This window comes from Onychostruthus taczanowskii, unplaced genomic scaffold (genome assembly GCF_017590055.1).
Source record: "Onychostruthus taczanowskii isolate IOZ18803 unplaced genomic scaffold, ASM1759005v1 scaffold19, whole genome shotgun sequence".
Classification (NCBI taxonomy): Eukaryota; Metazoa; Chordata; class Aves; order Passeriformes; family Passeridae; genus Onychostruthus; species Onychostruthus taczanowskii.
The window spans coordinates 4323776-4395864 of record NW_024499128.1 but is presented as its reverse complement, the minus strand read 5'-3'; positions in this window follow the sequence as shown (position 1 = coordinate 4395864).

The following is a 72089-nucleotide window of genomic DNA, read 5'->3' as shown; positions in this document are numbered from 1 at the left end:
CAGCAATGCAGACTCTCTAAAGTGCTGAGCCTCATGGGAAAGTGACCTGAGCAAACTTCTGTCCTCCCATGTCACCAAGGTCACCTGGTAACCCCCTCAGGAACTTCAGGGCATGAATTCCCACTAGGCTGTGGCTGAATGACACAAATATCCTTGGGCCTTCCATGAGTGAAGTGAGATGAAGCCCACCTTTAGCAAGCCCTTGCTGTTAGCAGAAGTGGATCTGCCTGAGTCCCCGTGCTGTACCTGGGCTGAGGTAAACACTTCTGAACTCAGAATGTTCCTCAGGATCCTTCCTGCAAGTCTTGTGGAATCACCATGGTAATATTCTCTACTTACAGTAATTATGCTTACACATCCTCTCTGAATACCTAAGGTAGCTATATCTGCAGAAATAAAAGTAATTATATAGCTGTCAGTGTAATACAGCTGTGGACAGCTGTAAATAAACTGTTTACGTGGGGATGGAGACTTTGTGGAGCTTTAGAAAAGTGTGCTATGAAAGAAAAAAAACCAATCCTGTTCCAGTTTGAGAAAATATGCAATTTAGTCCATGTAGAAATCTTGTTCATCAGTAATTACAGAAGGAGATAAGAGTCTCCTCAATTAAGATCAGGCAGAAAATGGTTTTATTTTATGTGTCCTGAGAATTAGCACATCAAAAATAATTAGAGAGAGAGACATAAAAACTTTCAGATGTTTTAAATGTATTACCTCCTTTGAAATTTAGAAAAGCTTCAAAGAAATGTCAGGTTCTGGCATGCTCTGGAAAGAGCACTTGTATGTAAAAAACAACAAGGCCTTTTCCCCTAGTTTTATATATATTTGATGGAGCCACTCAAAAAAGAATAACTGAAAAACTAATTTAAATTCAGACAGGATTCTTAGGATAACAGTTATAGCTCAATGGTTGGAATTATTAGGAATGAGCCTGTGGCAAACCCAAGATTGGGACCATGACACAAAGGAGCTTCTGTTAAGCTTTTCCAATTATTAGTCTTCTCTTCCTAGTTATTTATATTTCCTTTCAACTCACATGTCTAAGTCCCAGAGCAGTAAAACAGAAGCTCCATCTCTGAGGAGCAGGAGCAACCTATGCTAGAAAGCCTGTTTGCTTTTGCATGGCTTTAAGATTTTCTATGGGAGACAAGAATGCACCACCAAACTTTTTCTTTATTGTCACATTTTTAGTCTGTAATCATTCTTCATGTCTTTGGTAACCAGTCTTCAGGGCCCACTCTTACTAATTAACTAATCAATTACACACTTGTTAATCTGTTTTATCCAAAGATAACAAAGCAGAAGGCAGACATAGATTTCTTTTTTCTGCTTAAAGACACATTTCCTTGAAACCCTGGTTACACAAAACCATTCTGATCTGTCAGTCCACAGCCTTCCGTATAGATTTGCCAAGAATCAGTGTGAATTAATTTTGATTTGAATCACTTACTATCCTCACTCAGTGGGCTGTTATGTATGATATGGATTGGCTAAGCACTGTCATCAACTCATTTGAAATCAATTCATTCATTGTTCACACCCAGTACACCATTTTGGTCTGAGATAAAGTACAATGAAACAAGAAGAAAGACTCACTGAAAGGCAAATAATAGCACAGAAAAAAAAAAAAAAGAGGAAGATTATAATACTCATAGATTGGAAACAAAAGAATAGAATAGATAGAAACATGGAGATCAAAGACAAACATTGATCAAAGATAGAAAAGGAACTGCAGACAAACCAGAACCTGTGATCAAAACCTGATGGAAAAGAGCATGGTGTGATGTGAAAAAAGGAGAGAGGAGTAAAAAACCCAAGGCTCACTGCTTCAGGATATCCTGCTTGCTTTTGATTCTTTCCTAGTCTCTAATCCAGCCACATTAAAGAAAGAAGTATATGAATTTCTCTACAACCCCTGGAGATAAAAGATTGTTGCCTGGATGTCTTGTCATTAACTCTCCCTTGTCCACTTTGCTGTCATGTTCATCTTCCTAACACTGTTTTCAACCTGCTTTTCTGGTTGCAAGAAAGGATTTTCTCATATTTCTGTCATACATTTCTCAACAAAGAATATGTGTTAACTCTTACCAGCTAAACTCTGTCACCAGTCTACTTTCTGCAGAGTTCCTGCTGCAGATAACTCAATCTCTTGTTGTGGGCCTCCCTCCCAATGACCGCTGCTCACACCCTTCCTGCCTGAGGTGTCAGTACCTGCTCCCCAGGAAGAGAGAGAGGCCTTGGAGTTGCTGGGACGCCTGGAGAGATAGATCTCCTGGGAGATCACGTTCTATCAGATCTAGCCATGATTTGTGGTCCCTTTTTTCCACTGCAGGTTTTGGCCCAAAACAGGGTCATATCCCAGGTTCCTGTCCCTGGGGTGATGGACAGTCTCAGAATCCCTAGGCTATGATAAATAATTCCTTTTGGTTTTCACTGCGTTTCTGAGAGCTGAACCCTGTGCAGGTTACTGCTGACAGCTCCCAGGACAGCTCTTCAATGGTGAAATTCCCTATTAGTACTCACAAATTTGGGATTTGGTGTTGCTGTAGCAAATCCCTTCTGAGGCACCACAGGGATATCCAATCTTCTTACTCTGTCTTGATGTTGGGCAACAGGAAAGTTACAGCTGGAAGTGATTGGGTAAGTCCATTTTACTATATAATAGGAAATTTTCTGCTTTAAAAATAACTTTTTTTCAAAAAAATAAAAAATTGTTAATGTTTTCAGGTGACTTACCACATAACTTTTTGGTCAAACAATGCTACGACCAGAATATCTTCAGGATATTACTCAGCAAATGGGCAGTAAAAGCAGCCACATGGCTTTCCAAACACTTCAGGAAATCTGAAGCACTGACATAAGACGAATTTTCATTCTCAGAACCACAGACTGTTGACATTGGTAGGGACCTCCAGAGCTCCTCTGGTCCAACCTCCCCTCTGAAGTACAGCCAGCTAAAGCTCAGGACCATGTCCAGATGCATTTGGAATATCTCCAAGGAGAAAGACTTCCTTGGTAGACTGTGCCAGTGCTCAGTGACCCTCACAGTGGAAAAGTGTTTCCTGATGTTCCAAGGGAGTCTGCTGTGTTTGAGTCTGTGCCCACGGTCCTGGCAGGGGCACACTGAGAGGAGCGAGGCTCTGTCCCCTTGGCACCCTCCCTTCCAGTGCCTCTATATATTGAGAAGGTTCCCTTGAGCCTTCACTTCTCCAGGCTGAACAGTCCCAGCTCTTTCTGCCTTTCCTGAGAGGAGGGATGATCCAGTTCCCTCCTCACCTTCCTGCCTTTTGCTTGATGCTCTCCAGTATGTCCCTGTCTCTTGTGCTGGGGAGCCCAGAACTGGGCACAGAGCTCCAGCTGTGGCCTGAGCAGAGTGGGAGGATCAGCCCCCTCAGCCTCCTGGAAATGCTCCTCTCATGCAGCCCGGAGTGCATTCACTGCCTTTGCCCAAAGGGCACTTTGCTGGCTCATGTAGGTTTCCAGAACCACTGGATGCTTAAAAATGGGAAGCACTGGCCTGGTTTGCACAGGCTCAGACAGAAACAATTGCCTATTTTCAAAGAGCTGGCAACCAACATTTTTCTCATGAGGACATCTTGTGGCTAATATTTCACATTATTGGCAATAAACCATGCAGAGAAGAGACTGGAGCGTTTGAAGGAGTCTTAAATCACCTCTTATGCCAAATGTACCCCCTCATTTCCCTTTTAGTCCTAGTTCATAAAGATAGGATCAGAATCCAAAGTTATATTTGTAAATGCCACTATAAACTATATTTAAATAACCAGACGTGGCTTTGTGAGATCATTTCTCCTATCGTAGCATTCAAAATGTTCAGTTTTGCTGGAGATATTTTCAACCCTCATTATTGCAATTAATGGCTTGTTGAGAAATGACATTGGCATCTACTGGATAAAGGACTGTTAATACTGCACCACTTATGGGCTCTATAAATTGCTGTATGTTTGGGAGACGGTACTGTAACATCTGTTCTGGGACACGTGCCTCTAGCAGGAAGAGAGTGGATATCTTTCCAAGACTTTCCAAGAACTGCAGAGTGCCACTCTGTGAAGATGGCAGTAGTTTTTTAATGTTGCCAGAACACTGCTGCCTTAAGATACTGCTAAGAAAACAAAATTGTAAACTCAGCACTGCTTTGTACTGGCTTTACTACACTTCACAAGATTGCTTAGGTGCTTTTCGTTAGAATATTACAATGTAAAGGTGCTGAGACAATTATTGAAATAGATGGACCTAGAAGACAAAAAGTTTAAAAACTTTCAGCAGCTGGGATAGAAAAACAAGAAAAAAATATCTACAAAGTAATTTCCAGTGAGACTGACTTTAACACTGCCACCAACCTGACAGCAGCTGTATGAAGGCAAGGACACTTCCCATTTTATTTCAGTAAATCTCTAATCTCTACACTTGGCATCTCAAAGAAGTTTAGTTTAATATGCTTCAAAAGAATTAAAAATTCATCCCTCCCTTTATCCCAGATATCCTTATGATGAATTTTCTAGTGCTGTCAGACATGAGGAAGCAATTCTCTTAGATAAATTTGTTTGTATCATTTCTTGATCACAAATGATACCAGAACAGAAAATATTTGCCTCCATAAATCATAATTTTATAGCTATCCTAGCAATGGGTTACAGTACATTAGGATCTCAATCTACAAGCTGCTGATGAAAGATGAACTACACAGTTAATGATTTAATCAGTATACTGTGTTAATTACAAATGAAGCCAAACTCAAGATGAGAATGAAATGTAGAAAAAGTGCATGTAGGACCAATTCTGCCTGCTTTATTCACTGTGACATTCCTGTTTAAATGCAATGGGACTGGCTGCATGACTGAGGCAAGCAGGATTTGATCCTACTTATATTACCTCTCATATAAAATATTTACACACTCCTGGCAGTAGTGTATTTCACAATATTCTCATTATAGAGAAGATTAACTCTGTATCAAAGGAACAATATTAGAAGTTTCTGATGGAATCCAGAATAGTTGCAAAAATCGCTTTTTTGGAAATGTTCTCATTTGGGCTGCCTCATTAATCCCTTTAACCATGGAACTCACATTTTAATTGCAGATAAGACCCAGGCTCTCAAGTGTCCAGAAACACTCCTGTTCCTCCAGTGCACAGAGGCTGCAAATCTCCACATTTTGTGGCCCCAGCTGTGGAGACAAGGCCTGGGGCAGGCTGATGGAAAGGCAGCACAGTCCTGTGGCCAAGGTGCTGGCCAAGCTCCAGGCAAGATCAGTTCCCTGGGAATGGCACACGGGCTCTCCAAAGCTGCTGACAGCACTTCTTCCATGGGACTGCAGTAGCAGATAATCCAAAGCAAGAAAGGGAAGCTCACATTCATCCTAATAACTGATTAGTGGTGGCTTCATGCAACCTTTTCATCCTTACACTTCACTTCAAACCAGCTCCTTTTTCCTCCATACTTCACATTGCAGAGGAACAGCACCCAGAGGGAAGGCAACACTGGCTTTTTTCAGCGGATGCATTAGGGACTGCTTCAGGTAAAATAATCTAAATAAACCTTCTGATTTCTTCATGGTTTCAGAGTTTGTTTCATTTTCACATGCCTTCAGGACCAGAATTACTTCAGTTTAGTTTACTTTTTTTTCTCTTGCCTCAGTCCTGTACCTAGGGCTGTCTCAGTGTGTACGTTGCAGCTGGCTCCCAGCTTTAACACTAACTGTTATTGATACAGTTAGTGTTAAATACATCTGGCACTGTTTTGAAGTAGTAATATAATAATTGGCAAACTTCTGTAGATAAATCAGCAGTACTGCATTTAATTGTGCCCAGGGATCTTTTCCTGCCCATGTGTGCAGTGCACATGAGGAAGCACATCTTGATGGTGATCCCATCACAATCTTCTTAAATGCATGACACCAGCGCACTTGAAAATTGTAAAAAATAGAGGAGATTGAAGAAGAATCCCAAAATCTTCACATCAAACTCCAGCCAGATTCAAATAAATTAATAAAAGCCTACACATAACACACACACACACTTTTCTTCTGTCTTGTTTAATTCTTGTCTTCAGCTAGATGCAGAAATGGGTTCGCAGACTGCAAACCTGATTCAGGTATTTCTTAGATATTTTAAGTAATTTTCATTTTGCAAAATCTAATCTGAGCAGAGCATTTCCCATCCTTACCAAGTGGCCTGCATTTATCCATATGTATAAAGGAGGGTGTGTGTGTATCTTGCCACAAGGATGTAGTACAAGCAATTAAACCCTTGATAATGAACGGTTCATCAGTCCGCAGGTGATGTACGATAAGTGATTGCTCCTGCAGGTAGTAATCATCTGCTGCAATTGCTGAATTATAAATCCCCTATGGGCTGATTGCGTTTTATCAAGAATCCATGAAGTAAAAAAAAGGTTTAGGGTGAGGGTTTTTATAGTCTGAAACCTAATATTAGAAATTTGCCAATTGGAAATGAGGCCCTCTCCTTTGAAGACATGCTCACAGTGACTGAACAGCTGTCAGAAAAATGTAACCATTTTCAGAGCAGCCTCTGGGACCAGAGTACATTCTGAGGCAAAGATTAAATTAAAAGGGTTTTTCCCACCTCCATAAAAATACATGCAACTCTCATGCACACTGAAACTGTTTTCCCATTGGCAGAGAAACATTCCATAAATCTATATAGGGACAGAAATTAAATGATCACACCGAAATACAAACACAAGAGCTAGTTCCTATTATTATTTGGACATTCTGTCAGTGCAGTTTATGGATTATACTTGCAAATATTATTTGTGAGACCATCAGTTACCCTGATAGGAACCTGAAGGACTTCTATGCATATTAAATTTAGATCACTGTTGAAAATTGAACAGTAGTTTTACATTTTAATAAAAGCCTTATCTGTTAAATACATCATCCTTTTTTTCTGTTTTATTTAATTTTGTTACATTAGATTTCTTTCGTGAAATACCAAAGCAGTAAATACATCTGTGAAAAATAAATTTTAAAAAATACATTAAAAAGAAATCAAATCCACAAAATCAAAAATCTCTTCAAACCATCTAACATTTATTTCCATGTCACATAGTTTCTTTTCAAGCTTTTTGGGGGAAGAAAATACCTATTTTTTGCTAGTCTCTAAATCCTTGTTACTAATATTGTTACTTTTCAAAATATGCTTAATGGGAACCGAACACCCCAAAGAATACAAGTAATCAGAATTAATCTCAAATTGATATTTAATAGGACTATGATTCTTTTCTTATTTTTCCCATTAAATTCCCTGTGAACACAAGGTGCGTGTCAGCCAATTCAGCTTCACTTTGGCAAAAGAATAGAGCCCAGATTATAAAAGGAAGCAGAAGACTGTTCAGTGTTTTATGAGTGTGCATCAAAATCCTAACATGGAATGGAATGTCATTATTTTCTTAAGCTATGCCAAGCCCAATGCAGCCCAATTTCTCCCAGCAGCCATTCCAGCTGGGAAATCAGGGAGCCAGTATAGTATCCAGCCACACAGGTGGGAGTGTTTTGCCAGGGAAGAGAAAGCAATGGTTTCAGAGTGAAAACTGCTTTATGAGGAAATACAGCAGTGATATGGTGAAGCGCAGATGCAGGTAAATAACTTCCACGCTGTCCCACATTCCAGAGTTTTCAAAGTGGCTCTGCCACACCCGCTCAGTGACACAGGAATCACCAGGCTGTGTGTCCAGAATCAAGCAGGAAAAGCACAGGGAAGCACAGCACTGCTGCACCTCTCCTGTCCAACACACACTGATTTCTTCAAACTAAATGACATTTTTTAATTCTCCCACATGAGTCTCTCCTATATCTTCATCCCTGTTCACTGCTGCTGCTGGGAACCACCGTGACCCATCCCGTCAGCTCATAAACTGGGAATGATCTTGTCTCATTCTGAGGAGTCACACCAGCTAAGGCTGACACTGGGCTCCTGTTGTTGGCTGCTTAGGGCAGAGCAGGATGGGCTCATTTGGCAAGCAGATCCCTAAATCCTGCTGGAAACCTCTGCTGCATCTCCAAGCACAGGCATTTGCTTCCAGCTTGGACAACAAAGACTGCACTGGACATGCCTTGTTCCCCTGCTGGATTTCCTTCTATATGTTCTTTCTGCATGCAAAAATAATATCTAATTACACACCATAATGGAAATGAAATAATTATTTCTATAAATAAAAAATAATTCCCCTTAGTGTCAATGAGTCTTTACATAATACTTTGCACTCTTTTACTGCAGTGATTCTCTTTCCTTTTTTTCCTTTTCCTTATAGCCTAAATGAAACTTTGGGATGTGGGTTATTTTATAACACACTCAATACACATCTAGATGCTTTAGCATAATGAACAGCAATAAGAACTTGACGTATTTAAGACAAATTAAAAAATGAGACCTTTGAAAACACAGCAGAGGCATCAATGAATAGTTGAAGGGTCATCCCTGTTAATTTGATTATTCTGACACTGAAAATCTACTTGCAGTACAAAGTAGCAATTAGACTGTACTCAAATTGGACAAGAACCAATTTACAGCAATAACCCCATAATCCAAGAGCCAGCTTAACTGAAATTTCAAACCATTGACCTGCCTGCTTTGTGGAAACTTCAGGAAAGAAGGTGATGGCTGTTTTGACATAAGCAGAGAACTTATTGTAAATGACAACTACACAGCTGGCTTCAAATCCTTTCATTTGGAGGCATGATGTGATTCTGCTTCCAGTGGAGAGTTATGCAAGAAAAGATATGGACTGATGACAGTTATAAACAGAAACCCTGCTATTTTAGAAAGAACTTTTGCATTAATTCTCTTGAGGAAGGGCATTGATTATCTTTAGAGCTAGGTATAGAGAGCCAAACTAACCAAGTGAGGGACAAAAAAAACCCAAAGTCTTTGAAAAAGGATTTTCCAAAAGCCTTCATTGCTAAGTTTGCAGCCACGAGTGGTTCCTCTGGGCTTCTCTGGAAGTGGCAGACACTGCACATAGCATTTCCAACAACACATGGACACTACAGCTCTTTGGGAAAACAGTGTGTGGGCTCCACATCACTTGAGTGCCTTTGAAACATGAGAGGCAGAAGAATAAAGACAGAGAAGAAAATCAGAAAGCAGGTAGAGTCTGTCACTGTGTCCCTTCTTCAAGTACAAACTGAGGAAAAGTAACAGCCAGTTTTAATTAATCTTTAATAGATTTCTAATTTTCCCATCTAACATCAGTTACAATTTTAAGAATCCAGAAGTTAAATGAGATAGGAATATAAAAGGGGAAAAACTAGAAGGAGGAAATCACATTTCCATTGTCTCTCTGACTGAGGGTAAGGAGAAGGTACATGCAATTTACTTGTTTCAGCCTCTAGCAAAATCATTCTCCTGAAATAGGTTTTGTCTTTGGGCATCTTGATATTTACTCCATAATGTGAAGCATGGATCTAAGGAGATTTTTGCAAGTTTGATTTTATGAAGTTCTGCTGCAAATGCTCATCTGCCTGGAAGACACAGGGAGCTTTCAAGGCCATCGGGGTACCAGAGAGGCACAGGGCACCTACAGCCCAATGCAAGACTTGCTGAGTGCAGAAAGGCTGCAGCTGTTCCCCAGATGGCACCAGGTCCTGTTGGCTTAGTGATTTAGGCCTTTTTTCCACTAGGTACAATTACCCTACAGAGAATCAAAAACCCATTCATGCATTGGAAGGCTGTTCTGAGGTACCCTAAGCCGTTTCTTCACCAGGCTAAAGGAGCCCACTTCCCTCAGCAACACCTCACAGGAACTCCAGCTCCCTCACCCTCCACTGGGCTTGTTCAGCTTCACCCACATCTTCCTTGTGCTGGGAGCCCTGTACTTCCAACACTGAGCACCAGACTTCATTCCAGAAGTCTTCAAACTCCTTGGGCTTAGTTTTATGGAACAATCTAGCACAGAGACCAACACCCACGTGTCAGGTCACGGACATCGTGTTGTAAATGGAGAATTCTGTCAGTTTAGTTCATCATATGCAATCCTACTACCCAAAACCAGATTTTCCCAGAGCCACCTGCCCAGGAAGAGCATTGGTAGCAGTGGGCAAAGACAGGATCTAGAGGGGACAAAAAACAAACCAAAGGAAAAAATAAATAAAAGAAAAGGCAACAGAGCTTTCTTCCAGATTTGATATCCACTACTCATTTGAAGATGCCAGTGTACAAATGATTAATCCAATTAATTAGCATACATAAGTCTTCTTCACTGACAAGCTTCCTTGTGATCATTTTACAAGTGACATTCCTATACCATCAAGGAGATGAGCTGGAAGCTCTTTTATTCTTTTGTTTTAATGGAAACGAAGAGTTCAGCAATTATTTGATATCTTCCATCGATCTTGTCACACCACACTATTGAGGGCAGCATTTCTATCTGCAATATTAATGTACTTTTCTGGCTCTGATTGTTATCAGCTGTCTTAAGAGCATCCCCCCAGATTTCATTTTGAAGTGACAATACATGATATGCTGTTCCTATTCCTTTTTATTTTCTGTGTTTTTAACTGGCACAAATGATCACATTGTTGAGAGTGCTTTCAGGGCTCTGAAGGGCACCTGGATTTCTGGATCTGACATTTACCAATTTCTGCATAGTCAGTTCCAAATACAGCTGAAAAAATGCCATTTTGATCCCAAACCAATCTTTCCACTTGGAAATCACCTGTGGAAGAACCACCATCACTCAGTTACAGCAGTTTCTGTAAGAGTCTGCTGTGCTCCATGCCAGCGCCTCTTGACTCTGCTGACGTCCCGGATCGCCCAAGATCATCCTTCTCTCCCATAAGTACATGGTTAAGGGAATGTTCACTCCACTGCAGGATGCATGGCTATGGATTTAGTACTTCCAAAGCTTCGAGGCATTCAGATTATGCTAATTTAGGCCATCTGTATAAAAATATACCTTCTTCTGCAGAATTTCTCTTTGAACAAAATGCTTAGAGGTGTCCTGTAAGATGCTAATTAACATGGCAAGGTACCATGACAAGATACTCAGGTGCTAAACTATTTCTAAGGAGTTTGAAATCTGGATCTTTACTTTCTTCAGCAGTAAGCAGTACAAGCCATATCCAGCAAAACTGGGAAACTGTTGTTTGAAGTAATTTTTAAAACCACTTCAACAGCATAGCGGAATTAGGGCATTTTCAAGGGAGTAGGAGGAGAGACCCAATATGAAAGAGAAAATAATCTCACTCTCTCAACTTAAACATGAGTGAAATGAAAAAAAAACCCAACAAATATTTAAATTAACATTTTGAAATTTATTATGTATTTGGAAGAGCAGACTTAAAAGCTAGCACTTACTGATGAAGAGGATAAGATGACATTACCTTTTTAGATTTATAACAGCTTTTGAAAATTCAAACTCAGAGGGATCCAAATGGAAAAACAACAAAGTGCATCAAGAAGATGGGTCAATTAAAAAACCACAAGAGCTTTATGGAATTGGTGAAGAGAGCCACACACTGTTCCCTTTCAGGAAGCACTCCAATTTTGTAAATCAGATTAGGGTCAGTCCTAATTGTTTCAAGCACAAAGATGTGTGGTATTTATTTGCTTGGTGCCATTTTTTCCCTGACTGATTAGCATTATGAAGATTAGCTGCCAGTAATTTTTGAACTGGCTAACATAAGGTAATTAGCTCATGGTGTGCTGCAGTTTGCACTGCTCAGGAGAAGAGTTTGCTCATCTCAGCCAAGATGAGGATTGCAGGAGACATTACAGAGGAAGCATAGAAAGTTAGCAGAGTTCCTGCAAAATTTGATTCAGCTTTTTTCAAGATATACTATATAAATACAGGATGAAGAATACTGGTATGGCCTGAACTAGACTAAAAAGACTTTAAATAACCAGCACAAAATGCTTCCAGAATGTCTTCCTTGAAAATCATGTGGTGTCTCTCTCAACTTTCCTCTCTGTGGTGTTACATTTAACCTTTTTATGACGTTCATAGAGAAAGAGCAGTGATTCAATGAGAAAACTGCTCTTTTAAGGAGGTCTTAGTGTATGATTTATAAAACTTTCTTCTTAAAGCAGTTTCTAGAAAAACAGCCTGGAGTCAGAAATACACTAACTAGGGCATTGGAGAAGAGGGAGGAACTAGGATTTTCTACACAGCTACATGATACCTTGGCTCCCAGTTTCAGGAGGTAGTGGGAAAGTAAACAGGAACTAAGAGAAAAACAGGGCTCAGCATCTGAGGCTAGAGGAAGGGGCAGCTGCACACACCAGCTCCTCTCAATAGGTTCAACCACAGCTTATGGAAAAGGCAGCAATGAAAATCCTCTGTAAACTCTTCAAGGCAGGTGACTACAGGAACAGAAGAAGCTTAGAGGAAATTAGAAGGTATCACCAAAAACAGCTAAACACCCCAGTCTAATAATTATATTTTTATGTAAAATATGCTATTAATATATTTCTTTTTTTTTTTCTCTAGGTGTATTCTATTATTTAAACAAAAAAGTTTTTGATAAATCTCCCAAGTGAAGGAAAGCCTTTGGTTACTCTTAGCACTGAGATCCTCATGGTGTAGTGCATACCATGAAAACTCTAAGAGCTTTCAGCTAAGAAGTTTTGTATGCTGATGCCATGAGGAAGGTTATTTGCTCAAAGCAATGTTTTCCATTAACCGTGTCCAGCCTGTCATTCAGCACAGCATTGACTGACACCTGCTCTGAGCCAAGGGCACATGAGGCTCTGCCAAGCACTGTGAGCCTTCCACCCAGCCAGGAATCTGCAGCACAAAGTCAGGATCTCTGACTTTAAAGGATTTATGCATTATTGAATGACAATAGGCAAGTAACTAACATCTTCACTCAATTTGTATCCAATTTGCTTTTTCCCTAGAGCTACCTGTAGGCAGTGTTGAGGAAATATTTACAGGAATAGCTTACAAAAGTTGCTTATTTAAATACAGGAAATTAAATATATTCCCCACTGTTAGGAGCCATGAGCTATTGGCTATGGTTCTCTTGTTCCAGCATGTCCTGGTCACCTCATTAAACCAGAGTGGAACACTTGCAACATTTTAAGAGAAAATTTTTTACATAAATTTAATTTAAATGCTTATTCTACTATGCATAAAACTTTTGCTTCTTCTTACATAAACCCCATTGCACAATACTTGTCAACATCCAGTGACTCAGTTAATGGGTAGGTGGGAATATATGACAGATAAAATTTGTTAATGGAAAACTTAATGAGAGTATCAAACAAAATACCTATTAGCATTAGGAAGGACTGAAATATTTTTAAATTATTACAAAAATGAAAAAAAAAAAACAAGCAACATATTCAAATGCGAGGTGAGGAGTGAAAAAGAGAGTATTAAAAGTTACTTCACCATAGAAACATACGATGTCATTGGTACACAAGAATAGTGTGGCTGCCTTAAGCTATACCCAGATACAAGTCTTCAAGCTGCTATAAATAAGGTTGGGCAAAATTCTGGGGCTGAAAGATAAAATTAACAGAGTTTTTAATCTCAGGAGAAAACATGGTTAAACATTATAATTACCGAGACCAGGTATTTTAATACTGGGTTAATGTTAATGACCTTATTCATCAAAAGACTTATGAAAAGGATGACTAAACCCTAAGTGGGGAAAGTAAAATGTATTCTGCAAAAACAACAAAGAATTTCAGGGATTCATGGCTCATGTTTAAAACTCAACACACAAAGTGATCTGACTCATAACTCTCTTCTCTGTAATGTTAGAAATCTAGGAGATACTGAAAATCGTTAAGCAATGTTAGGGAGAGCAAAGGATTTAATTAAACCTTAAAGAATTTAATCCTTTTAAGGAATTTCAAAGCTAGATCAGTGTCGCTGTACAGATTCACTTGATGGGTTTTCTTTACCACCTCTCTTCCCCTTTTTTAATTATAATATCACTACATGAAAAATTAATCATTTTAAATATACACATGTCAAATTCTTGTCAAGAATCTCATTATCTCCTGTATTAAATTGCTATATCTCCTCTGGCCTACTGCTATCCATTCAGAGTGCTGCTGCAAAAACAGGTGACTTACCAGGAGTTAAACAAGTGCCCACAATGGATAGGAACAGAGCAAAACAGGATTTCATGTCACTGGGAATATATCCTCCCTCTTGGAATGTTCATTTGAGGGTGTTATATCTGCCATTTGTCCTCTACCTGCTTGACCAAGGTGAGTCAATGCTCTTCCATGCCCAGAAATGCAAGGAGCACTCTGGACATGGACCACAGGTGCCCCAGGGTGCCCCAGGCTGATTGCAGAGCTGCCTGACAAGGGCACACACTGTCCCTGAGAGCCTGGCAGCTGCATAGACAGGGATCTGAATGTCTGCAGGGCAAGGTGGCATTCCCCAAGCAGACCAGAGCGACTACTAGTCAGAGGGGTGAGTGTGTGTTAAGAAAGGCATAACATAAAATCTGTAGCTTTCTGAGAAGTTTTCTCTTCTGCTGTCATGACTTCTGAGAGAGAAAAATTGGAAGAACAAAATGCATTCAAGGGAAAAGGGAAAAAAAAAAACCTGAAGAAATGGACTAAGCACTAGAAGCATCAGTGCTTATCTATAAAGAAAATGAAAACAGTTTTTGGTTATGTACTTCCAGAATAAAAATCCACAAAATGTTCTCTGTCTTTTCCTTTAGTTCTCTCTTTTTCTATTCTTCAGCTTTTCAGGTGTTTAGAAACCAGCAACAGAAATATTTCTTTACATCCTTACAGTGCAAGGGGGTACGTGAGTTCTCATTAGCTTTTCACATTGATCTGCTCTGTGTTCTCTATAATTTAATTGCCTGATTAGCCTCTGTGAGCTCCATCTACACCACCACATGCAGATCCATCGCTCCACTAACCAGATCCACAGGAGAGCTTTTTGGCACCTTTCTGTGATGAGCAGAATACAAATGTGCTCCAGTTAAGTGGTTGGTAACTGCAGAAACACACCTTTCCTTTCAAGTTGAGAGAGAACAGAAAACAAAAATCCCTGCAGAGGAAGCCTGAGAAAGGGACTCCCTGTCCCAGAATCTGGGGCAAGTTTTATGATGATTAATAGAAATGTGAAATGATTGAAAACACAAGTGAAGAGCTCTCTCTTTTTCTGTAATTGCTGCACTGGATTATGAAATTAAAGTCATCAAGCAGGAAAGATTCTGTACAGATTTCCAGAGATACTGCATGTTCTGGCTAATTGTGTCAGCCTGGATTAGCTGATTAGCATAATTAATCTAAACCTCTGATTACCCAAAGGAAAGAGATGTTCCTGGATGCACAGGTGAAATATAATGATTGAGACTTCAGTACACTAATATACAGTACCTAGGAAGTATTTCAGAGTCCTGTTTGCTTGTCTCTTGCATTCTTAAAAGGTCTGAGGGGAATGAGGAGAGCACTTGTGCTCTTTGCTGGGGAGTCTGGAAATCAGACTCAAGAAAGACAGAAGAGCTGTGCCAGTTATCTGTACTATGGTACATTAGCAAGGATACAACAACACTCAGTGATCTCAACCCTGACCTCAGACCTAACCTAATCCTATCCTAAACAAAAGCAACCAAAAGCACAGACTATATCTGGAAAAGAAGCCTAACAACAGCTTAAAGGAGGATCTCTGATGATGTTCCAGTAGAGTTTTGTAAAGTCACTCAAAAATTATTTTAAAAACTCTAGAGCAGAAGTTGATGGATACATTTAGGATTTTTTTTATTGACAGTCTGAGTCATGTGTTTTCTTGTACCCAATGATAAATCTGTAAAGCTTCAGCAATTGCAACAGCTAAAAATTGAATTGGATGATCTTACTATTTTCTACTGCCTCAAGAAGGACAGTTACATAAGTCATAATGGCAATGTAAAATATTTTCAAACTATTATATATAAAATATTTCTTAAGAAAATATTATCATCAATTTTAATTGAGTGAAATTTGCATTACTGGAAACCTTCTCTTTGTTCTCAGTATGGGCACTGACGATGAAACATTGCTTATTCCACTCCTCGTCTCTCTTCTGCAGAGAATAATTATGGGATTTTCACTTAAAACTCTTTGCTAACTCTTTGTTCTCTGTTGATACTGCCAGAAAAGACAACAAATTGGATTGAAATAGCAATTTTATGGCCACATAAGCTACCATGCAGCTAAGGCCAAGAAAACCCAACTTGTTATACTCTGTTAGGAGACCAGATCGGGGAAAAGCCTTTCAAACAGGCTTATCAGTCAGAGAGAGTTTTCTCCTGTCTTTTTTTTGACATTTAAAAAAAAATTTCAAATGCTCACCAACTGTTGCCAGAGAACATGAGTTTTAGACAATGAAAATGAGGTTCCATCCCACTAGAATGAACAGCAAAGGAAAAAGATAAAATAGACTCCTCCAGTACAGGGTGTATAACACAGCCTGCACTGGCACATGAAATATTCTCACAGGTTTGCTGCTGCCTTTTCCTGTTCCTGTACCAGAACCAGGCCATCCACCCTTTCAGCAAACAAACCTCAAAGATATTTAGTCAAAAACCCAAATACAAGTGTTTTGTCAAGATGTGCCCAAAGCTGCACAGCCTTTCAGGGGAAAAAATCCAATGACTGACAGAGCAGATGGAACATGAGACACTTCTTCAAACTGAAATCCAGTTGCTCTGAGTGGGGGAAGGTACTGGAAACATAGACATGAACATGTCACTCTGCAATAAATACTGTCAGCACATTTGAGAAGTTCATTAAAATGTGAAGATGTTTTCCCCAAACCAAGTTTCGTAAACCCTTTGCCACTTTCTGAGTGAAAGAACAAAGAGCTTGACCTAAAATTTGTGAGAAACATGAGGAAACTTTAAAATACCATACTTTACAATCTATGTCCAGGGGCTCAACAGGCACAGTTGTTTCATTAATACAGGGTTGGTTGCCAGTCCTCACTGCACTGCACATACTGTTATTCAGGATGCTATTGACTTGTCTCTAAACCTAAACATTATGGATAAATAAATCAATAATTGCACTAGAGTAGCCCTTTGTGGTACTCCTGAGCAGAAAAGCAGCTCTCCTTTCAGATGCACAGCTGTCCTTTCAGATGCACAGCTGTTGCCTCCTCCCAGAGATGAAGGCACATTTCAATCCCTCAGAGTTTCATTTAAGTCCCAAAATTGCTGCGCACCGACAAAGCAGTTTTGTAGCAACCTGAGAATAAAATTGAGAAACAAGGGAAATCAAATGGCACAATATTTCAAAAAGGGCCTCCACTTTGGCTCAGGGAGACAAAGCTTCCTGTTTCTCGGGTCATGTCCTAGAAAAGTATTTGAGAAACAGCTGTCTTGTCCTTAAGCTGGAGGGTTTGAGTGCTTTCAAACACCTGCTTAACTCCTTGCAAGCAGTCTGTTCAGTCATTCTGTGCTGGGAAGATCTGCTTGATGCTGTGAGTATTATGCTGAATGAAAGGGAGGCATGGGAAGGAGAAGCTCGTGTTGTCATGTGTTGCCAGAGGCTGGTTTAATTTTGAAAACCTCACAACACTGTACCATTGCTCATGTTAAGTGGAGTTGCTTTATTTTAGATGCTCACAAGATTTCAAATCAGAAGACATTCCTCCAGGCTGATGTATTAACCTTCAAAGCAAAAGCTCTCTGAAGTCAAGCACTCACTACCTTCCTGGGGCTGAGCGGAGAGTGCCTCTAGGTTCATCCAGAGCTGGATATCCAACAAATTCATTGCTGTTAGTCAAACACAAACCACACACAGCCCTTGGCTTCCATAGGAAATAAACCTTCTACAGTTCCCAAGAAATCTAAGGAGTCCAAACACCCAGTCACACAACCAGTTCTATCAGCCCCAGGGAGGTCACCCATCCCACAAGCCAAGTGCTGCTTTCTTGCTCCCAGCTTGTCTCACAATGGGTTTGGCTGTAGGAGAGAGACAATAGCATTTTCTAAGCATGTAATTACTTATCTCAATGCTTCTTTTAAATGAAGATGGGTATTTATGACATACCTGTCATAAATGCTTTAGTTGAGCCACAGAAAGATATGGATGGAAAGGCAGAGTGGCATTATTAGAAGAATTGTGCCATTCATATGAATTTGACTTTGATTTTCCAGAGAACTGATCGCCTCTCTCTTTGCTGCACTGGTGAGGCCCTGGAATATTCCAAGAAATAGCACATTCCTTGCCAGAAAAGCAATTCCACTTTCAAAAGCTAGAATACCTGGGCTAATTAGAGTGGCTCAGATACTTTGATCAGAGATAAATTAGTGCTTTGTATGAGATCCTGCTCTTAGTTAACTTCTTTTACTAAATTCCCACACTAATGCTTTCTAATTTCACATGGGAGAGAATGGGAGAAGATGAAAGGAAAATTTTTTAATCAACTTGCTGCAAATTTAAGAATAGTTTGCTATCTGTTTGGCTTTATAAAAACAAAATATGATTTTGCCTTATTAACACCTTTTTTTATTTATACCACAATTTATTAAGCCATTGCGTGGTATATAAAGCAGGAGAGCCTCAATGCATCGGGTGTTTTATGGCCCATTCCCCATCTGTTATTTTCTCATTGCAGTGCTGAGAGCAGGGGCCAAAGTTCTGGTGAAAACACGATAAATTGTACTGGCAATAACCTGTAGCAATCAATACTCACTCTCCAGCTGCATTTCATATGAGTAACTCTGAGACTAACACTATTGAGTTTAGTGAGACAACTCTGTACCTAAGGAAGCCTTAGTTTTTAGGTTCTAGGCATCTTCACATTCATGTGCTCTGGGGTTTAATGTGCTTGCTCAGTCCCTGAGGTGCTTACCACTATTAGTACTGTGTAGTTATAAAAGCCAGGGTGTACAGATGAAATGATTTAGGAAAGACTGAGTTATATCATGGCAGAGAAAGAAGTAAATGAATTCAACCTTACTTCCAAAGTGCTTTGGATCATATTTACACAGTGGCATCTTTTGTGATAACAAAACAAAAAACCCAACTACCTACACAAACGAACAAAAATAACAACAACAACAAAAGAAAATAAGAGTGATTAGTTAAAAATTTAGAAACAACAACAGAAGAAACTTGAAAACTGAAATTTTGATGGATAGTCCCTTTTTCCCATCTGCAGGCTTTACTGGTTATGAATCTATCAGAGGATCTTGGTTCACATTTCTTCCATTTCCTTGTTTACAGCAAAATCCCCCTGAATACCAAGGAAAAGACTCTCTTAGCTACTATGATGTAGTAATATTATTTTCAAAATTAGAAATTGGGGCATACTGAAAGCCTAGGAGAGTCATATAATTATATAAAACCTACAAGAATTCCCCAGGAGAGCTTCAGCCAGCATGTCTGCTCCTTAGAGATCCCACACATGGCTCTTTTTCATGTACTCAATCTCTACTGGCAGAAGACATCTTCAGGATTTCTTCACAGTCAAATGACCTGTACCAATGTGAATCCTCCAGCCATACTGACACTGGGGCTGATGGCACACAAACACCACTAATTACTGACAAAGGCAAACCTTGCTGCTCTCAGAACAGATGTGACAGGCCCATTTCAGTCCCCAAACAATCACAGCAAGAACAAAATTACATTAATCATAATTTAATTTACTTTATAAAATATATAAAAGTAATTTGCCAATTTTCATGGAAAGCTTTTTCATTTGGAATTTTAGGGTCTAATATTTGTTAGACACATAAAATGAAGAAATTTTACAGATCTGGTGTAATTATAACAGGTACCAGCTCATTAGACACTTGGATACAGAGGACAACTGATACATTTTAAAAAATGCAGTTGAAAGTTATGTACAAGACTTGCAATTTAACAGTCACAGGTCACAAGCATCAGTTACCTGAGGCAGTTGCAGATAGGCTGGAGAAAGAGACAGGAAGAAGAACAAGCAGAGACCCAATTCCCACCTCTCAACAGATGGTTAAAAGCTGTTGGTAATTTTGATCCACTTTCATCACTGTGTCTAGCAGACTTGAGCTATTCACATGCTATAAAACCTGCAATGTGTTTCTCCTCACACTTCCTCTTTCTTCACTTGGATATCAGAGCCATGAAGTACAGTTTTGGGGTTTTTCCTTTCTTTCTTGCATTGGAACACCCATATTTTCATAACCTGGCATATGAAGGTGCAGGAAAGGCCAACTTCTGTTTGCATTGGAGACAAAGGCTTATTTCACTGTGTCACACAGTGGATATCTCTTACAGCTGAGCAGAGAGGAGGCTCAGCAGGGATGCAACAATTCAGAGAAATTCACTGCATTAAAAGTAAATCAGTCACCATCACACCCAGCTGCTATTGCCACTGGATTTAATAAAGCAGCTTGCTCTAATTTTCATTGTCATGCCTCTAGCACTGGATAGTTTACCTTGCCTAAAACTAGGAGCAAGTGTGTTTGCTGAGGGTGAGAACTGCAGAATGACAGCATCGCAGGCTGGCCAAGAATGGCAGGGCCAGACCTCTGGAAGCTCATCTGCTCCAACCCACCTGCTCCAGCAGGGCCACCTGGAGCCCAGGACAGTGTCCAGACAGCTGCTGGAAATCTCTAAGGACGAAGACTCCACAACCTCCTTGGAAATTGTGCCAATTCTTAGTCATCCTCACATCATACAAATGTTTCCTTATGTTGGTCTTTAAAGATTCCTTCCAACCAAAACAATTCTATGATTCTGTGATGTTCAGAAGAACCTCCAGTGCCTTAGTTTTTGTCCATTGCCTCCAGTCCTTTCGCTGGGCACCACAAAGAAAAGTCTGGCTCTGTCCCCTTTGCATTCTCCCTTTAGGTATTTAGATTCATTGATAAGACCCTCCTTCTGTTCTCCAGGCTGATCTGCCCCAGCTCTTTCAGCCTTTCCTCACAGGAGAGGTGCTCCAGTCCCTTTATCACCTTTGTAGCTCTTTTTTTTGCTGGATTCTTTCAATAGCTTTGTGTCTTGCTCTTGCTATGGAGCCCACAACTGTGGGCTCCAAATGTGGCCTAGGTCACAGAGATCATCCAGATACAAATGCAAGTTTATAGCAAATAATATAAGAGAAACATGAAGCTTAAGACTGACTAATTGTTGTAGCTCATGGAGGCATTCCTAAAGAAGAGTGGAAGTACTGTGTCTGCTGGCCCAGTCATGGCACATATGGGCTTGTATTTCAGGTTCTCAGACTCACCATTTTCAAGCAGCTGCAGTACAACATCTAATTACCACAAATACTGCTGTCTTGTCCACACAGACCTGCTATCTTGTGACTTTCTGCATGAAAACCCCTCTCTGACAACCCCTCTGCTAGCCTGGCTTCACAGACATTGTGGACTTGGAGCAGCAGTGCCGCAATGAAAGCTGCCAGGGTCAGTGTGGCCGGGCACTGGCGGCTGCCAGCGCTGGCCCGTGCAGCTCGGCTGGAGTCAAACCCGCCTGGCAGGCTGCAGCGCAGCCAGCGTGGCCAGCAGCGCAAGAAGCTGATGCAAAACTCATTTTCTTAGGCTCTGCCAGCCACAGCAATCATCTCCTTCCAGCAGTGTCCAAGTGGCACAGGCTGCGCTCCACAGCCCGGCCGGACACGCTGGCACAGGACAGCTCGTGCAGCCCCCCAGCCCAGGGCCCCTCTCACTCCAGCTGCAGACACAGAGCAAGGCAGGCACGGCTCAGCTGAGCTCCTGCAAACCCAGGCCGTGCCCAGAGCACAGCAATGTTCATACACCACAGCACCTTGGGCTCCAGCTGGGAGCTAAGCCCAGCATGAATTCATAACAATCCTTCAGACCACCTGGAAAGTTATTTCATATATGTTTAATATTCACATAATACAAATTTAAAGGAAGGTGCGCATCCACATAAAGAGGTATTTCTATTTCATGAACAGCATCATGTTCAGCAAAGCATAATGTGCACATTGTCTGTCACTGGGGTTTGTTTGCAATCCATGACAGGTTACAGTCAGGAAGGAATGCTGTCAGCTGCAGCCACATGCATATGGGAACACCTTATATTTATCTCCCTGGCAGAACATTGTGATCATTTGAGAAAACTTTGAGGTATAAAAGAGGACACTTCAAGATTTAAGGATGATCAGGAATAAAATCCTTGCTGTTAGATGTGCATTGCCATCTCCCCCTAACATTCAGAACCCTATTCTAAAATAGAACTGATTTTTTTTTTTTAATACAAATGCATGTACTGAAACAGAAGCCTTCTAAAATAAGATTTCTGAAACATATTTCATGTTCTCTGTGCACTCACTGATGCCATGCTAATTAGATGACTCTATAAATTTCATATGTGGTAACAAAAATTAAGGTAATAGCCTAAAATAACAAACAATTCTTCACCATGTAATTATGTTACAATTGATAGCAAATGCCTTTTGTCCTTTTTATTTTTTTTTTTTAATATAACAGGTGTCCTTCAACTTGTCCAGAGCATAAGCAAGCAAATTTCCTTCTTGGAGCTAAGGCACACAATTACTTAGACAAGTATCTTTCTCCTGCTTCTGTCTCTCACACACCAGTGTAAAACCAATAACAAAGAAATCCAGGTTTGAAGCCTAGAGACTGAAATGAAAATGAGTGCATGAATCAATTATCAAGAATTAAAGAGAAACAGATAATGGTTTTCTTAAGCAGCCCCTAATATGTTTGCCTTTCCCTGGAGATAGGATTGGGAAAAATCCTTGTTACTTACTTGGCCTGGCATGCCTTTTTATCACAAACATCAATGCTACAAACTCTCCTTCACAAACTCACTGTGGGCAACCTTAATACTCATTATATTTTGTCTCCACTTTTCCCGTCTGCCTATGCCAGAACAAGACATTAATCAGAGCAAGAAACTACCTCATAATTTCTGCTTCAAATCTAATTATAATCAGTTTATTACAACTTGACTTTGTGTTTTCTTTTAGCTCAAATCCACCTTTTTCCCTACTGGTACATAGTTTCTTGATATATTAGAGATAGCAATGCTATCTCTAATATATCTATTACATGTCATACTTTCATAGTTTCTTGTAATATTTTCTTTCATAGTTGGCTTGGCAGTTTTTCCTTGAAACTGCTGACCAGATAGTTTAGAATATCCCAGATTCAGTCCACTACTGTCTTTTATGAAGGCATTAATTTCTGCTGTAAAACCTTGCCACACAACAGCTCCTTGAATCACATGCACATTTTTGCACTTTTATCTCTCACTGCAGCTAAAAGTTTCCTTCTGATCAGCAAGAAATCTTTGCACAGTGGTGGCCTTCTGACTCTTGATTATAATTGCTGAATCTTCAAGTTCAGCAGATTTTCCTGGTCACAAAGGCTGTATTCCTATACTTTCATCTGATTTCGATCATTACAGCCCTTAATATCATTCATTCTCCCCTGTTTAGTATTCTACTATTTCTCCAAATTGATGTCATCTTCAAGTCTGCATTATAAGCAAGTTAATTAGCACATTTGTACTTGTTATGCCAAGATCACAAGAAAAAGTTTCCTGGGAATTCTAAACACATCAGTTCAGCACTTTCTCCTCCACTGCAAACCACCACTGTGTGCCGTTTACCAGCTTCCACTGACCTTTGAATTTTTGCATAAAGATGTGCAGAAATCATTAGTTCTGCACCTGAATTAATGAATTTCTATATATCTCTATGTTCCTAAAATCCACATTGATTAAATTCTCAAAAGGAATAGCCTATGATCATCTGATTTAAAACTGGTAAAGGAATAACATGTCATATTCCACTTGCCGTTAAAAACTCTTATTTATTCACTCTTAGTGTTAAAAAGTGTTCTCAAGACTTACATTTCATTGAGAGCAGAGTCAAGAGCTCACAATGCCTGGTTTACTTTCTTCCACTCCTGAATTTTTCACAGCTTCAGCTTTTGTAGTAAAAAGTCTTTATTACTTTAATACTCCTTTATTACTTCAGTTTAATGCAAGAAAATTTTAACTAGTGATTTCCTGTTCTATTGTATTTTCTACTTCTATAAAATCCTCATTAATAAACAAGAGCAGAGCTAAAATAGAGTTTTTCACAGATTCAGCAATTGCTTTGTGGAGAAATATGTCACCTATCCTGCTCCAGAATATGTAGACACTGCTATTGATAGAAAAATTTGTTCTTCAATCTACTTTAGGAAATCAGTCTTTTTCATAAAGGACACAAATCCCAGTAGGATAAGTCAATTTTTGACTTGTCACCCCATTACACTATACTGCACTAAAAATACAAAAAGATTAATGCTATTAAAACATCACATCTCTGAAAGGAAAATTATCAGAAATAGATGAGGAAATGTCCCAGAAAACCTTCATAGGAACAGTAATTTTATGGTCATGACCTATTCTTGCCATGAGTGAGCAAAATACCATAATTTGCTTCACTAGCCCTGTTTGGCTGGGTGATAGGATGAGAGTTAGAACCCAGCTCTATAAATCCTGCTATCATGAGCACAGATGTTTTGGTTTTCATTTTCAGCTCTCTGAGTGTCTGTGTATTTCAGCATCTCTGACTACCCAAGGATGGGAGAGACAGACTGAAGGAAAGGCCAGATTATATTCAGGACACATGAATTATAAACTGCTCCACACTACCTATATGATTATAGTACTGGGCATCATTTCTCAACAAACTGAACTTATTTTCCTCTCTTTTCATGCATGATTTACTTCCAGTTCCTTGACTGGCACAGGGCAGTGGTGATGGCAGCACAGCAGACAGGCTGATCCAGCTGCAGGAGGAGGAAACAAAGCCTAGAGAATGTAGCTGAACTCTGGCCATCACTAAATATGGGCTTGTCACTCATATGATTGCAGAGAATAAATCTGATAAATGCATATGACACTAGAGAATGACCGCTGTTTCTAAAGAAAACTGTCCCTAAAATCAACCTACTTCTTGAAGAGTTTAGGAGTTTTTAGAAATATGAAAAGAATGTACAAATAATGACAGGAGCAGGACAGGAACACTGTGGTATGGTGTCCCATAAAACAGCTGTTTAATTAATGCTTCATCACTCATGGTATTCTGCTGTGTTATATGAGGTAGACTCTTAGCTATTGACAGCAATTTCCTTATCTTTGGGAATCCATCCTCTTTCTGCACAGGAAATACAATCTTTCCATGACTGAAGTTACTACAGGTGCTGTATAAGTCCAGTCAGAATGCTGTTAACACACCCATTTCCCAGAGATTTTACTAATTAACTTAAATAACAGGGAAACTGTACAAATTATATGCTATTCTATCTCCTGCCCAAATATTTTTTCCACATGATATAGGCTTGGAGGACTAAGAAGACTAGAAATATTTTAACTTGAACTATATTGGTCATTGACCTTTAGCCATTTTTGCTCTTTCATGCAAATATATTTCTTGGAAACTCACAAAATTACCTTTTGTTTCCATGAATATCTACACAATCACATACCCAATTAAGAAGCCAATTCTTACATCTCCAAATGTTAGGATTTATGGTAATAATAACACAAATTTTCAAAAGCAAACAACATGAATAATCGGGAATTTTCCTTTAGAGAAATTTTTCTTCAAAATATTTTGATAATTTTTAATCTGCAAATTATTCAACACTTTTTTTTTTTGCAGGAGATCTGTCTTTCCAGGGAAAAATATGTAGGTATTTGGTTGAACTGTCCTGAAACATTCCCTTTGGAGTCAATTCAATGATGACCTGACCTTCCCCAGCTGTGGCTCACTGGCTTATGGCAATACTGATATAAAAGCTTACAATTTCATATATAAGTACTGATGTCTCAAATCATTACAGATGTAATGATTTCCAAAAAGTAGTAGAGACTGAAAAGCCGTGTGATTTGTTAAAAATGTATTATAAATCCTGACAATCCACCCCTCTCCATGCTTATTGGTAGCTATTTTGCTAAATAAATTCAAGTTTCTAAAAGCCTTTAGCACAGCTGACCAGACTCTTTCCTTCTAGTTTTTCAAAAAGATAACTACAAAAAAATTATGGGGAAAAGACTGGACAGGAAAGATGTATGGAGAAAAGACTGATCAAGAATAAGGGCACTGTTTTAGAATAAGCTCACCCTGGATCTCAGCAGTGGCCTTTGAAGCATGATCAGACATCCTGAGGCTTTGCAGGATGTGCACAGCTGCTGGCTGAAGGAAGCCTGGGAATCCATCCATGATTGCTGTTATTTTTGAAAGGACAAAACACATCTTTTGAAAAGACAAGTTCTAAATAATCCAAAAGTCCTAAATAGGTTAAAGGACAGAGAACTATGATTAAAGTTAAGGTTTACCAATTCACTTGTGCATTGTTTTAGATGAACAGTGACAGAATGCAAAAAACTGTGTTTGGATTTTTGTGGGGTTTTTTCCTTCCTCTTAGTTAATCACAAGACAGAGGGAGAAATTCTGGCCACACATAAGAAAGTGTTGTGGGTTTTTCTAGGAAGGAGATTATGAGCAATGAGAGAGCTATCACTCTAAAAGCTCAGAAGGACTTAGAGCTCCACTTGCCTCACTCTCCCACATGCTCTGTCCTTTGCACTGCTCTGTGCTGGAAAGGCCATGGGGAAAATGAGGCCTGAACAGGGCAAGAAGTTACAGCAGCCAGACAATGAGTCAAAGCCATCAAAAGAATCTGACATCAGAGCATGAGCACAAAGGCCTTTTGCTTCTGAACTGCAGTTTCCAATACTGGAAAGCATTCACAAAAGTGATTATCTCTAAAGCACAATAAATCTCTTCCTCTGTCCTTTTAAAACTTGAAGTTTTGATCAAAGTACAAAGTACATGGCCTGTAACGTTAGATGAGAAAGCAAATTCATCTTGTCCCAGGGGAATTATGGCAAGTGACTCTATCTCTAAATCCCAAACACAGATCTGCACACAGTTCTGCCTCTGAAGAGATCAAGATGTGAAAGCAGACATGACAAAAGGGAATAATTTGGATCAATATTCTACCAGAAGATTCTAAGATACTACAGTAATGAAGATTTAAGAGACATGAATAGATTAGAATTTTTTCCTGTACATTACTAACCTGTTATCAAGTAGCAATTAAGAAAGTAGAAAATAGGAAACCAAATTTAAAAAAAAAAAAAAAAAAAAAAAAAAAAAAAAAAAAAAAAAAAAGTAAATAGGGCAGCAACTTTTAGTTTTGAGGCCCATTCTATTGCCACTAGGTAGCACCAGGAATTACACCTAATCTTTAGAATAAAATCAAATTTTGCAAAAGGTAGGAAAACAATTTCTGTCAGCCTCCAGCATGTAAACTAATTTAGCATCATTCCCAGGCTTTATAACTGCCCTGCTTTCAGCAAGAAAATCCAACAGGCACCATTCAGTTGCTATACTGCAAAATCACAAAAATAAAAGCAACAGCAAAGTACATTGACAGGAGGATTGCAATGTTTATCTGCTGCAGGGCAGGTATGTATTTTTTTATAGTAACACCATTGAATATAGTCTACTCTGCCTCCTGAACTGTAACAGTAAACAAAGCATTTGTAGCTTCAGATACCTTAAAAGTATTGGGTTTAAACCAAGTCTCCTGCAATAACACTGCCAAAATATACCACAAAACTTTCAAAAGTTTAACTTTTGGCATCAGAGAACTCCTTACACATCTTTTTGCATGGAGCATCAGGAACCCATTTATACAGTGCAGCAGATCACCTTCAACACTTGCAACACTCTGAGCTGCTGATATTAAAATCAGCTTCTGTAGTGTAAACTCAGTTCATGTTTGGGACCTGCCTGGGACTGAAAAAAAAGATATCTGATATGATGAGTGGCAGTAAAGATTTACTCATATTTTAGGGATAAAATTTCTTACACAGTGCACTTCAAGTAGGTAAAATTATTTTCTGTATAAATGAGAGCATGACACTGGACCAGGCATTTGGGAGTCAATCAGTGAGTTGCAACTGTTTTATACATCATCAGAAAGCCTTGGAAGTCTGCAGCCCTGTGCTATTTCTGTGTGTATAACTGTGCCTTCCTCCAGCAGATCTGCTTTTCACAGTCCACCTGGACTGAAATCCACCTACTAAATGAAAAAAAATTAAAATTATTTCCTTTTGGATTAAAATCAAAAAGGAAAACTGATGGAAATGATGAGCTCCTTGGAGAGAGGAGCAGTTCTCCAAAGCATCTTGTTCCAGGAATGTGAACTTGATTTTCCTGCAGGAAGTGGTATGATACAGAGAATTCCATGGATGTGAACAGCAGCTTCCTGTAGAACCTGCTCTAAAAGCAGGTACAGTTAGTCAAAGCTTACTGATCAAAACAGTTTTAACAAAAATGAGCCATTTTCTAAACGAAGCCACCATCAAAAAAGATATATTCCAATTTAATTTCCCTCTTTTTTTCTGCCTTCCTTTTTCTTCTTTCTTCAGCTGTTTGGGTTTGGGTTTTTAAGGAAACAGGTATATTATTACTTACATTTACCTCTTTTTCTTCTACTATATTTCTAATTAATCTTCAAGTCTGTAAAATTTTTTTGAGCTCTAAAATAAAAAAAAAACCAAAAAACAACCAACCAACCAAAAAAAAAAAAAAAAAAAAAAAAAAAAAAAAACCCAAACAAACAACCCAACCAAATCTAAAAATCTAAAATCCCAACAGGTCTGTCTGTGTTTCTTCTTCATAAATCACTGCTGCACTCTTCTTGAAAAAGGGATGAAACAGAGAAGAGAAAAATGGAAAACAAAAAAGATCCTTACAAAAACTTGTATTCTAATGTTCTTCTATCTCTATATTGATTAAAATATCAAAAATATTTATTTTAAATTCTCACTAACATTTGTGTGAACAAATAAACACACAGAAAACAAACCAGGAAAACTTGCAAAGTGGAAGAACTCTGAAAACACATCGGCACCTCTGGTGCCAGCACAGCTCTTTATAGCGGCCTTCTCGGCACTTGCACAGAGCCCCAGCCATTCAACCAGCAGGGCAGCAATGCAGTGGGAGGTGCATTTACTGGTGCATGTACAAGTGGCATGAAGGGAGTGCTGTGGAGCTTACAAACTCCAGGGTTTCATTGATCTTATCATCTTAGGAAAAAGTCTATGGAAAACATAATTTTGGTCCATAATATAGGGAGAAGGTTTAGAACTACCAGATTCAGTGCAAAGATCTTCAGTGGTTTCTAGACTAATATAAATGTTCTAGTCCAACATAAATGTTACAGACATTTTTGTTTCTAAACCTACCTGCCTTTTTAATGAAAGCTTCTCAAATGATACTTGGCCCCCAATGTATCTGTGAGTGGGTGACAGCCCTTGTATTGGCTTCAGAGTACAACAGAACTTGGAGAACACTGAGCAATTCACACATTCTCTTGAACTCTTTATCTGAAGATTCTCTTGAATCAACCCCATTTGTAAAACTGCAGGGATTATGTCTTAGTTGTTCTTTGTGTAACCCTAACCCTAAGCCTAGGCAGTAAAGGCAGCCTTGGGCTAAGGCTGGTTGCAAGGAAAAAGCTGTGAAGGAAGGCATGTTGTGGCAGTTTTGTGTTCCCCTTGGGATGCCTTTTGCAGCTGCAGTGTGCCTGGAGCTGTGGGCTTTGTGGTTTTCAAAACCCTAACCCTAGGTGTAACCCTAACCCTAACCCTAGGCAGGAAAGGCAGCCTTGATCCTTTTTCCCTCTCCCTTTTCTGTCCTAAAAAAGAAAAAAAAAATCCAGCCCCAAAACACACAAATATCCCAAAATCAAACTAACCAAAAAGCAGACACACACACACACACAGACATACAAGGAAAACAAACAAACAAAAAAACCCCCAACAAACAGGATCTCTCTCTCATATAATCTTTCCAATTCAGTGCATTAGCAAAGGCATTTTCCCTAAAATTTAAATCAATTTGAAGGCTGGAATTACATAAAAAAATCCCATGAAACCTGCAGATCTAACTTCTCTGAATTTACATTGTTGCCTTCTCTCAAGGTGTTAAAATTCTTCTTGTAACACAGATCAACTGCTCCATGTCATTACTAGTGGAACCAGAATCCCTCTGTTGCCAATTCTTCACCCAACACCTCCTGACAAGCCCTAAACTGCTCATCAAGCTGAAGGAATGTCACATATCCAACCACTTAGCAGCAGTAACAATCCATCTGTTGTGCATTATTACTTCTATGAATCATAAACTTCATTTTAAATTAGGTGATTAAATAGTAGCATAATTCACTTAGCTGTTAAAGGGATAATGTTTTGTTTGTGGTTCCAGCTGTTTACCTGAAATTACATTAGCTGAAGCTTAAGGCATAACTGTGAAAGTCAGTTAATGACTGGAAACCAACACCAGGTTTTGTGTTTAAAAGTCAGATGAGCAATGGAGGTTGGGAGATACTGATCTTGAGGTAACAAACATAAGTTAATGTTCACATTCCAAGTGATGCACACTTTCGAGTGATAAGGGAGAAAAGGATAATGACTGGAGTTTCCATTGTTTTTCTACTAGCAAAACACCCTAGTCTTTCCCTTGTGACCTGATATTGGGTACAGGTATCATAGGCCTGAGTGGTGGGATGGTAACACCACCTTACCAAAAATTATTTCACTTCCATTGCATAGATTTCTTTTCTCATTTCACTGATTAAGCCACAGGCATTGATATCTATTGATATCTATATCACAGGCACATCTATTGATAACTCAGATAAATAAATGTGCTTTTTCAAAGAAAAGCAGAAAAAAATGCTTATGAAGCACTCACAGACATTCAATCTTTTTCCAAGCATTGAACTATTGTAAGTTTGGCAGGGATATGCCATGAAACATTACAAACATTACCTTTCAGTTCCACTAGGCTGACATCCTTCACATTTATTCTGTTGTGGGCCTTCATTTATAGGTGAAAGCATCTGTGTGGAGAAAGTCACTGTTTGGCTGCTTCTGTCAGAGAACTTTTCACATCTGTCCTCTTGCACCAAGGCCCAGGAGTGTTTAAGTGCAGCCAGGACGGTGTGCATTTGAGCCTGAAGCACTGCTGCTGTTCCCAACAGGAATCCTGCAGGACTGCAGCACCCAAACACACCCACCTGGCAGGGGATCCCATAAGGTACAGAGCTCATGGCACGATTCAGGCTCTGAATTCATGTCAAAGCAGTGTTACTGGGTCTTGTGACAGCTCAGCACAGTACATCAGAAGTTCTGGGGCTTGATGGACTGATGGAAAGGTCTTTAAAAAATACTAAGAAGAATCTAAAGACTGGGGACATATAACATTTGCTTGCAATAATTTAAGTGTAGACTGTAAATGGTATCTACTCACAGTGCAAAACACCTGTGCTCTCAGAAACACAAAAAGCTTGAAAGAAAGAGAAGGAGGCATAGAGCAGTAACATCCTCCCTCTGCTCAGCTGCAGAGAGCTGGAAGGGTGCCTGCTCCTTAGCATTTGCCATGATTTTGTGCCTGTTACGCTTTCTGATGCTTAATAAATTTACCCTGACAAGGGAAGTATAATCTTCCCTGAGATAGCATGGTTATTATCTCCCCTAGATGATGGATCTGTTCTCTGCATTATGGGAGTGGCAAGAACAGAGAGGCAGCTTAGCTAACCAGTGGCTGGAGCTTCAACCCTTTTGGTGTAAGCATTGCAGGTTTTTATTACAAGGAATTCACAATGTTGCCTTTGAGCTTTTATTTTTTACTGCCTGGTTTTGCAAATTTTCTTTTCTACTAGAAAACAATAGTTCCCATTCCATTTGCTGCAGGCAATGTCAGGATGTCCCCATCCAAATGGCTCATCAGCCTCATTCAGCTCACTGTCACTCATGCCATGGGCAGATCAGTAAGACAAGACAATCCTGAAATGTTCTCATAGCTACATAACTGCCCTAATAATGACATGCAGCTCCTGTAGCAGAGTGCCTGCAGCAGCTGATAAATTCAGAGTCTACTTGCTGACCAGTTCTCTCTGTGCTGGAATAAATGGCAGGTATAGATAAAGGGGGGAACATGGTTCTGCTTCAAATTTCTGCCCTTAGAATTGCTTGTCTTTTAATAACTATGAGAATACAGAAGTGGCAAGTACAGCAGTACTTTAATGAAATTTATAACAAAACTCTATTGATGTGCAGAGGAGCAGGCTCTGCAGAATGAGCTATTCAGCCCAAGGAAATGACTGCACAGTGTATGTTTGGGAACTATGGATTACTACTGACCTGCCATCTGGCACTAAAGAAAACAGTGTCACACTTCCAGCACAGAGCAGGCACCAGGGAGCCTCTGATTACTCTGCCAGACAATACTTTGCTTGAATGAAATATATTGTACAGTCTCATTAATTGCATATTTTACCTCCACATGACTGTAATAGTTTGCCATAAAAATAAGGTTTATTTACCAGCACAACAGAAAAAGAGACAGGAAACACAAAACCGAGGGACTCATTAATTCTTGAAATTTTTCCATTACAAAAAAGTAAGACTGCCAGTCTTAAGCTTATTCCAATAGATAACCATTTAGAGAGAAATGTATGTACACCCTGAACTTCCAAACCAAAAATTGTACATTACATGGACAGCAGGAAGACTCAGAGAGCCCTACTGCCAGGAAAATCTATTTTCAAGGACATAGCCTTAGGAATAGAATACAGAAAAACATAACAAAAACTTATTAAAAGAGCAAAATTTATCAATAGAAACGATGCTATTATCTCATGATAAAGCCCCATTTCTACAGAAGTGAGTCAAGGCTGGGTATTCTTCTTGCAGTTTTGTCAAATTAGCTCTTCTATCACCTTGTCTGAGCACTGCTGCATTATATTGCTCAAAAAAAGGATGAACTGTATCCGGCTCTGAGTTCTTTGTTCAGGCAAATATCCCTGTATGTTTCCTAGCTGATATGATGTCATAAGCAATTATCCCTAATGGCCAAAAAGTTGTACTAAGCCACAAAGAAAGTACCCATGCCAAAAATATTTTGGGTAGGTTGTTAGAAGAAATTATAAATAAGTGTTTGAAGAATAATGTAAACTCCCAGTTGGAAGTCACGGCAGGGAACTTTCTATCCTGCTTTGGATTCTTCTAAAAATCAAAAGCAATAAAGAGGAGACAGAAGATAAAATTTATCTTTAGTTCTTTAACTAAACTGCATAAAAAATAGTAGCAAGTAACTTGTTTGCTTACATTTCAAACAGATCTGTATAGCTCCTTAGGCCCCAGGTATAAAATGTGGATGATTAGAACCAAACATGGCAGGAGCTGTTTCTCATCTGGAATGTCAGTTCAAAGGCAAGCATGACTTTCTCAGCACCCCACACCAATCCAGCCATTGCCACTGAAGGTGTGCAGAACTTTCAGTACCTGCTTCTGGCAGAAGTACAGAAATTTTTAGTAAAGAATCCTGAAAAAAATCAATAGAACTATGCCACAGGATGTGCCTCTCGGTCTTTCCACAATCTGGCAAGTGTGTAGCTCAGACACATATATCATTTTTCCCCATCTTAAAACTTTTGGCTCTAAATAGCTTTCTATTTCACTGTAGATTAAGACAGAATAGTCACTTCCAGTTTGTAAGTGAAAGCCTTTTCCTTTTTATAAATTCCAAATTTATTATTGAGACAATGAAGAAAAGATCAAGGAAAAACTCCTACAAGTAACTTTCCAACGTATCTCTTCTGCTATAAAGATAAGTAAGGAAAATATAGGCATAGCTCTTTTTCATGGTTCTATCCAATATAACTGTGCACAAAGCTAATGAAGAGAAAACACAGCTGGGAGGATTGTGCTCTTTATGGGTAACAAACCTGTAGCCTGAAGTTCTTACCACACTTTGAGTTTGTTTACCTCTGCAAACAGTAATTTAGAGATGAACTGGCAAAACCTAAATCACTCTAACTAATACCCTCATCAAAAGCTCTCCTGGAAACATAAGTAGTTATTTTTACTTAAAATCTCTTTAATTAACCTTTTCAATGTAATACAGATTTTCAAGATAATAAAGAAAACTGTACAAGCATGACAGGTCAGTACAAACAAAATTATTAAACAACACAAGAAATAAACATGCACATGGCCATTTAAAAATAGGTGTTATTGTAGAAGAATGTATGGCTCCCAGCAATAACACACATATATGGAAATATTAATTGTTGTAAACAAGACATCATCTGCAGTCCATTTTCATGGAAAAGGCTGCAGAAAAAAACCCAGGCTGCTTGCAGCTACTATATTGTGTGTTTACTGAAACAGCTGGAAAACTTAGAGAACCACAGGGTCACCCAACCATTAGGGGTGAAAAGCCCTCCAAGATCGAGTCCAACTGCAAACCCAGCACTGCCAAGCCCACCACAGCCCCTAGTGCCACATCTCCACATTTTTGAACACTTCCAGGGAAGATGACTCCACCCCCCACCCAGGCAGCCTATTCCAATATGTGAAAACACAGTGAAGAAATTTCCCTCATTTCCAACCTAAACCTCTCCTAGTGCAACACGAGGCCATTTCCTCTGGTTGTGTCCCTTGTTAACTACAAGTAAATGGACAACATGAATAAGAGAAGCAATAAACCAGACTTCACAGAAGAATGTATGACTTCTTTATGTAACTGACACCTGGGAGAGCCTCTTTGAAAGGATTTATTTAAAGAAAAATATAAAAATGGTCTTGTGCTTTTTTATACCAAATACTTGCCAGCTGTTGCTGTCCTGAGCCTTCAACCCCTTCTTCCCCTCTGCCCATGAGTGCAGCCACTGCTCTTGGTTATACACACACTCTGCCCACTCAGACTCAAAGCCTCAGCTGACTTCCTCCCTTGCTCTGAAAATAACACACCAATTACTGCCTGTTTGTCAGCACTCACAGATTAATTTTTTTATTTTTCTGAGGAGACAGAACTACTTCATTTTGGGCATGAAATAGTAAGGGGCTTTCAGCATTCTTCAAAGTTATCTACATAAAATTCTAATAAGCAAAGATATTTATTCCAATTTCCTGAATCAATGATAATAATAAAAGCTATTACTTCTGAAACGAGTTATGGTTCTTTCATAAGAGACGTTGCTACCAAATAATTTATTTGTCAAACCATCCAATACAATGTAAAAGAGAATAAATTTAGTTCTCAGAATAAATACATCTCTGCATTAAGCTTGTTAATTTTGACTTTCCCTTTATACTGTGTATTCCTCTTAAGACCATTGCCTGTTCTGGCAAACAGTATCCCCTCTCCTATTTATCTCTGGTCCTTGAGCTCTACTTTATATCTCCCCATCATAATCTCATTCAATAAATCTTTTATGCACTGGAACTGAAATTTTAAGTTTGTGAGAAGTAAGCATTCCCTACTAGAAACTATCATCCTCCTGAAGGAAAACCTTGCCAAATGATGCTTCAGAACACATCTAATTGTATTTATATTCAAGAATTAGGTTTAATTTCAACTAGATTATTCACTTTGATCAAGAAATATCATCTCAGTACTGAATTCCCTAAATGGAAGAGCAATTCCATGCAGCATCCCCAGGTCACTGCTGGAGAACCTGGTACTCCACTCAGGTGGTTTGGCCATGGCAATCCATTGTACCCTGAGACCCTTGGGCACTTTTCTTCCTCCCAGCCCTTCCTCCTCTCAATAATACAAGTTGAGTTTTAGCACAGAGAACCTCCTCGTGGTTGGCAAAGAATTCATTTAGTGATTCCTTTGCTTTTCCATGGTTAATTGCCATGGACAATGGCAAACAATGTGTTTAATCCTACTAATTTCTAAAACAGCTTTAGGTTTTCATGAATTTGATGCATCAGCAATGGTTTCATCATCTGATCTCCACAGCTCTCTCCTTCCTTTAGTGCTTAACTGAAGAAGCAAAGTAGATAACACCTACATTTAGTGGATGTTTCTGTCCCAGTGCTGCAGCCCTGGACTCCCCACAGGTCTCATCCCATCAGCACACCCCAAGCCTTGCTGCCATCCCTCCCTTGGGTTCTGACATGGCCCCAGAGCCAAGGAGCTGGAGAAGGCTTTGCTGGGCTCTGTCACCTTTGGTAAGGGATATTCTCCTTTCTACTTCCAACACTCAACTTTTGGTCACTGACAGCTTTCACTTTACAAGTAGGTGTAATTAAAAAAAGATTTAAAAATATTTTTAAATTTTTTAATTTAAAAATGTCTTAATTAAATAAACATAAGATGGCTAGGGCACATTCTTTCTGAAAGAAAACTACAGACGTAGGCAGAAGGAAAAAATGTGAGAAAATCAGGAATAACTCATTTGGATTTGATTAAGGAGTTCACAGTGCCTACAGCTGGATGTTATTTGAATAGCTTTTACTCCAGTCCTCAGCATTATAACCACTTAGGAGTCTGATTATAATTTTCTTCTAGGGGTTCATCTTATTACTAGACTCAATTTAACTCATATCCTCCATCAGCGTCAGGAGACTAGAAATCAGCCAGCATTATCATCTCACTCCAATTCTAGAGAAAAAGAAAAAAGTCACCAACAAGATTCTTTTAGAACTGTCAAATCATGGCCTTCATTACAGCCCACTTGGGCTCATCATTGAGCTCGGGGGTTGGTTTAACCCTTATTTCTCTGAGTGCCACTCACACATGCCAGGGGAAGTATCAAGCAAATATTTAGAGAATTGATTTTCTGAAAAGGAAAAGAGTATCTATAACTGAATAAGGAAAGCTAAGAATATGGACAGCTGGCTTTGTTCTGCTGTATTTAGAGTTTAATACTATTAAACATAAACCCATGAGTCTGTATGATACCATATATATATATATTCCAGGATGGCAGTGTTAACATTCTGGTGGAAAAAACCAGCTATAGTCAAACATTTTTTTCCCCTTGAGAATCAACAAAAAAGATGTACTTTAAAAATAACTTTTAAAATGTATCCATTAATATTATGCAAGCTTTTCTCTCATGTCACACTTCAAGTTCTTTATTTGCTGACTTTCACTTAGATAATTTTCTTTTTTCATTTGTTTGTTTCTTCTGCTACTCTTAATTAGAAAAGAATCTGATAAAGGCATCACAGTGTGTTTCACTGCTTTTTCAAAGGCCTGTAAACAAAAAGACTGAAGCACTTTTTAAAACATAAATGAGTAAATCATACACAATCATCTGGGTTTCAGAATGAGAGAAACTCACTGTTTAATGATCACTTGGGTGGCAAAAAAAACCATACTGGCATCTCAAGTAACACTTGGTAAAAGATGGAGGATTGAGATCTTTAGTTCTCAATTCATTTTGAAATCAGTAAAAATGTAATATCATCAGAATCCTACAGATGTTCAGTATCATGTGGGACAGAAGCAGACACATGAAACAGTCAGGAAAAAATACCTAACCTGCAGAATAAACAGAACTGGATTTTTGAGTACAGAGACAAAATGGAAAGCAAAAGCCTATTTAAGATTAAACCAGAGGGGTCATCCAAAGTTTACAGGCCTGTAAAAACACAGCTTGTCCCTCTTCTGGCTCATTTTCCTGGTTTCTACCTTCTTACAAAAAGCTCTCCAAGGATAAATGGTTTTCTCCCAATTCCCTCTCCTTTTTCCAAGCCACTCTATTTCCAGATGAACTGAACTGCTTGACACTTCCCTCTTCAGCACAGTCTTACAGATATATTTCTGTGTGTTCCTACTGACTTGAGTGACTTTGGGATTTTTACTGTATCACTCCTACAGTGGAGTCAGTGGCACATCCAGGCCATCCCTGACAGCTCCATGGAAGCACCCTAGGGAGAGCAATCTCCACCTGCCTCAGCAGTAATGGGCATTCTGACACATCTGCATCTCTGCACACTCACAGGTCCCACTGGAATGAAGAGCCAGGAGCTCTGGGATAGGCACTGGGGGACAGCTCTGCTGCATCCCACAGGTTCTTTAATGTCTGTTTGCCTCCCAGGCCCTTCAGTGCTCTGCAACCTTTGGCATTTTGACACTGAAATCTTACTCATAGAGGAAAAAAAAAATCAGGAATTATTACATGCCTTTTCCTGAAAAAAAAAAAAAATCAAGAGGATGCCTGATGTGAGATCAAGTGAATTGGATACTCAAACAATTGAATTTTCAATGAGAATTTTATAAGCTCCAAGGGCTTCAGCTCTCCTCCCTCCCACTGCATCACCCCAGCAGGTCCCAGGCATGTGCTGTGGGCAGGGCCTGACCACCCTGGGGTCAGGTGCCACCTCCAGGCAGAAATCCTGGGAAGGTGTTCAGTTTGTGGTACAGCTTTTGAACTCCACCTGTGGAGTGAGCCAAATATCGGTAATGCCGGTGCTGCACTTAAACAGAACAATTTGTACCACCTTTGACTTCAAACCAGTTCAGCCTTTGCTACAGAGATTCAGATTTAGATTTAGTTTTGCCCCATAAATTGCTCAGGTCAGTGTAGTAGTCAATGCCAATTTGAATTTGAAGCAATCAAACATGGAAAGTTCAAAACGAGACAAGGAAATCTTGCCAAAAAAGCCAAAACTTTAACAGGGAGGAGTAAAGAGGCCTGTGAGCAAACATGAGCTTTACCATTATTATTTTTTCATTTTGTTTTTCTGTTATTAAGAAAGAGCCATTTACAAAGATTTTTTTTTTTTAATATTCTGGTTTTATCTTCAGGTTTTTTTGTTAGAACTGAAAGGCATCACTAACAGCATGAAAACCAACCCTGGCTGGTTCTAGTAGCACAGGCTTGAATGTGCCACAGCAGCTCAGTGGGAACTGAACTGGGCAGGGCAGCAGCAGGCAGGGCAAGATGCACCTTCAGATCTCTAATGACCACACACATCTGGAAATTGGAAACTCTGTCAAGATTTACCTGAATTTAAGCCATTCAAAGCAAAGAAAAATTGCCTTGAAATTGCCCATTTCAATCTATGATTATAAAATAGTATTTTTAAGGCTACATCTACATAACACTGTAACTGATTTAATTGATTTCATGGAGATTTCATCCATATTCCAGAGGATGCGGGCGAGGATTAGACAAGAAAAAAGGAACATGAACAACCATTTCCCCTTTACATTATCTACTCTCTACCAGTCTGTTTTTAAATCAGTCATCTCTGTTCATATTTTCAGGAATATATAAAAAAGAACCAATGGCACCTCCCAGCTGGCAAGGATGAATTTTTCACTTTTGCATTTTAAGAGATCAGGAAGTTCAACAGAGGAGTCTGAGCCCAAGGAGCTGACCAGACCTGAGTGCTGTTGTATCGCAGCTGGAGGATGCCTGGGGACTAATCCAACTCAATCCTTTACTGTGCACTACCAAACACTCAGATTTTATGCTAAGTTTGATTTTGCTCTATCCAATTAATATCTATTCTGTCCCATTAATACCAATTTTAATAAGCATAATGACTGCAGTGCATTCCCAAAGACTTCTCAGGTCTGGAGTTACAAACATTTGTTCAAAATTGGCAGCACTTACAAGTCTTTCTGCACACATAATGTAAATTATGAGTTTGACAGACAAGGATAGAGTGATACTGGAAAACCAAGTTTCTGGTCAAAACAGGCACAGGGGAAATTCTTCCATGTGCCCTAGAAATATGCCACACTGGTCATGACATTTGAAATCATTTCATATAAAGCATAGAGTCTGGGGTTTGGTTGTTATAAAATTCAGTTCAATACAAAAATCTGAACATTTTGTTATGGAAGTGCAGCAGTCAGTCATGTATTTTGATATGATTTCTCAATATTTTTTAAACAATTATTGATAATACTAAATTTTGTGAAATTTTGAATTTACTGTTTTAGAAATAGAGCTCACTCTCTTAAGTGTTCAAGACCTTGGAAGGTCAAGCCTTGATATGCTGATAGGAACAGTCCCTGGCAGAGGCAGTGCCATCCCTGCAGCTGGAGAGCTCCTGCCTTGCACACCCACAGATGGGGCTGCACAGCAGCTTAAACCATCTCATACAAAGCTGGGGAGTTTGCAGTTTGCAGCACCTGCACGTGGTAGCCCCTCTGGAGCAGCTGAAAGCAGGAAAGGAACCTGACAACAACCTTGCTTTATTGCTATGTGAGCTGCTTTAAAATGCTGTGTTGTGAATCCACACCCAATTTACTTCCCATCAGCTCTCCATGCAAATCCGTGTGTGTCCATGCAGACACTGAGTGCAAAACAGCCACAGTGATGGAAATTTATAGTGTACCCTACAGTGCATTAACTTCTTGGTGTCAGAGCACTCCCAGAATTAACAACTGTTGTGCTCACTTATGGAAGCAAGGCCAAGCTGGTGAAGTGTTTGCCAACTTCGTGCTCTGTGTTCCATATCTAAGTGGGTCTCAGAGACAATTTGTGCACAGCATAAAAGACAGAGGTTGTAATAACAGACCAGTGTCCTTCCTTTAAGTAGTGATCCAGCCCAGAAGGCAAGCTGTACAGACTAATGCCAGAATGGGTTTTTTTTGCTTTTTAAGATTTTAAACATATTGTGCTTCCTACTATGAATGGATTTTTACATTAGTATCTCATTACATTTTTATGGAAAATAATAGCATCAAGAAAATACCTGTGTAAATGTGATTTAGAAAGCATAAATATGTGTGCAATTCCCACAATCAATTTTTTTTGTGAGGTCTGAAATTACTTCAGAAAGTCAGACTATAACAGAAAAGGTTTTATTCCTCTATCTATTGTTCTAAATTAATAGCTGAATATCCTTTTGAAAATATTTCTACCATACACATTATTTCAGGAAGAGAAGCTGATAAATGTATAAGTCATTTTCCAGAGGAAAGCAAAAGAACTTCTCATTTCCTCTATAAACAGTTGATCAAAACCCTACAGCAATACCAGCAACAGGAAGAATCTGTATCCCCATAGACACATTTTTCTTTGTACAGTGCCTGCTGAAGACCTTTATAGATTGTCTTTGCACAGAAAATTCAAAGATAACTCAGATGTTTCTTACTAAATGAAAAAGAAATCTCAAGTAATCCTGTAACAAGAATGTGTGTTGGACTGACTCACTGGTGACATTAGGATGAAAAAATAACCATTTTATACAAGAATGTTCTTGAACTCACAGCACAATAAGAACAGACTAAGGAAGCATTAAAAAAACATTACCAGTGGAGGGTGGGGGAGGAGGAAAAGATGGCTTTGATAGAAAATCTTGGGGGGAAAAAAATGAACAAGTTCCCTTTCTTCGACAGAAGGTAAAAGCACATCAATACTTCTAAACTCAATCCATACAAACATTGGGGGAGAGAGGTGTCCAGTTGCACAACAAAAGGAAAGTTCATTACCGAGTTAAAAAGAAAATACCCTGCAAAATACTGACTTGAAAATACAGAATAATTTTTGGCTGGTTTTCTGTCATCTAAGATGTAAACAAATACTTTACAATCAATAGACAGTTCTCAAGTATGAACAAACAGAAACAGGATTGGGTCCGCGTGTCACCTAAGGAAACACTAAAAGGATGAGGCTATACTTCTAGTTTTCTTTTTGCTAACTTTGCACATAGAACATCACATTGCATAAACTGCATGTTTTTCCCAATTAATCTGTTAATTTGTAGTGATTATATTAACTTCCTTAATTACTTCCCCCTTCCCCCCCAGGTTTTCTTACTTCCACCATACAGTAATCAGAAGAACAGATCTCTGCTGGAAACTTCTTCTGTCACAGCTCTGTTCCAGACACTTCCCATCTTCTTCCCACTTTTGAAAACCCTGCCAGAGACCTTTTCCCCTCAGGCCAGCTGGATACTGAACCCTGAAATATGAAGATGTTATAGTCACCTCTGAACAGTCCAGTGTGTCTTTTCGTATCCTGGAGTGGCACCAGTCTCTGCTTCAAAGTCCCCACCACAGGTGGGGAAGATCCAACTGGATTATCCTGATCCCACAGACAGGGATGGACAGGAGATGGATAGGTGATGCTACAGACCCTCAAGGCACTGAAGCACCCCTTGCCCATTTGAACTATGACAAACATCTCTGACATTCCCCTTCCTCCAAAATGGACTGTAAAGCCACCAAATTCTCATTCCAATTCACGTTAAGGACACCCCAACAAACAGCATTCCCTGTCACACCCCAGGGGTGTTCTGCTCTCTTCTCACAGGGTGTAACCCTCTGTACACATGAAATGCACCCCAGGAAGCTGCACAGATGAGCACAGCTCTCTCAAATGTCCTGCAGACCCCCTGAGCCCCAGCACGTGCTGAAAGGCACAGACAGGGCTGCTGAATTACCTGCCAGTGAGCAAAGCTCTTGCTTTTGGTCTGACTCGTTCTATTCACTCCCTTTGTGCACAGGAAGCAGCAACCTTTCATTAGCCTTTCCACATTCCTATCCATCAGTGAGTTCTAATTCCTAAAGAGAGGGTGTTATTAGAGCTTGGTGTTTGCTGTGATTGCTCCCCTCACAACGGAAGATGCAATCAGAGGAAGAATTTATGTCCTGTAATTCAATGAATGGATGTGTTCCTACAGCAATTTCTTTAGTAATTACTTGTGTAAAGCATGTTTTTCTGTAATTGAAATTCTACAGTGTATAGTTATTTATTAAAATACATTATTTATAATGGCATTTTCCATCCTAATTTAATTCCTTTCTTTCAATACAATGCTTTCATAGTCACATTTTAATTCTTTTTATTGGTCTGCAGATACTGAAAGTTTTAGGGCAACTTATAACCATTCAAACAGAAGAGCATGCTGTAAACAGAACAAAACCAGAGGAGAGGACAAAGCAGGAATCTTACTAATAGAAATAGAGACATAACTTTTTACCACTCCAGAGGTAGTGCAAAATAACAAAATATTGTCTAATACTTCCCTACTTTATAAAGTCACTCTGCTGTAAAGAACACTTGAACATTCCTAAATAGCATTCTTGCCCTCTGAAAAGTATTCCCAAGAGAAGAGGAAAAAGGACAATGTCTTTGGAGAAAAAAATTAAAAGGAGGTCCTGAAGGACCCAGACAGCACAGATCTCTGTTATTCACCCAAACACTTTTCCTGAGCAAGTAATCTTCCGAGGTATTAAAAAACCTAATAATAAAATTACTTCAAATAGGTCTGTAGAGGATAATATCCTACAGGAAGCCTACAGATTAGACTGCTAATCAATCTCTTACTAAAAAACCCAAATTTTAAAAATTAAGCATCTTAAGGTGTTAACCTTAAATCCCAGGTAGAATTTGATGCAAGTTCTCAAGGAGCAGCACATGAACAAAGAACCACTTGTGGCAGTGCCTGTCCAGCTACAGCCCCTGGGTGCCCTCTGCCAGGATCCCTCCAGACACCAGGAAAGCACAGCTGCAGCAAGGACGGGTGGCTACTGGGAGGGAACAGTCAGGGGAGAGACAATAGGGGGAAGACAAAAATAGGAGATGAGTCTCCTAAAGCTGTGTTTTGCATGGCACAGAAGGGGAAGCCACCACATTTCAAGGAGGGGCTCCAAGAAAGCTGGAGATGGACTTTTGACAAGAGCTTATAATAACAGGACAAAGGTAATGGCTTTTAATGGAGAGAAGACAGGTTTAGATTGAATGTCAGGAAGAAATTCTTGACTGTGAGGGTGGGGAAGCCCTGGCATAGGTTGCTCAGAGAAGCTGTAGATGCCCCATCCCTGGAAATACTCAAGACCAGGATGGATGGGCTTTGAGCAAACTGGGATAGTGAAGGTATCCCTGCCCAAGGCAGGGGGTGGAACTGCATGGTTTTTAAGGTGTGTTCCAACCCAGGCCATGCTATAATTCCCTGGGGAGGACAGAAAGGAAACACAGAGATGTACCACAGTGAAACCACTGTTCAGCAATGCTAAACCCTTGGTGTGTTGCTGACACTGCATCACAACTGCAAAGCAATGGCTGGACACCAGCTAATGTGGAGAGAATTAATTCCATCCCTGGCAGCCCCAGCACAGTGGGATCCCACACTCCCTCAGCCTGGAGCCTCACAGCTCTCCTGCAGGCTCTCTGCCCTCATCCATCAAATCCCAAGAAAGGCTGTCAGAGGTCCATGCCTTAGGAGAGAGAGTTTGATTTTAGTGAGAGTAGACAACTGAGTTTAGGAATGAATAATGTTATGCTTGTAATAAGAAAAGAGCATCTTGAAGGTTATGTTTTCTGCTGTTTCTGCTGTTGTAGGTCAGTTGAAAAGATTGCTCAGAGCTGCTGAAACCAGAGAGCATTGCTATGATTTTGTGCAAAGTCCCTATGACTTACTGCTAGAGCTGTGAGACATTAAGTATTTACAGACTCTGTTTATCTTTCCTGCAAAATAGTTAGAAGACACCTTTTAAGTACCACTTATGAAAATAGAAGCATATATATTTGATAGTGTCTTTTTGTTTTCAGTTTTATTTTTCTTTGTACCAAATCCTGACAACTGTGAGAAAGACTTGGCTAAAATATATCATCTGCTATCCAGAAAGAAAACCTTTCTCCACTTTCAATTGCAAATGACTTTCATAATTACAACTGAGTCTCTCATTTTTTCTCGAACATGACCTGCTCTGTGAAAATCAATATCTCATTATCCAAGCCATAAGGTGAAGCAATTCCACATCAGACTGCACAGCCAGTGTGTCCTCCCTGCTTGTCTGGAATCATTTGAACACAGTGAACCTTGCTTCAGTGGGAATTTTACCAACTGACTTAATGCAGAGTTATTTAATGACACTGTGTGTTTGATTCGGGGGGACATAAATAACCCAAACTATCTATAATGAAAATATCCTATTCTGTTGCCTTGTGCCACAATTATGGGGGTTTTTTGCTTCTTTACAATAACTGCTGGGATAAGTTATTGCATAAATGATTTCAAAGCAAACATTACTCTAAGCTACACCTTCATCACCTGAAATAAAACTTTATTGGAAGGTGTTTTAGAACATGAACCAGTGGCAGATGTACCATGCATTTTGCTCCCTTCCCAAATCTTTCAAACTCAACATCATTTCCTTAGAAGTAACCAGAAGATCTGGTAAGCCAGCACTTCTTACCCATTTTACTTAATCTTTTACCTTGTGGACACAGAACAGAGACAAACAAATATAGACAAGGGAACTGAAGGCAATCCTGTCTTCTATTAGCGCAGACTTGGGTACTCTTCCCTTCAGCTCTCCAACAACCACACAGTTGCACTTAGTGCCATGATTAATTCTGTTTAGAAATGGACCTGAATTCCCAGATACTGAGCCACTAACTTTAAGTTATTTAATTTCAATTTCTTGAACCCCTTTTTATTTTTATCTTGGCACAGGCTTCTCCCACACACCTGGACACCTTCGAGCAAGCTGGTCATCTTGATTCCTTTTGAAGTCCATGAACAGGAGCCTGGTACTCACCTCAGCTGTTTTAGATGTCAACTTTCAGATGAGATGAAAGGAGACCTGTCCACGATTTATAAAGGGAATTAAGATGCTGAGATTAAATGTAGACACCTACACTTAAAGGTAGAAGAGTCTCCCCCAAATCTTACATTTCCTCAGAGGACTGAAGCCCATAGCAAAAGGCTCATCCTCCGACGCCATTAGAGCCCAGACTTGCTCAGTGTATGTTACGCCTGAAATGTTGAGGCTCTTGGCTGGGCACCTGGTATCTGCTACAACCCTTACAGACAAACTCACACATTCAGCTGCTAAAACCCTCAGCTCAAATAGCAAATTGTTTCATTTTACTAAATGTTTACTCTGGGCTTTTGTCACATACATTTGTTTCTGAATATGTTTTGTTTTAGTGTACCATCAGTTTACAGCAGGCATCTGAAATGATGGCAAAAGGTTCTGTGCTGAGATCATGTGTAAATATCAATAAAAATTAATTTCCTTTGGCAGAGGATATTATCCAGGACTGCAATCATGTGATCACAGTTAGACTTGATCCACTTAGATTTATCTATTTACTCCCGTTGTCTGTACAGCCTCCATTAATATTTTTAAACAGCAAAAAAGAGAAGAAACATAAGCCCAGGGATGACATGATTACTCCTATTTGCTCAGGGAAGACACATTTTCTCTTTACAATAGGATTTCCAAGAGCCTTTTAGTAGACATTGGCTCTTCATGCAGCATAAAGTACAGGACAAAACACACAGTTTAGTGTAGGATGTACAAACAATCCTGCAGACCACATTTTCCTAGTGAACAGACACCCAGGAGAGGGCTTGAGGAAGCCTAACTCCTTTCCTTCTGAATTGTTTTTTTTCCCCAAAGAATCACCTCCATTTTTTGCCTTTTGGTATTTTTCTATTAAGGCAACATGCTCAAAAGCCAACACCATGAACCAAAGTTTGACCATGAGTGCATGTTGAAAGAAAGGGGGAAAAAAGGCAGAAATTAAACCAAACAAAAAATTCCTGCTGTAGGGAAACACTGCAAATATAGGGCCCCACAGAGCACTAAGGGCAAGAGCTGACTGCAAGAGACAAAATGGGCAACAAAAAAAACAGTGCTGAAAAACTGCACAGAAGAACCAGAAGTGAGAATACTGTCTTCACTTAGGAAGGAAGCAAAAGCAGGAAATAAAAGAAGGATTAGTGAATAATCTTGGGACATCCCTTATTAAGAATATGATAAAATGTTTCAAATAATCAAATTCAAATGGGGGAATTTGACCTATTATGACCATTTTCAGCAAGAAGACAAAATCAGCACTAAGTGGGGAGAGATAGTAACTGAGCACATCATATTCAGCCATTTCATCACTAAAACCTCTCTTCAGCTTGACTGTATCCTGTATGACAGGTGTGTTACTCATTGAGGACTTCTGTAAAATTAACTTGAACTTGATAGTTCACCAATATTGATCCTTACCTGTGTGTCAGGAAAATTATTGTCCATTGGATACTTCCTTGTACTTTAAAGTAAATGCCAGAGGTCAGGCATAAAGCAAGCACTCTCAGTGCACCCAAAAGGGCTCTCATATTTATGCACTGTCAAACTATCACCTTTCTAGAACTCAAAAATATTTCAAAAGACACCCCTAAGCAACTCTTTCTGGAAAGGGAAGTTCTAGGAAAAACTAGGACTACAGTTTACTATGCTTCTCCTGTGACTCCCTTGTTTGTTTAGAGCTCTTCTAAAAACCCACCCCTCAAAGCCCCATTCCTCTCCAGACAGGATACTGAAGTGGAAAATTGGTATTTTCAGCATGCTCACCCCATCTCAGGAAGTAACGATGTGCAATTAAGACAGGAAATTGAGTTATCACAAGATATGTACTCTAAATTGCTTGAGAAGGTTAAAAGGGTAGCTAAAGAGAAAATATCATAAAAATATTTCCTACTTCAACAAAATTCGTAACACAAAGTTTCTGCAAGTTGAAAGATGTCATTCAAGGGCATTAAAGCACTAATGTGATTAATTGATGTTATTAAACAAATTGTAATAGATCACAGAGCAGTACTAACTGCTGTACATATTGCCATGCTTAGCAGACAGGGTCAACCAACCTCACACAAACCAAACCTGGGGCTACTGATACTTCATTCTTTAATCCTCAAGTCTATAACAGAAAATGTAATTAGTATCTATCATTTATTGAACATTCCTGAGAATATCTAACTGTATCTGGGATGGCTTTTTAACTCTGGAGTTTACTTCAAAACCTTGTTTTCTTAAGTGTCAAACCTCAAAGTTCCCAAAAACTATGAAAACATAAAGGAAAATTAATCAAAAGCATAGCAGCTTCAGCCCTTCTGAAAACCTTTCTGATTTTCTTCATGTCAGGTTTTTCTGCTGCTAAATTACTTCCCCATGGATGGAACAGGAAGACAGCTTAAACCAAGCAGAGGTTTCAGCTGAGAGCTAATCTACAAACCAAAATCAGTATCATGATGGACTACACAGTTGCTGCTTGCCTCCAAGTGTAGAATAATCTAAATTGGAGACTTCTTTTGATTCCTTTTGTCAATTTGTTTTTCAGGAATAGTTGAGGAAGAAAGGAGGAACTGGAATAGAAGGGATGAGTAAATTCACTAGTTGTCCACAAAGAAAATAAATGAAAATAGATCCAAAGAGAGGCAGATTTCTTCAAAAAGGTAGAAAGGCAAATACCCTGTAATTCACAATTTTGGTCTTAGACTGATAGGTCTTCACAATTCAGTTCTGGGCCAGATTCCTCTCACATTTTTAAGAATATTGGACCTTTACTACCCTGTAAAGAGTGAACTGTTCTTGACATGTTTGGAGCTAGTAACCTTTTACCATGTGACATGAACTTAAAGATAACCCTCTCTCTTAATATTGATAATGAAGTGTTCTTTAAAATTTAAAAAAAAAAAATTATCTAAACCTTTCCAAATTTGAACTGTCTTCTCATTTTGGTGTAGAGGTTCTGCCTCCAATGTATGAATATTGCTGTATGAACTCTTGCTATCACCCTCAAGACTGAACATATCCAGCTATTTCCCTTTTTCTTGGTGCCTCCTGGAAAGGACTCAACACAGGAAGCTTCCTGGGCCTCCCCAGCACTCCACCAGCTATTAGGAAGAAAGTTAACTCTGTCCCAGCCAGAACCAGGACACATTTCTCTCCAGCAGTCAGAAGGACACACACACCCTGTGTTAGAGCAGCAGGACTGCAGCCACTTTGGTCCAGCAGCTCACAAGGTCTTCTGACCTAATGATACTCTGATCAGCCTAATCTTTTCATTATGTAGCAAGAAAAATGAACCAGAGTGCCATGGCATTGTTAAACAAAACAATTTAAACCTTGCATGTTCAAGGCCCTTGAACAACCTCAGGCCCTCATAACTATGGGAGGAGGAACTCCAGTGAAGTGGAGAGGAAAACCCACAAATATTCCCAGCTCCACTTTAGTCTCTGCAGGTTATTCTGCTTCGGGAACTATTTGAGTTCTGAAAGCCTGTGCAGCACCTATCTGGAGAAGCACAAATGCTGACAATTGAAGGGGGAGGAGAAATAGGTCAGAATGTTATTTTCTTTTGTAACTGAAAGATTTCTTTTCAGGCAGACCTTGAAGCAATTAAAATAAAAAAAAAAAAGGAGAATGACCATTTCATCTGACTTGAAGGCAAAGCTGTAGCTGTGGCTTATACCACTTGTATCTGCAAAATGTGAATTTAGCAAGGAATTCAACTTGCCTCTATTTTTAGGGACAGATTAGAATGACAATTAATGCAGTCTCCAGTTCTTGTCTGTAACATGTAATATTGAAAATGAAATCCAGATTTTTCACAAAGATCACAGAATATTAATTATTATCTGACACTACTTATTTTGCTAAAAAACCAACCAACCAAACAAACAAACAAAAAAAAACCAAAGAAACAAACAAGCAAAAAAAAAAAAAAAAAAAAAAAAACAAAAACAAAAACAAATAAACAAACAAGGAAAAAAACAACCAACCAAAAACAAAACCCCACAAAACAAAATTAAAAAAAAATCCCCACAAAACAAAACAAACAACAACAACAAAAAATCTTTTAGTAATACTTTAGGACTTATTGATACCAAGAATCACAACCAAAAAAAAAAAAGCCACTACTGTTGTCACTGCCACTGTTTTTTCTTGTGCAACCTAGAAAATAATTCCTGAGTTGAACCACTCTGAAGGAATCCTGTTCAGTTTCAGAGTCTAAATTTGCACCTTCATTTTCTCTAACAAAGGATGAAAATTGCTTTCTCCTGCACATTTCTAGCTGTCATCAAGATGAAAGTTCCCTATACAGCACACTTTTTATCATTATGTTTTCTCAGCACACTGAGCATCTCTGTTTCATTTTGCCCAGTTGTTTATTGCTGAGCAAATCCCAGCACTGCACACGCTGTAAATCTGAAATTCAATAGGTCTTACAGCAAGCCTCTCCCTATTCTCAGTGCTGCTCTAGAAGATGTATGAGAAAAAAGGTCACACATAAATGTTCACACACAGCAAATTTCAGGCCATAATTTAGATTCATTCCAAGCACTAAATGTGTCTCACCGAACAACAACTCAAAGTGAAATTACCTGACAGGGAACATGTGTCCTCCCAAAACATGAGCTCTCACCACAGATTACATATTTCAGCTGTCAACCCCCTAGATAGGGAATATTTCATGTATTTATTAGAGCACAATTTCTGAGGATTCATGGCTTTATATCTCTTCTTTAGATAATAATAGTGCTGAATTTCAAGTCGTGGCCAAGTTGTCTGAGGAGTGGGCACACGCCATTTGTACTCAGCAGTGAGGGCTGCATTGGCTGAGAGCGCTGACCACTATAAGCTGTTGACCTTCCTCTGATAATATGGGGAGGATATGAAGACTGAAGTTTATCCAATGCTTAGAAGGAAGGTGGGGAAAAGGAGCAAAACATTATTATTTTCATTTCAGTGCCACTAGATCCAAGCCCCTCCTGAAGGCCCCAAAATGACCATGTGTTCTGACTCTGTAAGATTCAGTCCCACTTATTAACTGATGCAAGAACATAAAAGTTAGTACAGATTCAGGTAACACATTGCTCATCATGGGCTGCATTTGCCTTCATATCCTCACTGTAGAGCTGTAAACACAGAGGTTTGATCTGAATGGGGTGAAAAAGTATTTGATTAATGTCAGTAGTGAAAAAATTATTTCTGTCCTTGTCACCAGCACCCAGAACACACCTGCTGACAGGATATGCTATTTCTTACATTTCCACAGTTTTCAAATCAAGTCTATTGTTTCAATTTCAGAATAATTTTGGGACTATTTTACAAAATATTTCAAATAGGACACTTCTGCTAAGTGGAATTTTCCTCTATTTTTGTTCCACTGAAAGCCCCAAAACAGAGTGCAGAGCAGTGTGTATTCTCAGCGAACTGCTGGCAGAATTAATGCCAATCCTTCATTCTGTCTGCCATGGCCATGAATAAATTATTAGTCTTCATAATTATGCAAATCTATTACAGTTCATTAGCTTATTTTGAGAACACTATTAATAATAAAAAGTTTCATAAAAAATAAATAGAAATAAAATCTATTAGACACTGGTTAAAAATTTGGACACAAAGTCCAGTGGGACATAGCTTTTGCTCCATATCTAAATTCCCATTGATGCTGAGAGTATTTAATATTAATAATCCTAAGCAAGTATGGAAAAGAAATCAGGTAAGCATGATTAAGTTTAAAGAAATTTTAAAACTGGTGAATTAGATGCATAAATTGGTAGTTGACTACTTTCAGTTAGTTGGTAATTTATTCATGTTTAGTTTGTAATTTTGCAACCCCATCTTTCTTCATTAGGTTTCTATCAAGGGAGTATTTTCTCACCAGAGCACAGGTTTCTGTATGTCACAGGAGGTTAAGAACTGTAAACCAAAGTGAGACAAGGATCATGTATTTAAATAACAAATTTTACATTTTGGTGGCTTTGGTTTGGGGCTGCAAAGGTTGTCTCTAATAATCTTAATGGGACTTCTTTGATCAAGTGTTCCAAAAGGTCACTGTACCAGTCAGCTAACACCACTGTCAGAAGTAATTGTAGGTAAGTTTTATTGTCAGCCAATTGTGAAAAAGGGCATAATGTCAAGCTAACTGGAATTTACACTGTAAACATAACCACAGTGATTTAGTAATATATTCCAAGATTTCACAGTTTTCTGAGAATGTCTTGGAGCAGCATTTAGCATGAAAGTGTGCTGCTAGACTTGTACTCAGAAAAACATCTAATCAATCGTTTTTCATCTATATATATTTGGAGGAGAATGTAGGTGGATGTAGATATCTAATGTGAAACAACACTGCCCATATAAAATGTGACATCTGCTTTTTGCTGTCCTTATTTCACAACTATTAGTTTCTAAACTAAAGTATTTGACTTTTGATACTAATTCAGATATTTAACCTTATGATATATGCTGGGATAGTCCTAACAATTAACCCCATCAATGGTTGGGATGTTATCCTCTCCCATGCTTTATACACAGAGTATGAAAGAGCTTCTGAATGAAAACCATGACTCCCTTCCTTGACTTGCAGTACTCCAGCACAGCACAGACGCCAGTGCCTGGGGAGGGTATGTCAGTATTAAACACACAAAAAGATCGGTTTGGTTTGACTCACCCTTCAAGATGCCACTGCTTTCAGCCTACACACTTAAAGCAAAGCTACATCAGGCCCCTCTGTTATAGGTGCAATAATTACATTTCTGATGAGCTGAGCAATAAGAGTGGTTTGGAGGGATGCAGGAGCAGGTTTCAACTTACAAACTTATGTACAACTGTTATTCCATCCGAGAGTTTCACAAATGAATAGGAAAACAGGGCAGGAATATAACATATTCTATTTGAAAAGGCAACACCTTGGCATAAGTTTGGGTTCTTTTAAATGTAGAAAACAATTTACCATATTACTCTTACACCTTTTATGTGACTTTTATACTCAGCTTTCCATCAGCCATGCAGCACATTTCAGAAACTCACATCAAGTCACAAGGTTCCTCAAAAAGTTCATTGCAGCTAAACATAATTTATATCCTACAGAAAAACTGAAGCAAGTTGCTTTCTCTTATGCTAATGTCAAACAACCTCTCAAATATAAAACATTAATAATATCAAAACAACCAAGCAACTCACAGCAAGTACAGGTTGGTGTGACAGCTGCTGCAATGAATAAATGAGCTGGCTTTCTGCTAAATGCCTTAGGGATTTTCATGTACAATTTATACATTTACATTGTATGTTTGGGGGTTGCTGCACAATTCCATGCTCAGCTAGAGATGATCAAAGGTTTAGTCAGTGGTGTTTCAAAATCTCTGCAAAGAAATCCATTACTTACCACCTGCAGAGGTTCCTTTCTTTCCTACTGCTGGTCAGAGGTGGCCCTTTGTTCTGTGTGACAGGTGACAGCACTGCAGAGGGCTCCTCACGATCACAGACTAGCAGTGACTTTAGTATTCAATACTTCAGTGGTTCTGTATTGCACTCAGAAAGCGAGAAAATGCATTTTAATGTCAACAACTCATCTGGAGGCCTCTTTTAATTTTTGCTATTTTCACTAGAAAAACTTTCTATTGAGGCTTGAAAACTTTGTTTTCTTCCTAACACAATTTCCATGGCCTTTTATCTGACCCTAACACTCTCCCTCATCCATGCTTGATTTTAAAGGACAAAGTGTGACTTGAGCAGCTCAAAATTCAGTCACGCAGCTCAACGGGAGAACATAGTAGAATTATAAGGATATCTCATCTCCCTTTCCATTTGCAAACTGCCTGTCATAGACTGAATCAGCAAGACTTGACAGCTCTCATCATAGTTTCTTTTCTACTACAAGATTCTGTTCCAAAAACTCTTCATCACATTGAATGAGATACACAGCTTGCCTAAGTTGACAACTAGGCAGTCTAGTGTTCAGGCAGACAACTCATCTTTAACTCCATCTGGCAATGTACAGATCCAAACAGTGCCTCACATAACCACACCGTGAGACCATTGCTGCCTTCGGGTGCAAGGACACTGCTCCTGCCTTATGCCATTGAGTCACAGGCATTTCAGGTACTCTTTAGCCAAACATTTCCAAATGAACACACCAAACTTGGAGTCTTGTTCTTCCAACATCATTTGGCATTTTGTGAAATCTCCAAGACCACTTAAAGATGGCTTCAAACTTTTCAACTTTATTTTCTTGCTTTTGATCAATAATACCACTAAAATTATGGCCAAGCCAAGCAGTGTTAACTCAAAATAATCTTTTTTTTCCTGGCCCTATTGTATCTTTTCCTATTTGTTATGTAGTCAATCACTTATCTACATAGATCTCCATGAATACAAAAACACAACCAGAATTTTCTGCTGTACCTGTTCATTTAGCTCCTTCTTGTGTCTTTTCTTTCTGTTGTCAAGAGTTGCTAACATGTCACCCAAACGTGCACCAATACCCCTTTCAAATGAGGATTTGTAATGTCCCACTTGGCTTAGACTGTCCAGTTATCTTCTGCAACAAATCACATCACTGCAAAAGAGATCATCTTCACATGATGGCCAAGCTCCTGTCTCACCAGCACAGCACAGACTGAGGCAAATGGAGTGATAACTGTGTCTCTGGGAACACCCATTCCCTGAGGATACAGGGAAACCCAGCCTCAGAGGAGCTGGGTTGCTTGGGAACAGAGCATGTGAAGACAATTTACCCATCACAAAAGAGATTGCAGCAAACCTGACAGGAAAGTCATGAAAATCTCAAACTACAGGGACAAGACAGTGCAAATGTCAAGATGGGTAACTGTTGTACTTGTAAGACAAATAGATGAAAATTAGCTTTCTGTGATAAACTGTGGAAAAAGGAAGAAATCATCACTGAGAAGGCTGAGAGTACACAGTACATGAGCATCTACTATTTTACCAAGTAAAACATCATAATTAGATTTCTCACAGGAGAACAGCAATAAACCTTTTATGTTGGAGCACCTGGCCTAATTTATTGTTGACATTTTAAACCCTAATGCGTTTTTACATACAAGCACAGATGGTGCTCAGTGCTATTCCATAAACTTTCTCCCCATGGCCCTGACTAAGAACCAGCTATGCTTCACTCAACTCACAGATCCAGAATAAAGTTCAGGAGGTTTGCATGTGCACTGGCATGATGGGGACAAGAAAAATACCTGGAAAATAAAGAGAGCCATGAGCCAAATGAGAAAGTTTTCTGGTCTTACAGGCCCCATGTTCCATGTCAGAAGCACTATTAAACCTGCTGGTGAGTGGTAGCTGGGTAATTGCTGGCTGCAGTTCTGCCATGAGTGAGAGTCAGGATGTTGGTGTGTTGTTGAGGAATACAGTGCATAGTGCAAGGTTAATGTCTCACTTGGGCTGAAATTTGCACAGCTATCAGGCAGCACAAGAGTTTTCAGCAAGCGCAGCAAGAAGAAAAAAGCTGCACTCTCTCTAAACCCAGTGCCCTATCCCAGTGAATTCACACACTTTGCAGACCAGAGGTCTTTAAGACAGGTAGGCACACATAACTTTTAACTGAAACTCCCTATATACTCATAACCTGCTGAGCTCACTAAACTAAGCAAGGTTGCAAAACAAACGTTTGCTCCAAGCATAAGGACAGGCTGAAATTTGCTAATTCCAAATTACCATTTTTTCCTGACACTGCCGAAATTCCACCCCCTGCAAAGTAACATGTGGGGTAAACTACAGGGAGTCAGAGCACCAGCAAAGTGAGGCCATCTCACTCTCCCAGATTTAAATGGAGTAGTGTACTTTATAATGGAAGAGTTTGGTTTGTGTTGTTATTTCTAGATAACTTGCTGGCTAATACGGCCAGTATGCACCCAGAAGAGTCTTCAAAAATGCAAAGTGAGCTGCTCTTACAGATCTAAATTCTTTGAAACAGAGCTGCCTCATGTGGAAAGAGATACAACAGAGACAGGAGCTCACAGTCCAACCTCCACAATATCAATAGCCTAAAGCAGTTGGGGAAGAAATTATTGATTATCTTCATGGCACATATTTCAACACAGCTTTCCAGAGAGAGTTTTCCTGAAATCCATGCTCCTGTTTCAGCTCCACCTCAGGTGGCTATCACTCATTCCCTGAGCTCTCTGTGCCCCACCCAGGCATACCCAGAGAGCCACATCAATTGGTGGCACTTCCCCCTCCACCGCACAGCTAGACTCATCCTTCTGACCTTTGCAGTTTTTGTTTTCAGTGTTTTTCTATAGCCATCTACGACCTGTGTCCCTTTCCTTGTCACATGGTTATTGAATTCCATGTTGCCTTTCACTGGGTGTCTAGATTGTTAAACTTTGTAGTCACACACACAACCTTCGAATACAACTCAGTTCTTTTTCATCTTCATTACCCACAGACCCCAGAGCCAGCCCCAGAAAATCGGCTGCACAGCACTGCACACAATTCCTCCCTCTTTGGAGCCACTAGAGTGCACCACAGCTCATTCCCAGCTCTTCTCTCTCCCAAGTATTTCAGACGTGAGTACTTGACTGGATGAGAATTTTGGCAGTTTGTGGTAATGCCCTCTCTGTGTAGGACAATGTTCTTTTCCTTGTGCCCTCATCAGGCTCAGAAGAGCTTTTGGACACTTTCAATCTCCATTAAGCAAGACCCTGAGGAATCAGACTTCATTTTAAAGCTAGCCCTGCTTTGCTTTAAGCAGAGGCTGGACTTGATGACCTCCAGAGACTCTTTCAAGCCAATGTTATTCTGCATAACAAACAAATCCTCTTTAGATGGAAGAGGAGGGGCCAAGAATCCACCTTAAATGAGATGAGAGCTAACAGTGTGCTGCAGAGAGGAATGTCTGCCCGGCAGCACACACTGTGTGGTGGCAGATTCCACTTCCACCCCTGACAAGAAGACAAACAGGAGTGTGCTGTGCTTCTGGCAGGAACTACCTGCCCTCCACAGTCCAACAGCTCAGCCAGCCCAGCTCCAAGGGCTTTCAGAGGCAACCAAAGAAAACATAGCTTAAGTGTATGGATTTTCAGTGTTGTTTTTCTTTCCAATTTACTGGCAGCTAAGAAATTCAAAAATTTTTAAACACAAGCATCACTAGAAAGACTAACTAGCTTAACTATTTGATAGCTGCCTTTGAAAAATAAATGTCTTTATGAATGTAGACAGGCTTCAAGACTGGATAGGAAGAGTTGTTCGCTGTGATTGCCCGTGGTGCAACAAACCCCTAAGAAACCTTGTTTAAAACCTTTGATCAATTCCTTTTCCTTAATGGCAGTACAGAGACTCATCAGATTGCCTTTCATGGCAACAGGATTTGACTTTTCTTAAGAGTGAGGCTGAAGACTTTCAAAATTCACTTCCTCTCTCATTTCTCCCCTGGCAATTAACAGCTAGTGGTTTTACACTATTCACTTGGTGCCACTACTTTCAGAGTCTAACATTATCTAGCAGCAGGAATGAGGTCAGGAAACTAGTTCAGATACATTACTTACTAGCCTCTTTTCTTGATCCTTAAACTTACTGATGCCAATTAGCAAAGTACTAATGAACCTCTACCTCTATTGAATCGTTGCTGCAGTTCAGTTGCAAAACAAGCTACTTCCCATCCTAACTCTCTAAGAAAATGTGAATTGGATCATGGTATGCATTCTAGTTAATGAGGAGTATTTAATGTAGATTCTTGCAGAGTGCTCAGGTGGGTCACAAACAGATAATTGCACTGACACTTCACTGCAGCCAATCTTTAGAGCACTGATGCACTGGTTGATAACCCAGTTACTGCACATACAGCTCATGGCAGCCAGTGCTCCCCTTCTCATTGCCCACCACAGCTCTGCATGCTGCTGAGTGACTGCGAGCAGCTTTAGGTGATTTCAGTCTCTTCATTTGGTGCTACTGAACTCCAAAATCAAACTGCAGGTGAGATTTCCAGCAGTACTGGTACCTGCTTTCATAGAGTCTTGGTGCCCTTGTAACCACAAAGGCACCTTTGGAAGTCATCCAGCCTAACCCTGAGATGGAAGCAAAGCCAGAGGCAAAGCTTGGTCTGGTTGCTCATGACCTTGTCCATTCAAATTCCCAACACCTGCAGCATTTCCACCTTCCACCTGGGCAGCCTGGTTTCACTATTTAACTCCTCACATTTCTCCTTGTCTTGCTTAGGTAGGTAAAACTCATATAAGTTGCTCTGAGTTTTGGGGGGTTTTCTGTTTGTGTTTCTTTTTCTTTCTTTTATTATTTTCTAGTATTTCTCCAGTACTTACATCTTCCACATCAAATGAAATGAAGGTCAGAGTCACAAGCTCACAAGCCAGTATTACTAAGCTCACAAAACTAATTTTCTGATAGCACTTTTCCAGTCAAGCAATGGGGAAATCTACCCTGCCCCTGTGGACTGACTCTCCAAATATGCTTAGTAAACATCCTGAAAAGTTCCATATGACTGAGTCCAATGAGCAGGACCAGATAGATCCCTCCTTGAATAATTTCTTAACAATTCCAGCTCAGATAATATAAATTAACTTTTTTAAAGTGCTATAATCTATTCATGTGAAATTGTATTTTCTAAAAAAAAAAAAGTCACATCAGGGAACAACCTTCCATTTTTAAACTCTTCACAAAAAAGAGAAATCTTCATTCCCATTTGGAAAAGCTTTGTCATAACTAACAAACTTAAAAGTTGCTTTGCTACTTTTCAGGATTATACTTTAGAAAGATTAATCACTTACTGTAGGAGAGATTTTTCTAAACCCTATGTTTGATTATAAAGTAGAAAAGATAATTTGCTGAATAAGCAACATCTGAGCCTCTTTAAACACAGTGACTGAGCAGGAATTGTGGTCACACTTTTGAAAGTTGGGTTCTGTTTCATCATCTGTCATGGACCATGACTCCAGGAAGTCATAATCCGTTTTAATATTTTTATTTTAATAAACAAAAAGTAGAATAATAGTTTTCAACACATATACTTGTTTTGAACATATGTGAGATGATATTTACATGACACTCAGATTGTAGAAATCTGGTTTATATGAAAAACAAAACTTTACAGAAGATGACGTTAGGAAAGACAACTAGGAAAATTCAAGCAATCAAAAGACAATTACATATTTAATCGTAATATATATTTTACAGGGCCTCTGAAACAAAAGCTACTGCTTTCTTTTCACCAAGACAGGGATTTGTTCACACATTATTGAAATGCACTTCTCTGCCTGGAGCACACAGGGATGACCCTGCTAACACTGAAGAGCTGAACTCCTCTTTCAACCTGATCACAATTTAACTAGAGCTATTAAAGATGTATCACACTAGACGGAGAACTAAGAGTGCTGCCCCTTTGCTGGAGTCACAAAACAGGGACTTTGCCTCCCCCTTCTTTTCATTGATGTGTCAGTTTATAAATTGCTGTAAAAAACAAGAAGCAATTACCATGAAACTCAAAAAGGTTTAGCAGACACTGACAGTGAGAGGTTACAAACGATGTGCTGCACCGTGTTTCAAATAAATTCATTAGGTACACACAAGAGTCTTGGTGCCATTTTTAGGCATCCAAACAAAGTTTTGAATCTAAGGACTCCCCTTAAGATCATTAAAGGTTTAAAACAGGAATCTGTAAAAGCAACAGATAGAATGCACCCAGACTAGAAAATGACAAGCACCATAGATCTAGGGCTGTCATCAGTAATCTTTATATTTCACAGTTCAAAAAGTCCATTTATATGGTTACACTTAAATAATTTCCAAAATGAGCCATAACAGAAGTTTGCAGCAAGAACACAGAATCACACCAGACAGAAAAATATGTTCATTTTTTTTTTTTAAGCATCAGACCCAAGTGGCTTCATGATCTATAGAATATTTAAAGGATGATATTTGTCCATTCAGCCTGAAGCCTGGAAGTATCTTTTTCATTAAATATTTCCCTCACTCTTTATAGATAATAAAATTTTATTTTATAAAGAACTAACTCAAATCCCAAACTCATGAATCTTTGATATCTTCAAATATTTGGCAAAAGTCAGTCTCATCCCTTTTCAGCATAGATTTGCTCAGGACACAAAATTCTTCTGAAATAATAGTTTTTATACATGCTGAAGGCATATGATTAATATATTTTGACTTGTACTTTCTTAGACCATAAGATTATCTTCTTGAGCTATGGACAAAAAAGATACAAAGATCTTTCTTTCATTACAATCAGTATTCTCTACAGGACAGATTTCCAGTGAAGGCCCTTTGCAAAAGAAACACAAATTTATCTTTGCCCTTGAAAGACCAAAGACCTGGTTTTCCACAGGCATGCTGATGGCAAAAATAAAACTGGTAGGGAAGTTCTGCTATAATGATCAAGATTATTCTTTCCTTTCAAATTCTCTAGGCTTTCAATTAAAAAGAAATTGTGTAGCCTGGTGATATAATGGCAAGAAATTGCAGCATATTTACTTCTCTAACTGAAACTTCAAAAATTAGAAAGCACGAAGTGTGCTGAAAGGTCAGGACAAGCAACTGCCATCTTCTTCCCTTAATATTCACTGTGGTTATTCCTCCTCCAGTTACAGAGCTATTAATGGTTAAAAAATGGCCACCCCCTTTTTAATTGACCTGTGTAGGTTTCTGGTTGCATGGCTTAGGTCAGCAATGGGCAGGGCTTTCCAAATGGCATGAGCTTATTTCCAGTTAGCTTCCCTTCTGCTCCTTTGGGTGGTGGTCACGCTGTGAGAAAATGGACACCAGGACATGGAAGACTCAGCCTGGGAGTCTCTTTGTGTTAAAGAATTCTAATTTGATCTTTTTCATTTGGCTTCGTTTAACCTTAATGTACAACATATCTCAATGTAACTTTTCCTGGATCTAAAGAGTTTGTCCCAATAGTTGTGTCAGCCTCAGCCTCTTGGGCAATATTTTATAAAAGACCATACCAGATCCTGTTCAGCATCCAAAATTTTCTTTGGGATCCAATATAGGACTGCAGGAAGAACTTCTCAAAATCCCCATAATTTATGACCACAGAGCAATTAGTGACATCATCCCAGATTTCAACATGATCTGACTTTGAGAAAGGCACTATGTCCAGCTGTTCAGCACCACACATAAGGACATTGCAGACAATGGTGCTAAATTACAACACTGTCTGCTCACCTTGTTTTGATGGTGTCAAGTGTGACATGGCAAGAGAAACCAAGAAGAACGAAGATAACACAACTTTGGTATGGATGGAACTGAACAGTCACAGAGAAAGGCAATGCTGGTAACAACCTGGTTCTAATGAACAAAGGTTCACTAAATGGATGAAGATTAATATAAATTTTGAATTTCTGAAGACCATTTGATGTGTTAAAGATAACTTTAAATTATATTTTAATAGAAATTTCTTACAGATGCCGTTAAAAACATAGATGCAACTGTTTATGGACTTTTGTAATCTTTTTCCTTCTGATTTGACAAAATCCTTTAAAATACAGTTTTCAGATTGTCTTTTATGCAATATAGTGGCTTACACTTGTTAAGGACTGGATGATTACATGAATCCAAATTAATATCTTTATAGTCATCACTGTCCATCTCAGTGTAGTTCTAAAATGCTAATGCACAAAGGAATTCCTACATTTCCCACTGGTGATTTCTGCCAGTTTTCTGTTTTTCATTTGACTGGCTTCAGAAACCAGGAGGTGAAAACATTATTTCAAATTAAGAACACGTTACAAGTTCCAAAGTTGCAGTTAATCCAGAGCAAGGCACAGCACTAACTTGCCTAGATAATGAAATCATCCTGCAGGGTCATTCTGCAGGATGAATGAGAGACAATCCTTTAAAAGCCCTTGGAAGTGCACTTAGTGGTAGATGAGGCATGAAACACTTTTTGACAGCATGCCTCATTCAGCATATAAAACATTAGCAGAGGATCAAACTTCTTTACTGATCATTCTGGGATGTAGTTTAGTCTAACGAGGGGGTGATTACTCTGACAGCAGAGTTAAACACACATCACAATACCTTCTCAAGGCATTGGCAGCAGGTTGGGATGTTCATACTGCTGACAGTTTCTGGAGTTGTCTTCTGGAGAACTGCATCAAGCCCAGAAGAATCCATCTTTCACGGGCACACTGACAAGTACAGAGAAATATTGCCTTTTTTCTCCTGCCTCTGCACTTTTTCCTCCACAAAGGGGGTGCAGGGAAGGGTGGTAGGAGAGCACTAAGTGCCAAAGACAATCTTCAGGCTGACTGATTGCACAGGGAGGAGCAGCAGGGAGAGCCCATGAGCACCACCACCACAAGTTATAGCCCATCTTTTTCTTACATCATCCTCCAGCCCAGATGTCCCAGGAAAAAGCAGCACTGTGGCTTCCCACAGGCTCTCCTGCTTTCTGCCCCTGCTGACATTTCTCCCAGGACAAGTGTAATTGTTCAGCTTAAAGTTTCATCATATTACACAAATCAACAATTATTACAAAATTAAATAGACTTCTTGTATATAAGTTTTCTTGGCTGAAACTTCTGCTTTGGAAGGAAGACATTAAATTGAGATTGAACACAAATCTATTTTGTATGACTCAATTTTTACCTCTCAAGGATCTGTTTTACCCACTACTTATGCATCTCAGTAGAACAGTTGAAAATTATGGGTTACCTTTCTTAAATCATGGCTACTAAATACTGTATAACAGAAAAAATGTCTTTCAATGTTTGCTTTCTTACAAAAAAGAAGCAGCTGAACAGAAACATGCAGCCTCAGAATAGTGCACACGCCCTTCTATCATTTGCTTAATTTACAGAAAGTGCATCAAAACCTAAATGCATAAACATGGATCATCTTGACTTTACTTACACAGTTCATTAAGATCTGAATATAAGGAATGTTATTTAATAATATAGAAATAGTATAAGAGGCAATACTACTTTTGTAATCTTACTTTAAAAGCTAGGCTTATTTTTAAAGGTGACTGTACTGAAGGAGCCAAGCAATGAGTGCCTTTTCCTTGGGCAAGTTGTTTGTTTGGTGGGGGGTTTTTTTGTTTTGTTTTGGGGGTTTTTTTTGTTTTGTTTTGGGTTTGTTTTTTTTTTGTTTGTTTTGGTTTTCTTTTCGGTTAGTTTTTTTTTGTTGTTGTTGTTTGTTTGTTTGTTTTTTTGGTTTTTTTTCTTGGACAAGGAATGATGGCTTATCTCCTTCTTTTATGGTAACATAAAACCTATAGCCCAAGAGAGAATATCTGAAGGAGCACATTATTATTTTCTTTAGTATCTTTACGATATGTTTTTGCAGAACCTTTCTCAAATTATTGCCATGCTGCAATTCCTAGCCTAGGAAGACATAAACTGACTCTTAGAGGGCTGGAGGGACATTGGGAGGCAAAGCTGAGTGGTGCAGACGCCCCAGCAGAGAACAGCTGTGAAACCACAGCCTAGAGCTTGCTCACATTCAGTAACATGGTTGCAAAAGATACTTAAATTCAGTCATGAAGTACAGTTTCACATAATAAACAAGGAGGGGAGGTTTGGTATTAAATATCAGTCTTCAAGGAGCAGAAGCAGAATAATTCATAGATGGAAAAGCCCATTTCCTTACCCCCATGTCACCTCTCAGCTGTACGGATTAACAGTCATTTGCCCCAAGGCTTCCATTTTATTTTTCTTTTTTTTTTTTCCTTCAATTTCCTGACATTAGGGAATAAGGAAACAACCAAAGCATTGGAGAATAGACTTCCACAGAGGCTATTTTGCCCTGCTGAGAAGTATATTACTAGACCTTAACTGAATTTTTAGAAGAATATTACAGAGGAATGTTGTTTCCAGCTACTGTAATGTGTATGTTATGATAAATGGATATTTTCTGCATATTCATCAGACTTCTTTCCCCCCAATTAAGGGAAGGAAATTTTAGTAATGTCACTTCCTATTGCAAGAAACTACATTTCTTTTCCTCTCATTAACTCACACTGTGATACAAATATTAAAGATTCATTTCTTTTACTCTGCTTCTGCAAAACACCACATTTATAAAGATATCATAAGTAAAATACACTGATGGAATAACTTATTTCACTGTAATTTCACTTTTGAGGGAGGAAAGCATTATCTGCCCAATTTCAATTCTGAATCTAGAGAATACTAGCTAGCCTCTACTTTTGAAAAACAGCTTTTTATTAAAAGAAATTAGAAGTTGTGAGGTATAGAGCTTTCTGCTCAGGGCATAACTCATTCTCTGGCTGAGGGGAGGTAAAATAAAATTTTATCCTAATTATCCCATAAATACATATAATTACATTTCTGATTGCATCTTTAACCAGGCTTTTACAAGGCAGTAATTCTAGTCTGTGTAGATATACTTTATGTTAAATTTAAGCACTCTTTCACAGTGTAAGCTGTGCAATTTTGACAGCATAAGGCTTAGTTTAAAATGCAACACACATCCAAAAACCAGGTGGATAGATAGGAGGCTGATGAGCCATCAGCATGAAGCCAGGCCAGTCTTCTCACTGCTTATCTTGCACCTTGTCAAGATGCACACCCAAAAGCAGCAGTTAATTCACTACAAATGCATCAAGAGAAGGAATTCCTGGCTAAAAAGACTCAAATGTATAATCTAATGGAGAAATGTCCATCTGCATCATAAACTCTGAAATAACCTCATGGACACCTAAGACTTTCCTTGATAAAGGAGCATAGACAAGAAATGCTGGTCCATAGGTAAAAACTCAAGTAGAAGTTGAGAAGAGAATACAAGCAGCAGCACAGCCTCTTCCCAGAAAATACACTTATAACACAATAGAGATCTTTTTTTTTTGGAAGAGAGAGAGATTTTCTTAGCTATCAAGGTGATGTATGAGATAATCTAATCCACCTTTAAGTTACTGCTGTTCATACATAAGGCATTCTTAAGAATCCTTCATTTCCTTAGTCTTCTCCCTACATTTATTTTCCATTCCATCTGTAACATTCAGTAAATACAGCAGCTGTCTGCAATCCATCTAATCTGAAACACAGACTTTTCACTCTGAAACATTCACTGCATGTGTTTTGAAAAACAAGTCATGTAATATTCTACATTATTTAAAAGCTTTCATCATTCTTTGAAGGCTACTGTAAACAGTAGCTGCAGGGGAGTTCATTTAAATATATTCACTTTGAACTGCAAATTGTGTACGGTAGAAAACAGAATGACACATACAATTTTACCTTTTTTCCTGCTAACTGTTGTTTACAAATGTTATCAAATCTGTTTTAAAATTTAAGGCTATGTCAAGTTTCAGGCGGTTAATTATCAGTGTTGGAATGAATCTTACAGGCTCTTGGGCCTTGGTGGGGAATTAAATGGTTTCAGATTAGGCAGAAAGCATTGCTTCTCACCAAATACACAAATTCACAAGAAATCAGCCACAGAGGTCAGGAGCTGCACCCACTGATAAGCACAGACAGGTGGGTATATTCCTGGCAGCCGAATACTCCTGATTTCTTTTTAAACCACTGGCAATAACTTCAGAAAACACAGTGAGAGTTGAGCCGGCCATGTCAGTGAGCCATTTTCTGTGCTCATAAACTCCTCACAACCATTTCATCCCTTGCTCTCTGGGAGCATTTAGGGAGGGTTGATGTAGTATAGAGGACGTTTGTGGTGCAGCATTTGGGAACAATAAAGTCTACAGCACCATGGGACTGCTGCTCCCAGCACCATCCAGGGGAATACACAGCAAACATCTATGGAATTAAATAGATTATTACGAATAATAAAGTTCAAAGGTGAAAGTGATAATGTTTTGTAGATCTTGCCAACTTCCAGGACCCAGATCCTGTTGTTAATGTCATTATCACAGCAATAAAACTGGGTCGCTGCATTGCAGGAGCATTCCAGAAATTATTAAGATTAGTTCTTTTTGCTACAGGCAAAATTACTTTTTGATGTTTAATATGAAAATGTCATTAACTGCCACACAGTAATTGCACATCAAGTTAAACACTACTCCACAGTTTTTAGATTAAACAACACATTTCAATATATGTATTAGCAATAGAGCACGCACAGAATGAAGACTTAAGTTTTGATAAGGACCCTGCCCTGTGGTAAGACTTGAGACAAAAAGGACAGGTGAGATAAGCAGCTCCAGCAAAAGAAACCCAAAACCTTCCTCATATAAAAAAGGTGTTAAAGGGATTGGGCACTGTGCTAGCCCTTAGACACAAATCCTGAGTGCTAATTTCACTGGATTCCTTTGAAAATCTCAGCTGAACAGTTCATGAGAGGGCCCAGGAGCAGGTTGTTCAGCTGTTTGTTAGATGCACACACTCCATTATGTTTTGTGAATGTGTGTGTGCCGGAAACAGCACTGAACATGGAAACACATCAATACTGATTTTAACCAACATTTTGGCAACAACAGCTTCAGTAGTGTCCTGGGATGACAGCTCTGCACGGATAATTGGTTTCTATGCATCAATAATTGTGCCACTTTTTTAGGATCTTTTTCTGCCAAATGTAAAGTGTTTCGACAACACTGCTCAGACACATCAGAAACTATTAATGCAATAAGTGACTTTCCACAGATTCCAGCCACAGATTACCATGTTCATTTCTTTTCATACCTCTGGCTTTAATTTGTTCACAGGTCAGCAATATTAACCCTAAATGGAGGATTTAAGGTTTCACTGTTACTTACTTAGCTGCATTTGCAGGTTGCCCTGAGCCAAGAGGGCAGAAGTGTCCCAGCTGGAGCACCCCTCTCCAGCCATGCTCAGTTGGCTGCTCCTGTGGCTGCCCCAGCCAGCCCAGGGTCTCAGGCACCTGAGTAACCACACTGCACTTATTCCTGCCAGTTAAACAATACCAACTATTCTGCATTCTCAGCCTCTGTCCCCTGCAGAAGTTTCATGTGCTGTGTTTTAGGTAGCAGCTTAGAGAATGTGTCTAGCATTGAAAAGGAGAGGAAAGAATGGTATCACCTAATAATAATCTAGGTTTTCATCTCAAAAATACGCTATTTTTGCCAACATATCTTATATTTCACATTAGTATTTCATGCTCACAACTGTGCAGAAAATTGTAAATATGTAAAGAGGATGCCAAAGGCACAAAATGCAGAGAATAACTTATGAGATGAAAATAGACAGTAAGAAAGGTACTTCCCTAACCATAAAACCTAAATTTTCTTCCATCTATGGTCTTATAGGAGGAAGTTTTCCATTTGCCTGGGTAAGAGCACTGGGGGATGGAAGTCATATTAGCCCTTCCTGTCTTTATTAAGGATCATAAATATTTATTCTGTGCAGGTGCAGAAGCTGAAGCAATTGCCCACAGCTCACTTTGCTGCAGGGTTGTGTAGAAAAGCCTTGTCTAAAATAAATGTGGAATAGTGATTATAGAAGTGTGACTGTAGAAAACAAAGACCTACACAAAGCAAGGTCAGGAAATACAAGGCCAATCTGCACAGGTTCCTATGCCAAAAAACATGGCTTACTATTGAATAGAACCAAAAGATAGTCTTTAACTAGAACTTGTTTTCCTGATAGAAATAGATTCCTGAATGAATCTTTAAGATGTCCACAAGTCAAAACAGAACAGAGAAACCTGCATTTGGAGGCCAAGCCACTCAGTGAAGTTGCCCAGAATCAAGATTCTGCTGCTATCAGTATATTCAAAATAATGCCAACTGCAGAGGTGAACAAAGGATCTGCATTAAGGCGGTTTCATTTCTTATTTTAATTGAATCACTAAGGATAGTTTATCAATATTTTTATTTGCCCAACGCAAACGCAAATTACCATTACAAACCCTGAAAAGTTCACAGCAAATCATTCACCCACAAACTAGAACATCCCTTTCCACTATTCATAGATCAGCACAGACTTAGGCCTGCACTTCACAGGGACAGCCTTCTCTGAAGTGCCAGCAGCCCTGATATTTGTATATGTATTTCTAAGTCATTCCTGCCTTCTGAACAGAGGACAAAATATATTCTGATTAAAGTCATGCTGTTGGGTTGAAGTAATACATGCTAAATGCTAGATTGAGAGATTTTTCATAACTCCTAACTTTAAAAACAAGAACATCCAGCTTTTTCCTAATCTGATTTCTAATAGGAATTGTGTATCAGAGCCAATACATTTATTATTAAAGAATCTGATCATGCATCCCCTAGTTCTCTCTATGCACAGCCAAATTATAAATCAGAGTGTCTAAGCATACATGCTATTAACTATTCAACCACTGAAATCCAAAGTAATGGGGTTGACTGCAAAATAACTTAATTAAATGGATGCAAATATCATCTGAAGAGTCATGAACTCTACTATCCCAGAAGTTTAACCCATCCACCTACAACAGCAGACAGAAAGTATTAGAAATAAGTCTGTGAGCAGTGATATAATACAGGCTGATTTCCAGTGTCTCACTTCATACATATTATGCCAAATAAAGCAACTTTCCAATATTGGTTTCAGTGGAGGCACTCATGGTCTATCTCCCATCTCACAAAAATAAAATAAACTAGAATAAAAAAAACCCAAATAAACATATTTCTCCCAAGATCTATAGTCCTTTCCAAAATGGATAATATCAGCCAATATATTCAAAGGTATGGGATGAAAAGGATAAGGAAGAAAAGCAGATGCAGCTAAAGTCCTCTGACAAACCAGGGCTAAAATATTTATTTCAAAGTTTAGGTATTTCCAATCTATCACATACATCTGAGAATAAATTTTCTTGTTTATATAAACATTATAAACTACACTGGACAGCTCTTCAAAACAGTCAGAGTGAGAGCTCTTTATGTGTGCCCTGGTGGCCTTTCTTGTTTCCTTCCTATTTTCACTGTTTCCATTGCTGAGTATGAATGGAAAATGCCATTTCCATTGAATCTGGGAGCCCACCTCTCTTTGCAGGTTTTGGTACAAGTTTGGTTGCCTCCTGCAGTTCCTAAGAATGTGAACTAAGTGATCTGAGTGTCTATCATGACAACTGCCTATAATTGTTGGATCTTGAAAAATAGTTCTGAGAAACATGACCTGTTGTATTCTTATGAACATACAAGATTCGTCAGGAATACTTTAAGTATCAACATCATTAATTATGCCCCTATGGATGAAAACAAGCAAAAATAATGTATGGGAGATCTGAAAAAAAGGAAACACTATGCCCTTATTCCCACCGTGGAAAAGAACCTTCAGTCTCCCCAGCACCCTGTGAGAACATTTGCATCTCTGCATCCTGAAGTTAAATCCAGATGGCCCATGGGGAATGCAAGGCTTTACCACTTCAATGTTCCACTAAGTGAAGTGTAGGACTGCTGATGTGGTTTGCAGCAGAGGCTGGAAGAGTGCCCTTTGCCCGCTCCATCAGCCTTTTGCTTACAGGTTTTCACTCCTGTTAGCCACGGGACACACAGGTAAATTTCCAGCATGGAAGAACTGGTATCTTCAGGGTTTCAGTTTTGCCCAGCAAAGGCACCAGCACTGTCTGCTCCAAGGGTGCTCAGTCTTACTGCAACAAATATCAGGAGCAAACCTGTTTCTGTCCAACAGAGTACTTGGAGTTGTTTAACCAGATCACTTAAAATTCTTCTTTTCTGAGAATAACTCAGTGCAAATTTTTAATCATCAGACTTCAGACTTGCTACTCTAGGATTAAGTTTTTACCTTTATCTGTTTTTCCTCATAAAACTGAAAAGCAAAAACAAAACAAGTGCCTGAAAGACAAGGTAAGCCAAAATTTTGAAGGAAAAAACCCCCAAGTCCTGGAAACCCCAAAATATTTTAACCTCTAAAGCACTATAATTTACACTAAAAAGCAATAGAAATGAAATTATCCAATAGCAAATAATGAACCTTAAATATCTGTAAATGATAGGATCATTCCTTTTTCAACACAATGATCAGTTCTGATAAGTACTGAATTTCAATCCCTGACAAAAGTAATTGAAAGAATTTCTTCCCTCCAATGAGAATTTCTCTTTTCTACATAATTCATAATTTCATATGGAAGAAGACAAACACTGCTTTATCTGATCTTACCTGTAGCATATTTTTTAAGAAGTATTGCTTGTTTTACTACTACTGATTTATCCCAGGTATTGATGCAATAAACACAGTGAAGAGCAATTAACAAGTTATTAAAAAGCAAATAAAATCACTGTAGAGTATTGAATTCTATACCTGACTGTTTACTTTTTTCAGACAGTATCCCTTTCCATAGAAAAGTGAATTTCACTGGGAAGAATTTGTGTATTTCTGCAGAAAATTACATTACTTTAGGGTAAAGACACACAGGGATGTTTAGATCTTTGAACAATTTCTAACAGCTGCTGACACTTTTCCCCCACCATGTGATTCAATACCACTGCATAAAACTAAAAAACTTCATTTAAAAAGGAAAGCTTTGGGGAATCCACGACGCAGCAACAGCAAAATGTCATCCCAAATATTGACAACCTGACTGGCACACACAAGGATACCTTAGTTTGTATGGGCATAATTTCTTTTTTTCCCCAGCTACATTTAGAGGAATTTTTCACATTTTCTACTCCCTTCTTCAAACTCTTCTAAGGATATGGTGAGATTAGCACAGTACATTTTAAACAAGTGAGAAGTAACAATACAATCCTTAAAGAACTGCTCATTTACTTCTGGTTTTTAATGGGCAGGACATCAGTGATATGAATGTCTCCTCCTTTTTCAGCAATAACTGTATTACCCCAACAACAGAAGTTTAAAATGAAAGTACAGCCTCAAAACCTTGAACAAGTAACCAACAGACTGAGTGCAGACTAAATTCAACTCACTGGATTTCCAAGAGCAATTTAAAAAATCTAACAATCTCCCTCTTTGCCATATGAAGTAAAGCTGTGTGAATCACAACCTTGTTTGACTTCCTGTGATGTGATTCCCAAAGCACTGGCCCAGCAACACTTTGCTGGTCACTGATGTGTTCAGTATTGTCCATGCTGCAAAGGGCTGATGGAAGGAAGGTTCTCCACTCACTGAACCTAATTGCTTAAGCAGAAGAAAAGCAATGAAAGAAAATGTACTGAAGTTGAAAATGTAAATGGCATTAAAATCCATTTAGAGAAATGAAATGTGAAATCTCTGTGATGCAAGTTACAGGAGGATACAGTGAACCAGACAGAATCACACAGAACTGCTAGCATTTCGGAATTCCTTGTCCCAAGAAATTAAATATGAACAAGCTTTCTCTTATGTGTTTACAATGAGTAATATCTGTAAAATTTGTGAAGACGAAGATCTCAAATAGGAAATCAAACCAGGTTTTGAAAATAGTTGCAGAAGCTCTGCTAACACTGTAGTAAATAACCTGCACCTGGAAAAGGAAGCTATAGAGGTGGTGGCAACAGCAGCTCCAAAATAGGACTTGCCTGAAAGACATAAAAAACCCTTTGTACAGCTCTTCTGCTTGAAATTACTCTGTCTGCTCTTCTCAAACATTAATTCTTTGTTGTCTCCTATCAATTGATTCCTACTCAATTTCCTGCAGCACTTTTCTGCCATTCTCCCAGCTCCAGTCGTTATACTCAGCTCCCCCTGGATATTGCTGTTTTCCATTTCTACTACCTCCTCTGAACTAGTTTTTCAGCTATTTCACTTTCTTGCTTTGCCCACCCCACCCACCATCTGCTCCACTCGAGTCCCCTTTCAGCTTCTCTTTCCATTTGTCAGCTGTTCTATCCTCATTCCCTTGGCTGTTTTCATCCTTCTTTCTACTCCCACAAGCTTTCTGATTTTCCCCTTACCTGCTCTGTTATCCTTTTTTATTCACTGCTTTCCTCTATATTACACCTCCTTCTTCCTCTTTCTATAACAGCATTCCCTTTGGATTCTGCACACAAAATATTGTAATTATACAATTATTTCTCCTTTCTGATTCCAGTCTTCTTTTTACCTCTTCCTACTGCTTAGTACTTTTCCCTTTTAACAATTTATTGCATTTTTTTTGGAGACAAATAGACACAAGCAGAGAAGAAATCATACAAAATGACAAAAAATCAAGTGACTTCAAAGATGATACTGTAAAAAGATGAAAAAAAACCCCATAGTCTGACAAAGAAAGGGAGGGGTTTTCTGTATTTTTCATACCATCAGTGAAAGAAAGGTTTGGAACAGATGGCAGAAGACTATAATGCATACTTGCCATTAAAGACTGAAGAATATTGATGTTACTTATGACAGATATTTATCAAACATATTCTTAACAGGCAACAAAGGAGTTTCTATAACCTCTGTAGTTAGCCTGCTGTAGTGCTTTCATGCTCTTACTCTTTCCAAAACAAATACACCTAAGGTATTTACATGCATCCAGAATGACCTTGACTTCACAAACACTACACACAGTCCCACAGCTGATTTAACAAAATTTTGTCCATGTAATTATTCAAAAGAGTTTTGTTAAGTTTTTGGAAGCACATTTTTAAACCACTGAGGAGAAACTCCCTCAGATGTCACTACATCCACTGATAAAGGCAGTGGCATATTCCAGAACTATCTCCCCACCATAAATGTTTGTTGGCTGCTACTATTGTCACCGAGTGATAAATTGTCACTGCTCCATTTTCCAGCACAGAGCCAGCAGTCCCACACTGACTCCTCACAGGGTGAGTTTTGCTCCTTACAGCTCTGGTTTAAAAGTGCAGAGGCTGCAGAGAGCTGTAAAACTGGGTAAGGTTTGTTCATGGGCAGGAAGGGCCCTGCTCCCTGCTCAGCAGCTGCTTTAGGCACTCTCAGGGTTTGGTGCTTGGTTTTGTTGGCAGCAGCTGCTCTCCACCTCCCTGCTGGATGTG